This window comes from Bidens hawaiensis, unplaced genomic scaffold (assembly GCF_021521415.1).
Source record: "Bidens hawaiensis isolate Kalapana, Puna unplaced genomic scaffold, B.hawaiensis_p1.1 tig00037991_1, whole genome shotgun sequence".
In the NCBI taxonomy this organism is placed as follows: Eukaryota; Viridiplantae; Streptophyta; class Magnoliopsida; order Asterales; family Asteraceae; genus Bidens; species Bidens hawaiensis.
Window position 1 is genome coordinate 124,244 of NW_027496638.1, and position 62,824 is coordinate 187,067.

The 62,824-nt window shown below is 34.6% G+C and overlaps 1 protein-coding gene and 2 pseudogenes across 3 annotated transcripts; 2 read left to right on the top strand and 1 right to left on the bottom strand.

Moving 5' to 3' along the window:
* Positions 1-25,459: 25,459 nt before the first annotated feature.
* LOC143589871 (sec-independent protein translocase protein TATC, chloroplastic-like) lies at positions 25,460-30,125 on the top strand. The gene is made up of 4 exons (XM_077070509.1): positions 25,460-25,687; positions 27,673-27,975; positions 28,920-29,210; positions 29,779-30,125. The coding sequence occupies exons 1-4, from the start codon at positions 25,460-25,462 to the stop codon at positions 29,986-29,988; spliced, it is 1,032 nt and encodes a 343-aa protein (XP_076926624.1). The 3' UTR covers positions 29,989-30,125.
* A 1,748-nt stretch (positions 30,126-31,873) lies between these two features.
* LOC143589868 (uncharacterized) lies at positions 31,874-34,068 on the bottom strand (annotated as a pseudogene). Its single transcript, XR_013145365.1, has 4 exons — positions 34,018-34,068; positions 33,480-33,569; positions 33,189-33,379; positions 31,874-32,605 (listed from the first exon to the last, which is right to left on the bottom strand). The product of XR_013145365.1 is annotated as an uncharacterized LOC143589868 (transcript).
* Positions 34,069-49,231: 15,163 nt separating this feature from the next.
* LOC143589872 (transcription termination factor MTEF1, chloroplastic pseudogene) lies at positions 49,232-50,268 on the top strand (annotated as a pseudogene). Its single transcript, XR_013145366.1, has 2 exons — positions 49,232-50,121; positions 50,219-50,268. The product of XR_013145366.1 is annotated as a transcription termination factor MTEF1, chloroplastic pseudogene (transcript).
* Positions 50,269-62,824: the final 12,556 nt, after the last annotated feature.

Here is a 62,824-nt window from a genome sequence, read left to right on the forward strand (position 1 = left end):
GGTCGAATATTCTTCTTTCAAATCATGATTACTTTCGGACAAAGCATCAATCTTTTTCTTAGATTTTTGATCACTTTCAACTATTTGCCGATAGTTATCACGAATGTAGCAAGATCACACACTAATTGGTCATTGTGCTGATGAATCAATTCAAGCTTAGACATGGATTTAATACAATCTAAATTTCATCAACAACAAATGAAATGACATTCTCAGACTCAGAAGAAGCTGATTTAGAAGTTAGTACTAACCTCTTCAATTTTGGCCATGCAAGCAAATGCTCCTTGCTGATCAATACTTGAAATTTCTAAATCAGTCTCAAAATCTTCATTATCTTCAACCAACTTCTCATCCTTAATACCCACAATCTCTTTATTCTCACTAATCACAGCCATATTAGCTTACGCACATCTGTAGCACATCTCCCAATAGTTTTCTCGACCAATCAATCCCTTGCTGAACCATCATTGCTTTTGAATCACTTGATTTATCGGATTCTATAACCCTTGGTTTCTCCTTGGCTCACTAGTATTATGCTTCCTGTTGTTGCAGTTTTTATCTTGAGCCCTTTGACCAGGAGAGTATTCTTTCTTTGGCTTGTCACATTCCTTAGCAAAATGCCCAAACTCATGACAATTATAACACTTAACTTTCAGCTTGTCAAATCTAATTCTTTAACCCATAGTAGGCAAGTCATGACCAGTTCTCTATATGTACTTCTTGATCTTTCTAATAATCATTTCCATGTTCCACTTCAAATCCATTAACTCCAAATCATCTGGATTAATCTGATCATTGTCCTCATCAATCATCTCACAATTTGCAACTTGACTACCCACTAATTGCTCATATGAAGATATAAAAATCCCCATAAATGAAAAATGTTGTTCAACCTCTTTGATGTATATATTAGGTAGTGAAATCGGAGGAATAGAACCAGCACCAATACAAGATGAACTAGAGTGCATATGAAGTTCAGACGCAGCTTCTTGATGAATCTCTTGATTTGTTTGAGAATAAAATGCCGTAATTGGAATAGATGCACTTTTATTCACCATGAAGTTCCCCACCATACAGTATTGGATCTTTATTACCCTTAGATGAACCTTGACACTTCAATTCAAACTCCCTTTCTTCCAATTTTTGCACAAAATCCATAGCAGTGAGCATTTGATTTTTCAAATACCCATTTTCAGTGAGAACCATCAGATAAGTTGAGTATGAATTTGGAAGAGCATTTTCAAGGTATCAATTTTATCACTTTCATCTTGGTTCATATTAAATCTGGTTAGTTCATTCGTCAAATGACAAAACCTTATCAACAATTCTCCAACTGTTTCTCTATACATGAGATGAAGTTTTTTAATTGAAACTTCAGCATTGACTTTTTGCTTTCTTGTGTATTACCCATGGTTCTAGCTTTTAAATGATGATACAAAGGAGCAGCTTGTTTAATATGATGGAATTGATGAAAAATGTGCTAGGGTAAATCCATCGTTAAGGTGAAATAGGCCTTCGTCTCCATTTCATATGCCTTCCTTTCCTCAGCTGTCATTTGAAAAATTAGCTTTTCCATCTGACCCTTACAAGGAGACTCAACAAAATTGTACATAAGTGTGCTCCAGGCTTTGCATACATTCTGGATGAACTGCTTCTAAATGAGCTTTAAATCTCAAATCCCACTTTGCAAAATCAAAGAGAATATCAAGCCTCGGGCATATGGTATGAGAACCAATCTCAATCTCATAGTTTAACATTTGCTGCATAATTGCATTATGAGAAGCCAAAGCATAATAATTTGCCGCTTTGAAAATTTCAAGGGTTTAATTTATCAATACTTGAAAGTTAAAGGATGAAACTTGATAATTCTAAAAACTTTGAGATTGAATGAGATTGAATAGCGAATGGAACTATTCACTGACGAATGAGTAGTGACGAATGAGTAACAATAACTTTGACGAATGAGACTGAAATAGTATGAGAAATGAGGTAGCTAACGATCAAATAACAAATTAGGTATGACAAATGTACAGGTAGAATAGGGAATTAGGTTATAAAATGTGTGAATAGTAACGAATGGGTTGTTAAATGGTTATAACAACCTACTAACCGCCTAACAAATGAGTTCAAACTCCATAACGAATGAATTCATAATTCACTAAGAAATTAACGAATGATCTCATCACAATATTGATTTCTTGATTCAATCGAACACTTCAAACATCAACAAACCAATCCAAACCACTCCATACCAATCGCAATTCACTTCCAAATCATTCTGAACCAAATCCGAACACAATTCACTATTAACCACACCTCAAATCAATCAAACGCACCACCAATTTTGACTCAGAAAGTCAAAATTAACACATTTAAACACTATATTTTCCTACAAATTACTAAATCACTTCAAATCACCAAATAATACAATTAACTTATTCCAGATCAACAATAGCCGATTACGAGAAAACCTATAACCAAACCACTATCAATTATTATCTCTAGTATATTCAATTAATTAATTTTAGGTCCGTAATATCCGTAATCAATTTTTATTCAAATCTATCACAATTAAATCTCAAAACACAATCCAATTGTATCTAATTAGAGTCCAGAACACGATCAATTAGACACCATGTCTCTGATACCACTTTAGAATCCATGGATGATTCTTCTGCTATGATCTAGTCAGTGATATGATCGTGTTAACACTTGATTAAGTTTACTATTTGTAAATATGTGCATTGAGAGAGAATTTGGGCAAAGTAATAGTCAAATCGTTATAAAATAAGAACTCTTCTTAATAGAATAAGTTACAGGGTGCATATATAGGTGATGTCATTCGTTAGATATACCTAACGAATGAGCATCCCATTCGCTATGCTATTCGTTATACATACTATAACGAATAACCTTCATACGTTACCTCTCATTCGTTAAGCATCCTTAACGAATGAAGAACAAAACACATGGCCTCATTCGCTATTATAACACTAGCGAATGAGCCTTACATGCATTTACTAAAATACCCCTGTATATTAAACTAATTTCCAAATATGTTAAACAAAGACTGAGATAACAAACAATGTATCAACAATTATGGTTAGCATGCAAACCAAATTATCATCACAGGTGCACACATAATAATAATTTGAGGTGTATGTGAATCCTGGTGAACCCTAGTTTGTGGATAAATGGTCATAATCTGTAGTTACAAATCTAAGTTTCCATGTTTAGCAGAAGTCCTCGTAACCCATTCAACGACTAGTTAATATCGTTAACTGATTGAAGATGACTACGGACACACTGGTCTATCATCGATGAAATTTATGATTTTAACTTCACTTTTGTAAGTGTTTCGTTCAATTACGAAGCCCAACCAAACGTTGTTAAGAAAACCATCTTGATTGAAAAAATCAACTCGAATCCATATCAAGACCTCTGACATCGAAACATAGATATAATTTCTCCTTAAGCTCCAACTATAAATTCCTCCTAACTATGTTATCCTGACCGGTGGTCAACCGTCAGTTTAGCTCGAGTTATGACCTATCATAACTAACTCTGTAATCAAATTTGGTAACGTGATAAGCCTATAGTCTAGATGACTTTAGAAAACAAACACAAACCCATGAGCCCGTCAACTAAACACGACGACTTAAACAATTATTTTACCTCTTGCGTGGATGAAATCATCACTTGATGAGAAATATTTCCTGATGAAACCTCAGTCTTATGCATCTCAATGATTGGAATTTACATTATAAACACATTTTTCATCACCAGTCCCAACATGACTCCACGAATCTTTCCTTTAAATTTGGTTATACTCTTTTTCTAAGAAAGTTAATGGCAATGTATCAGTACTTTCTAATCTTTAGAAGCAACGCCTTGGCTACCATGGAAACCCCGCAACAGATTCACCCAGTTTGATTTTAACCTTGAATAGCTTAAGAAGCTATTGAACTCCCTTGTGGAGAGAGCAACCTGATCTTCCAAATCGTCACCAATACAAGCTCAGACTCAAAATTTCAAATCGATTGCAAGTGCATAATGACTCAATAAACCTCAACCCTAAACCTTGATAAAGCTACAAACTTAACCCTAATGAGATGGATGATTGCACCTTTTTTTTTCTAGTGAACATCAAGCAAAGTGGTGGATGCACTCCATAATAATCGATCAAACTTTTGTAATGACAATACCCCTACAGAACACATTTGCACATTTCATCATGGCTTTCATTTCTATTTAGTTTGAAACCTTGACTTGAAACTCCTTTCGTGCAAGAACTTATTTCTAAACTCGAAGCAATAGGTATCGCACGTTAGAGGACTAAATCTATAACATGAACAACCCCTACCAGTCTGTGTAAGGATCTCTATTTCCAAAAACTCTCCTTTACCTAACAAATGGAAAGTGGTAAACCTGAAAATCTCGTGTTATGACGAATTAGCCAACAAGCCGATTTTTTTCATGTATATATTATGGTCTATTCTAGACTGAATATCTAGGCTCAATCCTTTTGAGCTAAGGCCGAGGAAAGTATTCGGATATTCTATTATTCGCTTCTTACATTTGACTGGCGAAGTATGGTTGGTGACAGGAACCACTAGCGATGTGCTGTTAGTGTGGTAGATTAGCTATGATACACCTTATATATAAACACTAATGGTTTATTGAAGGGTGGGGACTAGAGCCAGATCATTAATCACCCTTAGCACCTTAAGCATCTTCTCTCCCGCTTTGACCTTGCAGAACATGCATTTGCAACAAAAAGATTACCATGAAAGCTACCTTGTGACGCTAAATTGAACCGCTTGAATTAAACAAGAAATATTCTTGGCAACCTTGTCCGATGTTAGAGACGAACCCTAATGCCCGCCATGGCGATGGACTAGAATAATTGTTTTGTTTGCATGTGTTGATTCAATATTCCGGATGCCCATCCGACCTAATGACTAAGCTACTGAAATGAGTTAGTTCATACCAACCTTTTCTTTTAGTACTCTGACCTTGATAAGGTCAATCCTGTTATTAAAATCATCATTTGGATATATTTTCCCTTGTCACTAAAAGTCGCAACATTGAACCACGCCTCTTACTCTCAATAACAGTAACTAACTCTCAGACTTAATCTGTGTCTCACCTATTGGGCAAGGTGGAGTCGATTATCAAAAGCCACATGGCTTGGTTCAGCAACCACAAACGACGTCAAGGATAGGGGCCAACTTTCATGGTCTTTATCATCGAGCTACTATGAACTCCTATAAATGCAACACCATCTGAATAATTGTAGATTGTTTGATCAAACTCGCGCACTTCCTTGTGATGAAGGAGACTAACAAGAACCCACTTCTTTCATCGTGTAGCTTTGAATATGTTAAGTCGTCGACACACCATAATAAATGTTTCAACACCCGACTTGGGTCTTCATCCAATATTCTGATTTATATACCCGGCTTGTTAGTTCCAACTAAAATTTTATTACTTTTCAGAAACCTTACGTTTCAGGGCATCAACACTAATCTTCGGTAGTGGTGGGTACACCATTTATGATCTCCGGTAGTGCTACCGCATATCAACAAGTATCTTGGACACTTGTTTTAGCAACTTCCACTACGGTCATCTTGAGTAAATTATCGGTGGTGTTTCTAGCACTCGTAATCATAGAAATTGAGAAATTTCGGGCCTAACAAATTATCTCAGCACAAATCCTGGCTCAGCCGATTTCATAGACCTCTCATTTCAGGATTCATGTCACTCGTGTCCACACGGGCAACCCTAAAATACACGTGGTTCATGTCTCATGATGTTTTCAACTACTTATTATGTAGATCATTTTGTGATAACTATCATCATTTTTTTATCACACAAATTCAAAGTGGGTGGACCCCACCTTAACTATGTGATGGGTAACAACCTATCCTGATATGTTATATACATCAATCATGCTTCTATGATCGTAGGAATGTTGGTCGCCTTAGCCCAAACGAAATATAAAAAGACTTCTAGCTCATAGTTCAATTTAACATGTAGATTATATTTGTATTGAATTCTCATGTGGAACTATAGAGGAAACTCAACCACTTACAATTGACATAATGATGTTCCGAATCTTATGAGTAGCATCTGTGACTAGCAAAACCTATTTACAAGATTTTTTTCATTATTAAGTTGTAAGAAGTCAAGTTATACTTCGAACCAACTACAAAATGACTCGTATCGGTTTTCTTCTTTCGGCAGCCTAATTTGATCTCTAATTAATATTTTAATATACGAATTCACTTTGGTGTACCACTTTCTCCTTGAGCTATAGTGGTCGTACGCGCTAAATCTAAAATGTATTGCTACTTCAACAACAATGGCTATACCTAGTACTAGACATATTAACTGGTGTACAACGCGCCTCACGGTAAAACCCCTCTAGTTGAAATTGGAGGATGTGGCAACCACATAATGTATGGATTCATTTTATGGCAAAGGTTTGCCGTATAATGTTGATTTTTTTACCGTTATTGTACTGTTGGAGAATTAAAATTAATTAATACATAATTTATTACATAATATTATTACAAATAAATACCATCAACCCTTCATTTTTATTCAGTTAAACCTTCCACCATTTTTATTCACTTAAACCTTCACCATTTTTATTCACTCAAACTTTTAAAGGCCAATTTCTCAAATGATGATCCCAGGTTGTCAAACCAAATTGAATTGGGTGGCAAACCATACGCATACACATCAAGGAGGGTAGCGGCAATTCAAGCGTTGGTGGATGCTGAAAACTGCAAGTGGAGGAATATAGAGCGTTAATTGCGGAACAACAAGAGGTTGTCGCCAAAGGGGCCTAACACAGAGACTTTAGACGTATACTCCCGGTCACATGATCATCTAGAGTACATGAGTGAATAAAATTGTTATAGCCCACAAATTATAAATTATGAAAATATATAATTGGCTAAAGGATCATTTACAGGTTATTAATTAAAAGTTCGTATTTTATTATTTTGGTTTGCATTGTCTTGTATTATTTTTCCGGTTTTTAATTACGTAATATTTTAATGTTAGTAAAATTGTAATTTTAATTACATTTAAATGTTTAGTTTATTTTAAATTAAAACAAAAAATGTTCTAGGTACTTGTAGGTAGTTGTTACTAGTGATTTTGTGATTTGTAGGTACTTGAGAGTAGAAATGAGGTGACAAGGCATGATTAACTAATACATAGGTGATACCCATCACCTATGATATACACAACATGTTCTCCTGATACAGTAAGGACGCCACTTACTATCTTCACCTATATCTAAGTTCGGTCTAGCACGTTCAAACATAAAACACAAAAGTAAAAAACTACAAAACATTGAATTCATTGCAAACATAGTTACAAGAATTCAAATATTAAATTTTTTAAGAGGTGTATCCAGTCTTAATGAAGAAGAGACAATCTTTTTTATTTTATATTATATATCTATATCTATATCTATATTACACTGTAATACATATAAGCAACATTTCATCTTCTACGATATCTCTCCATAAGACGCCTGAATATTTATTAGGGTTCATAGCCGGCGACTTCCGTTACAGATTATCTTCTTTGTTCTATTAAATTCTTCCTATTCAATCAATTATCTCCGGCGCCTATTAAATTCTTTATATTCAAACAGTTTGAATATTAATTACTCCTTCAATTTTTAACCCTTCGATTCTCCGTAACATTATCCCTTCAATTTCTTATCCCAATTGTGTACATATAGCGAGAATTCGGTTGCCTTAGCATCGACAATCCCTTCAATTTTTCGTAGGTATGTGTTTTATTCTCTATTTTGTTGAATCATGAGTTTGGTTATTCTCAATAATTTGTTATCTTATGATGTGAATCGGAATTTAACTTTGGATTTTTTGTGTTAATGTAATTTAATTGATTTCACTTTATATAATTTATTGCAGTAATATGAATCCAGAAAGTTATTGGTCAAAAGGCACCCAAAGTATTCTCAAATGTTTATGATCAGGTGTGGGAGTCAGCTCATTCCTGGCCCTATTTCAGATGGTATACTATTTCATGTTTAGTTGCATTTTGAAAAAATATATATATAGCCTCTGATTATAGCTCTGTTTATAGATCTTTATGTTCGAAGGCTATTTGAGTTATAGATTTAATGTGATGCCAATGAATGAGTCTTCCTAGAAGGTGTTAATGGTAAAAAGTAAAAACCATTTCTAAATAGTTAGTCACGTTATTGTATGGTGATGAAAATTGAATATATGTTTTGTTTATTACGCTATAGATTTCCCTAGATTCAGATCATGCAAAGTGCAGCGTATGTTTAAATACGTGGAATGATGTTGTCACAATCATCCATATGGGCCTGTCTATTTTCAGTCCAGCCGGATTTGTTTGGTTGAAAATAGTTCAAGATATTGATGATTTCATGGAATGGATTTGGTTTTCCGGTGGCCATTTTGCAAAACCGGAGATAACATATTAATATTTGTGATGTTGTTTATTCCTAATATCATGTCTTGATGAACTCAACTTTCATTTTATAAATAACTTAGAAGATGGTTTCTAAGATTTCATTTGGCAACTAAACGTGTGTTGCATCAGATGTTGGATGCGGTATAGCAAGTTTTGGCGAGTATTTGTTTACAAACAGCGTGAGCGTGCTCACGATGCGGGTTGCTCCAAAAGATGTACACGAAAATCAGTTTCAGTTTGCACAGTGGCCGCTTTTGTTCCTGACTCACGCTTTTGACAGCTCCTTTACACCACTATTCATCAACTAAAAAAATTATTTGTAAGTCAATTTGTGTATCTAACTTGTTTAGTTTAGAATCAAAACCTCATGTACATTCATATTTAACTCATTAACTTAATTCAATTTACCCTTTGTATTAAGTTACAAGTTCATATAATTCAATGCTCTTCGACGACAACAACAATGAATCTGTGAGTAAATTTGGGATCTTAGCTTCAACTATTCTATGAATGTACATGTTTTTAATTTTTTTTATTTTCTATTGTAATCAGGCGTATGATGAAAATTGTGTTGGATATTCCTGTATGAAACCTTTAACAATAAACCAAAAATAATAAACGTGAACGATGAACCGGGCTTGTGTTTAACACAATTCCCTTAAACAGATTCGCGGTCTGTTCCCAGGGTACATCGGTTCGAAACAGCCGTAGCGTGCTGCTGGAGTTGACGACTTGCCTGAAACGAAATCAAGAATAATGGTGCAGAGAGAAGAGAGAGCTGTGTGTTTTTCGGTGTGTTTAAAACTACTGCGTATGGTCTGGTTTTATAGTGATAAAACCCATAACTGTATTAAGCTCTTAATAATGACCATTAAAGTGCAATAATGGTCATTAGTGCAGAATATGTAACTGAAAATCATAATAATAATAATTAGTTACAGAATAATTATTAATGACACCATTAACAATTAGTTATGACCATTGACCAGCAGTTACGATTTCAATATCTCAAAAACAAATGTAAAAACTCGCCTCAAGCGGGCTCGGGTTTTCGGAGCTGCATACGTGTCTGCAGGACGTGCGGGCACGCACGAGTTCGATAGATTTTTAGTCCAGAAACCCAAATTTGCACCCCCCCCTGCGTGCGGGTAGGAGTTGTAGTAAAACACATCACAAATTTTCAAATGTGTAGTGAGAATGGCACCTTATAAACCATTCTCAATTTTATTCTCCAACCGATGTGGGACAAAGTTTCACCACTTCAATTTTGTTGAGACATTCATTCACAAATACTTTGCTTAATCTTCCAACAATCCCTCACATGAATAGAGGTCGAAAACAACACTATTTCGATTAAATTTCAGCAGTTGAATCTTGCATACAATAGGTAGATGTTACTCTTTGAACCTTTGCTTATGAAGCGCACTTAGCCCACTGACTCTGAGTAGACAGTGATGTCTTTGAACTCATCTGTCGTTTGTGTAGACGACGATACACTTCACAAAAGACTCTCCCTGACAAAGTCAAGTCCTCATAGTTATGTTCGTTGTGGTCATGAACATGAGCCTGGTTTTGCGAGAGTCATTAAGTATTGTGCCCCAACAATACCCTTCGAAGCGACCCCACTTCTCTCTCACATATGTGATTCACTATGTATGGTTACCTTAGTCGAATCATTAAAAGCCATAGGCTTAGCCTCACACTTGTCACTTTTAGGAATCGACTAGGAAGTTTACCAACCACGTAGTAAACTACCTTTTAAAACGTAGGGTTATCCCCCCCATAGTGACCTCATTAATTCATACAATTAGGTTATCCTATTGAACTCAATTCTTGGGATCTCCAATCTTTTGAGTTAGATTTCCTTCTTATGAAACTTTAATTTTTCAAGAGCTTTAGTCCCATTCCCATGGACGACTTCTGAACTAACTCTCTACCTAGGCCTTTTGTTAACGGATCCACAATATTATCCTTTGACTTCACGTAGTCAACAATGATAATTCCTGTAGAGATTAGTTGTCGTAGCGTATTGTGTCTACGTCTAATATGTCTGTTCTTACCATTATACATTGTGCTATGAGCTCTACCAATTGCCGATTGGCTATCACAATGTATACAGATGGCTGATGCCGGCTTAGGCCATCTTGGTATATCCTCAACAAATTGACGTAACCATTCTGCCTCTTCGCCCGCTTTATCTAGGGCGATGAATTCTGATTTCATCGTGGATCTAGCTATAACCGTTTAGACGATTTCCACGATATATCAGTACCTCCAAGTGTGAATACATACCCACTTGTTGCTCTGGAATCATTCGTGTCAGATATCCAATTTGCATCACAATGTCCTTCGATAACTATCGGATATCTATTATCATGCAACCTGTATTCCCGAGTGTATCTTAGGTACCGAAGCAACCGAATCATACAGTTCCAATGAATTGAACTTGGGTTGCTCGTGTATCTACTTAGCTTGCTCACAGCATATACTAAGTCTGGTCTAGTACAACTCATAAGGTACATTAAACTACCGATAATTCTTGAGTATTCCAACTGGTTAACGGGTTCACCTCTATTCTTAGCTAGATGTTGACTCGTGTTAATGGGAGTTCTAGCTACATTAGAGTCATTAGCATTAAACTTCTCAAGAATTTTGTTCACATAATGGGCTTGACTTAAAATAAGTCCATTTTAGGTTCATGTGATTTTAACTCCCAAAATCACATCCGCAAAACCCATGTCTTTCATGGAAAATCTTTCCTTTAACATCTTCTTTGTAGACGTTATGATTTTGTCATCACTTCCAGCAATGAGCATATCATCTACGTATAGACACAGAATGACATATCCATCTGATGCGTCCTTCACATATACACATTTGTCACATTCATTAATTTTGAACCCGGCATCAAGCATGACATGATCAAACCTTTGATGCCATTGTTTTGGAGCTTGTTTCAATCCATACAAGGATTTTACAAGTTTGCAAACTTTCTTTTCTTGCCCAATGACTATGAAACCTTCAGGTTGTTCCATGTAAATCTCTTCCTCCAGATTTCCATTCAAGAAAGCTGTTTTCACATCCATTTGGTGAACTTCCAGATTTTTAATGGCGGCAATGGCAAGCACTAACCTGATGGAGGTTATTCGCGTAACTGGCGAATATGTATCAAAGTAATCTAAACCTTCTCGTTGTTTATATCCTTTGATCACCAACCTTGCCTTGTATTTATCGATGGTGCCATCTGGTTTCATCTTCTTCTTGAAGATCCATCGATATCCTAGTGGTTTACATCCTTGAGGAAGATCCACTAGTTCCCAAGTATGATTTTGTAAGATAGAATCTATCTCACCTTTGATGGCCTCCCTCCATTGAGGTCCTTCAGAGGAACTCACCGCTTGTTGGTACGTTTGGGGTTCCTTTTTTACCATGTAGGTAAGGAAGTCAGAGCCGAAGGATTTTTCAGTCCTTTGCCATTTACTCTTTCTAATTTCGACTTCCTCTATCTCAGATTGTTCTCGAGGTTCATCTCTTGTACCCTCGTTTTCTAGAACAATTTCCTCAACCGATCTAGAACAACTCGGTTTTCCTTTATCCAAGCATGGGAACATATGTTCAAACCATGATGCATCCTTAGATTCTAGTATGGTGCCTTTGTTTATTCCAGGGTTTTTGGAATCATGCACAAGAAAACGAAATGCACCACCAGGACGAGTATATCCTATAAATATACAATCCACTGTTTTGGGTCCTATTAGTAGTCGCTTCGGTGGTGTTACATCTTGCAAGTATTTATATGATGGTTTATTTCCCGTCCATAATTCGTATGGAGTTACATCTTTCTTCTTATTGGGTATCATGTTTAAGACATAATTCGCCGATAATATTGCTTCCCCCCACATGTCTTAGCTTACACCAGAACTTATCATCATGGCATTCATCATTTCTTTCAAAGTGCGTTCTTCCGTTCCGCTGCCATTTGATTGAGGGGAGTAAGGAGGCGTAAGTTCATGTATGATTCCATCTCTTTCATACACATCAACAAAAGGTGAAACATATTCACCTCCTCGGTCACTCCTTACTCTTTTGATTTTCCAATTTAGTTGATTCTCAACTTCGGCTTTGAATAAGATAAACTTATCAATAGCCTCATCCTTACTCTTAATTAAGCACACGTAGCAATACCTTGTACTATCATCAATAAACGTGATAAAGTACTTACTCCCACCACGAGTAGGAATTGCTTTTAGATCACACATATCGGTGTGGATCATCTCAAGGGGTTCGGTGAATCGTTCAATCTTTTTAAATGACGATCTTGTTTGTTTTGCTTCGACACAAGTTTCACATTTATTGTTTGAGTCAATATCGAATGTTGGTATACAATTAAGTTTAATCATACGTCGAATGGAATTAAAGTTAACATGACCTAGTCTACCATGCCAAACATTAGAAGACTCAAGCAAGTAAGCAGAACTAGTAGTGTTCTCATTCATTCCATTAAACACGGTTACATTTAGTTTAAACATACCATTAAGGGCATAGCCCTTACCAACATACATACCATTTTTGGTCAACATGACCTTATCCAACTCAATAACCATCTTGAAACCAAACTTGTTCAACTGCCACCCCGACACAAGGTTCTTACGGATTTCAGGAACATACAACACATTGGACAAAGTAAGTTCCTTTCCCGAAGTCATCTTCAAGATCACATTCCCCTCACCTTTGACTTCGGCTGTGGCGGAGTTTCCCATAAAAACCATCTCTCCATTTGTCACCTCTTTGAAAGTACTAAAGAGGCTTTTGTCAAAGCACACATGACGGGTAGCCCCCATATCAACCCACCAATCCTCGTTATTTTGCCCAACCAAGTTAACGTCGGTGACCATAATCGAGTGGTCCGTGACCATAGCAACAAGGTTTTCAACCTCACGAACCATAATCACTTGTCGAGCATTTTCATTCTTTGGAAGCTTGCACTCATTGGCCCTATGGCCTTGCTTTCCACGATTGACCATGTTCAACAACATTGGCCTTTGCCATCCAGGACCATCAATCCTTTTTAGAGCCATTTTGTTATCTTCTTCAATACGAAGACGAACGACATGATCTTCAAGGGTCATCTCCTTTCACATATGCTTGAGATAGTTCTTGAAATCAACCCAACTTAGTGGTAGCTTTTCAATCATAGCCGCAACTTGGAATGTCTCGCTAAGCGACATTCCTTCTGCATGAACATCATGAAGAATAACTTGCAACTCTTGGACTTGGCTCATGACAATTTCTTAGCACCGGCATCTTCGGTTTTGTATTTGCGGTCCAAAGACTCCCATAATTCTTTGGCAGTATGGGCCTTGCAATACACATTGTACAGCACATCCACCATACCATTCAAAATATAATTCCGGCACAAGAAATCTGAATGATTCCAAGCCTGAACCGCGCTCACCGAATGAGCATCCATTTCCCCTTCATCAACATGGGGAACGGTTTCAGTCAAGAACCTCACGAGGCTCAACGTGGTCAGATAAAAGAACATCTTTTGCTTCCACTGTTTGAAATTTACACCGGTCGTGTCAGGCAGTGGCGAAAAAAAAATTTGTAATTAGTAATCTGTTTAATGCAAAAACCTCAAGAGGGCTCGGGTTTTCGGAGCTGCATTCGTGTCTGCGGGACGTGCGGGCACGCACGAGTTCGATAGATTTTTAGTCCGAAAACCCAAATTTGCACCCCCCCCCCCTGCGTGCGGGTAGGAGTTGTAGTAAAACACATCACAAATTTTCAAATGTGTAAGTGAGAATGGCACCTTATAAACCATTCTCAATTTTGTTCCCCAACCGATGTGAGATAAAGTTTCACTACTTCAATTTTTTTGAGACATTCATTCACAAACACTTTGCTTAATCGTCCAACAAATTGTCCTCTTTGTTCATAATGGTTTCTGATAGCATTTCACTTTTTATTTTCTTGATAAATTTCAGAGCATATTTTTCAATAATTTGGGAATCAGATGTATGACAGAAGTTAAGATGCAAGAATCCCAAGGTACGTTGTGTTTTCTTTAATGGTTACATTTTTTTGCTAATGAGGTATGTTATTACATGACATATTTCTTATTATTATGAATTTATGATCATTTAAAGCTGAAAAACTACAGATTTAGCAGCAATGAATCAATATGTTTATTCTGGCCCTTTTAAATTCTCAACTAAACTTGTGTTATTGTGCCATGTGTACTTGAATTTTTCCAATTAGAGCCGGCATGATATCGTTCTAACCATCATACTACTATAGTTCAAAAAATATAACGTTTTAGTCATCAAGAAATGAACAAAACAAACAACTGCGGTATCTTCTTTATCTTAACCATTGTGATTAGTTAACAGCTCTTTGCAAGTACAAAATTGTTCACTACATTTTGAACACTTTTTTGAAAACTCAAGGCTAATTATATCATCATCATCATACTCAGTATATCCCACCAATAGCAAAGCTATGGTAGGGTCTAAGGAGGGTAAGATGTAGACAACCTTACCTCTACTCCATAGGAATAGAGAGGCTGCTTCCAGTGAGACCCCTGGCTGGATAGTGGTTTTGCATCAAGCTTTGGACATAAGGCACGTAACACTCAACCATCAAGACCCCAGCCGATTGGTGCATGTACCTTTGTCTTTCGGCTATCAACGCCACCACATGATGCCTGATTAACCTTCCGCCACTTTTAACGTTATTTTCACGAATTAGTAAAATAACGTCAAAATTAGTGCAATTTCACTTTTGCCCACCCAAGGGCCCACACATATATACATTATATGCGCGCATCGCAAACAGGACGTATTACATCTTGCTTTGGTTATGGTTGTGAAGCACTGGTTAGGGTTGAAGATGGTGGTTGTGAGGTGGTATTGACTGATTACATTATTCATTTGAGGAATGTGTTTACATTATTATTATTATTTTTATTTTTATGAATTTGTAAAATTTAATACACCTTTGCACCGACTGTTAATAGACTGTGCCATGTTATGGAAGACCAAACAACTAAACACTTGAAATTTTTTTCAAGTCAAAACTGATCATTGATCATCCTAGGACATTAAGATATATTCAAGAATTGGTTACATGAGATGCAAGACTTTAAAGTTTAAACTAAGCTTATTTTTAAGTTCTACAACTAATTTAACTTTCTAAGATAATTTAAAACTTGAATTGAATTTTATATATTAACTGTTTAACTTAAAATAAATAAATTCAAGTTGAGGAGTATAGATGTTGCACTTTGGTTCTTTTAAGTGAAAGTACAAACTAACCAAATGTACACATGTTATTTTCATCAATTATCATATAATTAATTGTCTATAGAGACCTTCCTTCAAAACAAATACTAAAAGCTAACATATAAAATAAAAGGTCTGGATTCTCCAAAGCGAGGGTTCATTTGGTTGTAAGCCATATTAATAAGCCATCTAATCTATATTAAAGTAATACATATTCACATGGCCTTTAACTAAGCTGTTCACATAGAATTCCACCTCAACAATTTCGAAAATTATAATTTACACACAAGTTTCCATTTTTACAATTTCCACCTCATAAATGATAAAATAAAAATATATTGTTGGTGGAAATCAAACTCGTTATCGTGCTTTTAAAATGTTTGTAGCTTACCGACACAACTTTGTAATTAAATGATTTTAATTAATAGTAAAGAATTAAAAAAATAGCATTTAAAGATTGAAAATTAAATAGTTTTAATAAATTAATATATTTAAATAATTAAATTAATAATTGATTAATTTGTAAGGATTAAGATGAAAGTGACACTTCAGCAAATAATGTTAGTCTTTTATTAAAAGTATAGATTTTTAAGGGAAACTCATTGTAATTAATCAAGAAAATACAATCACATTTGTTTACAAACAATTGCTAAAATATCGATCAATTTTCCCGTAAATTTGACAAATTAAATAGTAGTTGAACAAAAAAGCTGAAAATAATATTTATGAGACTAAGAATGAAAACGGCATTTGACAGATCAGGCCCAAACAACTAAGAAAACAGAAAATACTAATACAACTGACAAAACTAATCTAAAATTAAACAACTGATTATGACTATCAGTTGTTTTGCCTTTAATCTTTAGTTACTTCTACATGTTCAGTTGTTTAGGTCTGTTGTTTATCTACAGCACTTTGGGAGCAAATAGACTTCAATGTCTTTAGCATCTTTAGTTGCTAGATATTTGTCTTCAGCACTTTGGAATCAATCACTTTATTCTTTATTATTTTGAGTGAAGAACTACTTATTTTAGATAAATTGTTTGGTCTTTGGATCATCAGTTCTTTTTAGGTTCAATAGACAGTTAAAATCAAATAAATAAAATATGATTAATTTGTTTTAACAAGCTATTATCATGTGCCCATATTCTTGGGAAATAACTTTTATAATTTTTGACAATACATGTAAAAATACTGCCTAAAACACATGATATATTTCAAGTACAAATTAAATTTTTGTTTAGATTATTTCATTAGAATCTACTTAAACATTGGGACACCCGGTTCCTTTGGAACAACAAACACAAAAGGTGCCACGAGAAAACGAATTCATTATGGCTTGATCTCGCGGCACGTTATTTAAGCAATCGTCTATGCACATGTCTACTTCACAAGCATTCTGTGTATGATCAATAGAATAGCCACACATACCTGCTTGTCAACCAAGTTATTTATACCATTAAGTAAATATATAATATAATCATAATATAAACTGGGTTTGAAAAAAAAAAAAAAAAGAATCACCAGCGTCCTTGCATTGTTGTTCGGGGCCGGATGCAATACATGTCAAAACAATATTTGAATATATGATGTAGAGAAAAACAAACGACATGATATGTTTCTCCATTTCAAACTCTAGAGTATTGGATATTAAGAGTTATACTATGACCTTCACAATGCAAGGTATTTATAGCATTTGACATCATAATATTTATATAATTAAAATATTGTAATTAATTAGTTTCTATCAAATCCTATTAAATATTGTAAATAATATCTCTTAATGTTACATAAGAAAATAAAGAATACTTTATGACAAAGTTATGGATTATTAATTAATGTTTTGGGTTATAATAAAAATATTTAATACAATATAACTTTTAGTCCTACTTTAATTGGGTGGTAAGATAGTCAGGGTGTGGATTAGAAGATTAAAAGTTTAGTACAGTGTAACATTTAGTTGTTCAAAGACAAAAGAAACACATACGGCTATTAATATATATATATATGTGTGTGTGTGATATGTTGTTCCAAACTTTTCAAGATATTATTTTCAGCTTTTTTGTTCAACTACTATTTAATTTGTCAAATTTTCGGAAAAATTGATCGATATTTTAGCAATTGTTTGTAAACAAATGTGATTGTATTTTCTTGATTAATTACAATGAGTTTCCCTTAAAAATCTATACTTTTAATAAAGACTAACATTATTTGCTGAGGTGTCACTTTCATCTTAATCCTTTCAAATTAATCAATTATTAATTCAATTATTTAAATATATTAATTTATTTAAACTATTTAATTTTCAATCTTTAAATGTTATTTTTTTAATTCTTTACTATTAATTAAAATTATTTAATTATAATTATTTAAACATGGTATTTTATTAATACTATTTATTTGTTAATATTTTGTTGTATCTATTTAATTCTTTACTATTAATAACGTACCATTAGTTATATTTAATAATTATAAATGAATATTCTTTATTTTATCAGGTAACTAATTTTTGTTATTTATATTAAATAGTAAATTATTTAAAATCATGCAGATAATTTTTGCTAAATTTAATATTGTATGCACCAAATCATTTTGAAATGACATTTAACTTTTTTTTTTAACTTTCAAGTACAAATCGTCATATTGCTATTGTGTGCTCTTTTATTTTCCGTCCATCAACCAATTATTTATAGAAGATTACTCAAACTTGAGGAACCACTAGTTCATCGTGATTTGTATACTGTAGGATCCGGTCTTATGATATGATCAATTGTTAAACGATTAAGGTTACGGTGTGTGTGTTTGTGTGTGTTGAGAGAATATTTGGATCGAGTAATTGGACGGGAAACGGAAAACGAAGAAAATTCACAAAAGTTGGTTTGAGACGGACTGCCTCTTTGTAACACCCCGGCTAAAGCGGAAACGCCTAAGTGTGACGTACAGATTGCTCAAACACACGTGACACTATTAGGTGACCATAATAACATTATTTCATTTAAATCTTCATGTAACACAAGTTTATCAAATAGTACAAGTTGTAACAAGTAAATAAACAAATGATAAGTTGTTCTTTGAATATCCTATAGGCATGCTATGTGTCTTCTAACTTTCATCATCGTATCTTTACACCTGTAACGTATGTATAAAATAAAGTCAGCTATGAACATAGCTGATGAGATTCCCACAGTTTGATATAATACGTAAAAATCATACAATTCGTGGACAAGTGATAAACGAGCAAGTAAAGTCCTTTCCAGTTGGTAACAACCAACGTACTCGGATAATGAGACCCTTTTCCACTCAATACAAATGGACCTGAGTGCAAAGGGGAGCGTATGATCATTCTTATTGAGGCAACCACTGAGCAAGTAATTCTGAGCAAGTAATCAAGTAACACACAAGTCCATATAGAGAGTTGTAGTTTGTAATCGAAATCATAAATACTTGTAGTTTTGTAGGATACATATGCCACCCCAAAATATGAAAACGTTTAAAAAGGGGTTGTGAGAAACTCACCTCGAAATCGAAGACAACTTGTAATAAAAGCCGAAAGCACAATAACGAAAGCGAAGCGGTCAAACGTCACGAACTATAAATGAAATAAATACAGAATTCAAAGACTAATCCCACGGAATTATTAAAGTTTATTATTTGTTGGGAACATGTATTATTATATGTATAAACACGGAATTGTAGTCCTGTGTGTGAGGCGATGGCCAGTATGTATCGAGCTACTTTATGTCTTATTCACACTGATTTACAGTGGTATATAAGTGCTTGTGTAGAAAAAGAAGCTGGCAGTTCAAGCCTCCCCTCCTGTAATTCCAGCATCAACATAATAAGAATAATCACTTACCACTATCCCATAGGATATGTATTTTGCATGAATTATGTCCATATAGAAATTACATGTCTACACACAATCAACCAAGAAGGTTTCACGGTTTTAAGTGAATGTAAGGAAGAATGGAGGCAGTTCAATGAAGAGATCTCAGAGTTGAAGTCAGTGGAGTTGGCCAAAGTATCAAGTGGACTTATCGCAGGCATTTTCAGTGTGATTGTTGCATATATGGTTGATTTCGATACCTTTTTGGTTGATGGAAGAGAAACCTTTGACATGTTTGTGGTTACATGTAAACCGATACTTTTCATGGAGTCCTCTAACAGGAATTGAACGGATAGTTAAAAATGACATTTTGGGCATTGATTTCTGTCTATCTGAAGTGAAGGGCAAAATTAAGTCTTTTCTATGTGAAGTAAAGTACCAATCGGAAGAGTCTTGGATTGCTTACAAAAAGAATATGATGCTTGTAATAGATTATGCTGCAAAGAAAATGGATGAATGGTCAGTGACTAATAAAGAAATGAGTAGGCATGCTGATGCATTAAATGATGATATAATGAAGGCAGGAATAAGTTTGGAACTAATAAGCCACAATCACACGCTGCTAGTCAAACGCAAACGCTAGATCACATTCATTTCCAAGGGTTGATTTCTTGTAGCGGTAACTTTTGTTGTGTTGTATACTGCTAAATCTGTCAGTTTTCTTAACACATGTTTAATTAGCCATCATTTTACACATGTCCTTGACAATTAGCATGTTTTTAAGTATCTTTGAAAACATACAATGGAATTTTAATGAAGGGAGCTGCTAAAAGAATCAATAGTTATACCATAAATAATGAAATTCCTTAACTAAGATAAGTTTGATTGAAGAAAACCTATGATTATTCACATAAATACAGAATAACATGAACTTAGAAAATTTTTGAAGTTTTTGGGAGAGTTCAAATTTGTAGGCCTGGGTGTTGCAGCTGTTCAATAATTCATTCCTCATCATTTTGTATGGCTATTTGTGTTTGTTTGTTCACAGATTCTGGTGTAACTAAGTTGGGCAGCCCTCGATCGACCACCCCTCCTACTTCATTGATAAAGGTTTGGGTTTTTTTTTATACTTCATGAATCATGCTTAATTTAACGGTTCATAAATCATGCTCATTCATTAAGTTTCAGTTGGTGTCAAATTGTTGTGTTAAAATTAAATTAGGCAATTTGTGATGTTAAAACTAGAATTAGATGTTAATTAGTTGCAACTTGAATTTGATTTGTATAACAGTTCCAGATGCAACAACTTTGTAGTTGGTGTCTTTTTTATATATATGTATATGTGGATATTGAAAAGGTTGCAAAAATTGGTGCTTCCTGATCATCTTTTTAATTTCATGGACACCATAAATAGTTCATTCAAAGTGCTATCTGCAATTGATCATCCTAGAAAGTTTGGTTATGTTTTCTTGATTAATAAGTCAGTTACACTATTTTTCTACAAATAAAGTACTTTGAATCACCCATTTTGAGATGTTTCTAGCTGTTTATTATGCGGATGCGAATCTGTTAGCTTCATGTTCTCATCATTTTTATATTTTAAAAACTAACTATGCCGATACATAATTTATCTTCCCAAATTAAAATGGGAATAAGTTTTGAGTCCTTGTCACATTTTATGTTCAAGATATCATATCCTTGGTTGGAACAGTTTATCTGTTTCCAAATAATAATATATATATTTCGGTACATGCATAAAGATTCTCATTTTTAGGTATTACTCACGTTTTATGAAGTTTAAATTATGATAAATGATTTAGTTATTAATTATACAAAAGACATTTGATATGTTATGGTTTGCTAAGATTGGAGCAAGTCATAATCCAACATTCCAACAACATCAAAGACTTGTATTTACTTGTACGTGTCACAGGTTTTTTTTAAGATGATATTGTTTCGTATGTAGGATTTGGAAATGAAAATTTGTTATTTTGGTGTTAGTATAGGAACATGAGGTTAAAGGCAAGCCTTGGATTGAAGTAGCGGAAGGAAGCGAAGAGTTAGTGTTTAGACGTTTCGAATAAAGGATCAGACCTTTTCTTTGGAGTGTAAATGTTGTACATGAAAAGAGATTATTATGTGTTATCTTTTGCTCCTTTTTGTGATTTAGTAGAGCAAGTTGTTTGACAATGATGTTTGACTTTTGTTTTTCTAAAGACCGAGTGTGTTTATGCTTACAAATAAAATATTAATCTTTGATAAAAACGATGTTAGCTTGAGGGGCAATATCAACTTTTCACCCCTATATGAACTCATCGAACCGTTTGCGTCCCGCAAAGTTTGCCCATTGCACCATTTGCGTCCTTGAGCTACCAAAACATTCCCCCAAATCCATTTCAATCAAAACCCCAAACCTATCTCACTGTTCATCATCTTCATCCCCAAATTCCATAAACAAGATGCAAATCAAAAACCATCTTACGTGATCGATGCAAAATCAAGATTATCGGCAAGATCGAGAACATGAGCTGAGTCGAAAACATAGTGATGTTGCTGGACCAGCCAAAGCATTTTAATTCAAGTTGAGTAGAACGCTCGGCCGATGGGTCATTAATTGGAGTCATTGAACAAACGGATGATGTGTGTGTCGCCTGCTAATATGAGGTCGGTGGGGATGGACCCCATAAGAATTAATAAGTGAACCCATGGTATTAATATTAAACCATTCCCATTGGTGAATTAGGGTAGAATTGTGGAAGCTAAGGGTGTTTATGGTCCGGTTTTGACGGCTTTTACTTCAAATTGTAAGTCAAACCGTTAGTAAGGTTTTTGCTAATCGAAAACCGAAGCCAAACCGTTGAAAATAAAAACCAAACAGAACCGAACCGTTACTAACGGTTTTGCTCCGACCGGTTTCACGGTTTAGGAATTAATATGCTATTGTCAAAAACTTAAACTCTAATTCACAAGTTCAGATTTCAAGCTGTCCAAAAATAAAATAACCAGAATGCAAGTTCCCTATTAATCATATTGTCCAAAATTTAAGCCTAGAACATGACGGGATACTGGACTTTTAGTAAAACACACTGGCATCTTATAGTGGGTTAAGACAAGAAACCAAATTTTTAAAACATATGCTATATTATAAATAATTATATAAATCTAATATCAAAATATAAAATTTATATATAAATAAATCCTACGGTCTGGTCCGGTTTTTTTCGGCCGGTTTTCAATAAAAACCGCAAGCCAAACTGTTCATTACGGTTTGAAAATTTTGAAGCCGACCGACCGAATGTAAAAAAAACAACCGAGAAGCCAAACCGATGACCGGCTTGAGCGGTTTCGCGATTTTAAACCGATCGCCGAACAACCCTAGTGGAAGCAAACTAGTTTGCACACAAGTTTTCAACACATTCAATGTCACATGACATTATATGAATGGTTCTCATTTTAATTTATTTTTTCTTTTCATACTAATTAGTTTTAACATAAATAATGTTTTTCTCTAATAACTTTTAATGATTAAGTTTTTAAAAAAGATCTAAAAACACAGTCTTGTTTAGGGTTTTTTTAGAGCAAACCTACATAATTTTATTAAAAAACAAAGTTTATAAAAAAATTTTATTTTTATAATAAAATAAATATTAATCATTACTGATTTACATTATCCGAAACTTGTCAATTTCGTAATGATTCATAAGAATTTTTGGATTATATTTATCTAATGAATTATATTTATTTAAGACCCAATTACAAATTTTGTCCTTTAAAAAAAGCCAAATTACGGTTCGTGTCCTTTTTTAAGTTTCCTTGCAGGCGGTATCCTTTAAACATTTTTTTCCTACACGTTATGTCCTTTACGCTAACTGGGTTAGAAAAACTCAGTTAAATACCCTCACGTGAGGCGCATGTGAGGGCATTTTTGTCTTTTCACCTGTAATTTGTCTAATATATATTAAAATGATTCTCTCTCTCTCTCTCTCTTCCCATCTTCTCTCTCTCTCTCTCTCTCTCTCTCTCTCTCTCCACACCAACATTCTCTCTTTCTACTCCGTCTTTTTGTTTCTCTCTACACCACAGCCGGGCGCCGGCGACCACCGTCACCAAAGCACCACCCGACCACCGTCACCCCTTTAAACCCTAGCCACCACCACTTCCACACCGTCGTCGCCACCATATAAAAATTTATACTAAAATCGCCGCCGCCATCTGAAATCCCATTGATACCGCTACCACAGGCACCATCTGAAATGCCATTAAAACTATCGCACCTCTGATCTGCATACATGTTTCCGACCAACCTATTATGTCAATATATTGTTAGTGGTTTGCCTCAGATCTGAAGGCCTTGTCTTACGGTGTACGGTGGCGGGGGTGGGGGTGTATATTTGGTGCTGGTGGAGGCGGCGGAGTAAGTGATTGGATCTGCAGGTGAAAGGGTGGTTGGTAATTTTTTTGGAGAGGATTAAAGTCTGGCAACAGTTTGTCTCACAAATTCAAGTTTAGTTCTTGATGTTGAGTTTCAAAAGATTATGAGATGAAGGTTGGTAGAGGCTGGGGTTTAAAGGTGGTGGTGGTGGTGGTGCTGTGATGGTCCGGTGGTTGTTATATCAAGATATAAAGAAGAGAGATGGAGTAGAGTAATTAACTATTATCAATATTTTGATATCGGAGATGGTGCTGCCGTCTTCCTCGCCGGAGAAGAAGACCGGAGATGGTGCTGCCGTCTTCCTCGCCGGCCACCATTACGGCAGCTTCTACTACCCTAGAATCACCATCGCCGTCACAGTCGGTTTTTCGACCACCATTACGGCAGCAGCTACGCGCGGCTCCGGCGAGGCTGTGGGCGGTAGATTGGTTGGTGAGATTGATGATGGCGAGGTTGTGATTCCGGTGGTGGTGGTGGTGAGTCCGGCGGGGGTGTTTAGGGTGGATTCTGTGATGGGTAATTGGTTGGTGAGATTGATGATGGTGATTGAAGAAGATGTGGTTAGTTGCAGAGATATATGAAAGGACAAAACTACCCTCACATGCGCCTCACGTGATGGGATTTAACTGACTTTTTCTAACCCAGTTAGCGTAAAGGACAAAACTTGTAGGAAAAAAAAGTTTAAAGTACACCGCCTGCAAGGAAACTAAGAAAATGACACGAACCGTAATTCGTATTATTTTAAAGGACAAAATTTGTAATTCTGTCTTTATTTAATAAAAAAATAGTGAAGTTTGAGTTGCTAATGAGTATGAAAAGTTTGATTTGATTGGATTTGATAGGTGAAAGAGAGAGAATTAATTTTATAATAAAGATTAAGTTGTGAATAGGAATTGTCTTAACTTTGGTGTGGTGGTAAAATCCCTTGTGTTATATCTAAGAGGTCAGGAATATTGGTATTGTATGTTGTATTGTCAAATTATGTAGTGTTGTTAAAAACTTGAATTTTATGGCTAATTATGCAATGATATTTGAAAAGAAAGTTTGAGTCGTCGTTTCTTCAACTAATTACTTACAAGAAAATTGATTTGAAAGATCTTTCATCGGATCTATAATAGAACCAATTTTCTCCGTTTGAAAGACGTTGTATTTTTATTGTATGTTGTCTAATGAGTAATGACCGTATTTGTTTTTTTTTTCTTTTTCTTTTTTGATGTTCAAACAGGCCAACCAACCCAAAAATCCTTTTTAGTTTGTAAACACCGAAAATGAGAAAAAAATAAAAATAAAAAATGGTCAGAGCAGCAAGGAAGGTTGTCAGTCATCCTTGTAAGTTGTAACACACACACACCACAGGCTTTGTTTGCCTCCAATAATATCAGTCACCCAAAAGGTCTAGTCATAAAATTCCCGGAAAATAAGGTCAAAATGGGAAGCACAAGCACCATCATCCACACTCTCAATCTCAACACAAACAGCAGATGCTTCTTCCAAATCAATCAAACAAAAACCCCTTTTCGTCTCTCAATCCAAAAACAAACAAAGATTCGTAAAGTTGCTTGCTTTGCTCTTGAGGATGCAAATGATACGCCAAAAAGCCTTGGAATTGGGGCTTCTGGAGCCCTTCTTGATGATGATAGACCTGGTAAGGACCAAGTTTAATCAATCTTTATTTACTTGATAATAATAATAATAATAATATTATTATATTTATGGCACGAATTCTAAGGTGGGTTTGGTATCTTGATACTTTATAATAATAATATTATATTTATGGCATGCATGACATGTAAGGTGGGTTATTGATACTTGATTTTAGTTGATGATAACAATATTATGGCATGAATTATGAGGTGGGTTATTGATAAATTTTGTATCTTTTGATTTTAGTTGATAATAATAATAATATTATGGCATCAATTCTGAGGTGGGTTATTAATAACTTTGCTATCTGATTTTAGTTGTCTCTAGTTGCTGATGAGATTTGTGAATGATAGTTTTTCTTGGTTTTAACATCATCAAAATTAGGAACACAGTTAGTTATATGATCTTCAATTTTGTTATTGGTTTTAAAAAGCGTGTGGTCGGGGCATGTACATGGCAAAAGCCAGGCTTGAGGTGTTGCTCGATGTATAACCCAATAAGTTTTGTATGCAACCAAAAAGCCGCATCTCTTGTATCTATTATAACTTCTTCATTCTTTTGGTTTTTTTTACGGCTTTCGGAGGCCTTGTATTTGACCAATTTTGATCGGCAAGTACATGAAGTGCCGCCTTGGGTCTGAGGCTGCCGCTTTTTGAAACCAAGAGTCTTTCTTTGTAGATAGAGATAGCTAAATTTGTGGGCATTTGAGCGAAGATACTATTTAACTGCTCATATCCAACTAACATTGTTTAAAAGCTAAGACAAAGATGTGCCCTCTCCTAAAAGTCCTTAACCTCAATCCTACGTCTCCATGAAGTGCTGTCCTCGACCATGTCCTCAGAGAGGTGCAAGTCTATAAGCGGATGAGGCATTGATTTGATAGACTTGCATTTCTCTAAGGACAATATGACATGGTCGAGGACAAGATTTTGTGGAGGCATCGGATTTAGGTTAAGGACTTTTATGGGAGGGTACATCTTTGTCTTGGCTTTTTCTTAGGGATTTGGCTTCACCTATAATTTTGCTGATCTTTACATGTTATCTTATTTTTGTCTTCGTGTCGCTTGGATGCTTTATATGATATTATTATCCTTTTCACCATTTCTTTTTTGTATTGGTTAGCTTACAATTTTTGTGTTTTTAGTTCTTTTTGTTACCTGTTATTTAGATTTCTATTTGTAGCCATGGTTGTAAAAATCGCGCCGAGTACTCAACGAGTAATCCTCGCCTAGGCCGAGTTCTTGGAGAGCCATCCCCGAGTACTCTCCGACTAAGGCCGAGTACTCACCGACTAAAACTGAGTACTCCCAACTCCCCAGTAGGCCGTCTAGGGTCTGCCTAGCGACTTTTGTAACCTTGTTTGTATTACTCTGTGTTTCTGATATACTTGCCATACCTAAATGTGGTTTCGGAGTTGGGGGTCTTCCTCAAACTCTGGAAGCAGCCTCTGAGCCTCTCTATCCTCCGGGATATGTTTTCGCACCCTCCCCAAGTCGTATGAGTAGCTTTGCTATGAGTGGGATTGTACTGGGCATGGTGGTTGTTGTATTGTTTAAAAAGTTAGAAACGTCGAAGTTGACTAATTCATGAATTTGGATTTGGATGAATGACGGATTAGATGTGTCGTTAATCGATCAGAGTAAATCTAAGAAGATTAAATTTTTTAGAAATCTTTTATGTAGCAGAGAGATTAAAAAGCCGGTATCTTTGTTATTTGTAAGACCTCAACATGTCATGTATGGATACAAGAACAGCATATAATCACCTTATTGAATAAAACTCATTTCTTTATAAGGGTAAACTTGTAATTTGAATCAACCAAGAATAATCTGGTTGATTGCAGAACCAAATTTCAAAATGTTGGTCTGGTGACCACTATTTTTATCCATTCTATGTGATTATTTTTCTTTTATACATGCAAATTATGTAAAACTGACTTATATGGGACCTGCAAAATGAAAATTACCAACCTTATTTTTGGCATTGTATATGTAGAGGTTGCTGATGATGTCCAAGAAGATGCACTAGCAAACAGTGATTCAAATAATGGAAGTGCTCTTTATAATTTTTTGTATCCGGATAAAGAGCTTTTACCTGATGACAAAGAAATGACCATATTTGACCATCTTGAAGAGCTAAGAGACAGAATCTTTGTGTCGGTTTTGGCAGTTGGAGCTGCAATAATGGGATGTTTTGTGTACTCAAAGGATCTTATCATGATTCTTGAAGCTCCGGTTAGAGCTCAGGGTGTTCGATTTCTTCAGTTAGCTCCGGGCGAGTTTTTCTTTACAACAATAAAGGTTACTTTTTAACCGTTATGCACTTGTTGACAGCTTGACATACATGTTTATAGATTTTTAGGTTCATTTTAGGCCTAGTAATGATAAAAATTAACCGATCTTCAACATTTTAAGAATTTATTCCTGCACTTTCTTCACAATACTTGCATCCTCTTTTGTTTTGACATGTTCAAACCTATATATACTACACATGCATATAGTAAGAGGTTCATTGCAAAAGACTAAATTATTACGAAAACAAAAAGAATAAACCTAATCGTTTAATTTTTTCTATCAGTCATTCATATTTTAAAAGAAGTTTTACTTCTTACATACAAATGCATATGTTGCGCACACAAAAAACCATTAAACTAAATTGCTAATATGTTTTTCTTTTCATTTTTAAACGTTTACCTACACACATGTAGATTATGTGTAGGAAATATACCTACGCCTGGTTTACACATGTGTAGGTTCTATAAATAACCTTGTTTATATATATTTTTAGAATATTAGGAAAGATGATTAAACATTGCACCTCAACCATTTTCTTGTATTATAATTTTTTTAAAGCTTAAAATGATTTATTTTGTTCTTTCTGATCCCGCAACTGTCTTCTGCGTAGAATCCTATATATGCATACATATATATTATGTTGAATTTAACTAACTAGCATTCATCATTTTATTGATTAAGTTAACTTTTTTTCTGCATTCATTAAAGTCCTCGACTTTTCTGTTATAGTCATGAAATCCTGTGATTTTTAATCCGAACCATACTTATATTAAACACTGTTTAAAAGACCGCCACAAGTTATGTTTACTTTTAACTTTTTAAGGTTAACCCATAACATATAGAACTCAAATCTCATTTGGGCTCTAATTAATAATCTAACTTTTTTTTTATATTTTAGCATCCTTACTAAAATTATAAATCATAATAACAATCTAACTTTGCAAATGCAGGTATCAGGGTATTGTGGGCTTCTTTTAGGAAGCCCGGTTATTCTATATGAGATCATAGCTTTTGTCCTACCTGGATTAACAAGATCCGAAAGAAAATTTTTGGGCCCTATTGTTCTCGGGTCCTCGGTCCTTTTCTACACAGGGATTGTTTTTTCATATATCGTGCTGACTCCAGCCGCCTTGAATTTCTTTGTTAATTATGCCGAAGGAGTTGTTGAATCATTGTGGTCAATTGACCAATACTTTGAGTTCATATTGGTACTCATGTTCAGTACCGGCTTGTCTTTTCAGGTAATCTTTTCTCTTTAGATCGTGTATGACTTTGAGTCAACCGTGTTAGTTTTTGTTTTGGATTTTTTTCAATCGTTTTGTGTAGTTTTTCTGATATTTTGTGTTCAGTACCGGCTTGTCTTTTCAGGTAATCTTTTCTCTTTAGATCGTGTATGACTTTGAGTCAACCGTGTTAGTTTTTGTTTTGGATTTTTTTCAATCGTTTTGTGTAGTTTTTCTGATATTTTGTGTCTTTGTGTTATCTGTGTAAAAAAACCCTTTTGAGCGGAAAAAACTGGTGGTGAAATTTTAACTGGATCGTCTTGAAGTCACAATTTTGTAATTTTTTTAGTTTTAACAGTAAGTTTGACCTCAGAAGTCAAAATTTTGTCTTTGTTTTGAGGTCAAACTATATTCATCTTAAGATTTTATATATATTAAGTTTTTAGTAGATGATGAAGAATCATCTAAGTTTAAAAGACTGTTATTAAATTTTACCAAAATTATATCAAATTCAAATTTGTTAATACAAAGTTATATATATTTATACACGTTTCTATTTTGTTTCAAATTTAACTTTTATATGCAGGTCCCGGTTATACAAATTTTATTAGGCCAAGTTGGATTAGTGTCGGGTGATCAAATGCTATCGATATGGAGATACGTGGTAGTTGGTGCAGTGGTTGCGGCTGCTATCGTGACCCCATCGACCGATCCGCTGACTCAGATGCTTCTGGCAGGACCGCTTTTGGGTCTTTACTTTGGTGGTGCTTGGACCGTTAAGCTCATTGGTAAGTAAGTGGCTCAAGAGTCCAGATCGGCCGCTGTCGCAAACCAAGCCCATAGAATGATAAAGGACTTGATATACATGTACAAGAAGGATCATGTAATTTTTGTAGCATATATTAATTATTTGTCACTAGTACATAACATGGACTTAATTCTTGTTTCGACCCAACCCAATGTTGACCGGCTTGACTTCGGGTGTGGTCTGTTGACTAGTTGGACTTCTGGAGTTCTGGTTCGGTTGTCAGATATGGGTTCTGTGCAGCCAAATGATCATTTTACTCACTGATGAACAAATTATACATATGTGAATACACTATATCTGGAATATGTGTTTCTTGGAAAGTCAAAAGAAAGGTTGACTAAAGTTGGTATAAACCACGTGTAAAGAAAATCCAAATAGAAAACCCTTCACCCGGCCAGTGACGGATTTAAGAAATTTTTTTCACGAGAGTCGAAAATTTTCTAAGTTGATTGTCGTTATATACTCACATGTGTCCGTCGGGAATTTTTACACTGCGTACTAACTTTTTTTCATATGGGACAGCCGACCCCCATACCATAAGGATAGGTCCGCCCTTATGTCCGGTTATAACTAAGTTTCTCAAATTATCTGCTAAAATAGTTTCATTGTCCTTCACAGGTCACTAAACTTTGATTAGATGTCCAATCCACTATTATTATTATTATTATTATTATTATATAAATGTTTAGCATTTTAGAATTATTGTTTGAATCTTTATTACTAATCAGTGATAATTTTTCTCCGGTTAACTTAAATTAAGAGCTAATGGTTAAGCACAAATTCACTAAATACTAAAGTTTCATAATTGTTAGATGTAAGCATGTATAAAAAATAATCAATCAATAGTAACCACGATTTACATATTCTTATATAAGACGAGCATACACACCAACAAACCTTCACAAACCGTCACATCAACATCACATCATATTCCAAACTTTTTTTAAAAACTCGTATATTATATTTCACAACAAACCTTCACAAGTTGTCACATCACACCCAGCTCTATAATTATTTTATATTTAATTAAATTACTTTTATAACAAATTTTTTAGTTTTTATGATTCAAATAAACCGTCGCATTAAACATTTAAAAAATATAAATTTAAAAATAAAGAATTTAAAAAATAAAATACATTAAACTTAAAAATAAAACATACATTAACTGAAAATAAAGTTTGTATTGTATTTATTTTACAAATGGCCGTTGCATTATTTACCATAAAAAAACAAAATCCATTAAAAAAACAATATGGTACATTGTCAAAATTCTTTTTTCTAATAAAGGAATCCTTTTGAAATACTCAACATGGCAGGATGCTTCAAGTTTGATGACACAAACTTTCCTCTACAACAATGAAGTTTGCCTCACCCAAAGTTTGCAGTTGCCACATGTATTCAAACCTTCGGTTGCTCTAATATTGAAACTTGGTGCCCGTTCACTTGGCGGCTTTTGGTTGGTCCTTGTATTAGATATTGATTTTATTTGTTTTTTTGCTTGTTTTTAAAGCAATTTTTTTAGTTAAAACAATTTGTACTTTGGTTTTTCTTTTCTTTTTTTATTTTTTTATTAAACAACCCCATCACACAACGTACAGATAAAAACCTAGTTATGTTTAATTTGTCTTTGCTTAATGTTGAACTTTTTTAACATTTGCTAAAAAAATATTACATAGGATTAGAACAGCTAATAAAAGTACATCCACCTGAGGTAAAAATCCTTTGAATGACTTTAATGGAATAGAGAAAATTAGTCACTACCACATAAAGGTACCCAGGTAAAATAAAAACATTTATCATTTGATCCCCAAAATCTTGTTTGCTCAATACACTGTCTTAACTAATAAACACAATACCATTGGTAACAAAAAACCACTTAATTTCATCAAAAAAACACTAATGGCAAGCATTATTTTATCTCAAGATTCTTCATTTCACTCACAACTTCATCTTCATCCTCATCATCATCATCATCCCCTAACCCTAATTCAAGCTGCTTTAAAGAACCCTTTAAACCATTACATGCATCAACAAAAGCAACTGAACACCCATTAACAATCTCCATCTGTTCCTTCAATTCATCAACAAAGCTCACCATTTTCTCACTAGCACTTCTAATGACACCAATTTCTTGAGGAGTATAAAGACAAGCTCCAATCTCATCCACTTGCAACCCCATGTTTTTCCAAATATCTAACAACTTCTCCAACGAGTTGACCGTTTGACTACTATCGGTTTGTGGGTTCTTGAGTAGCCCCGTGATTGACCGAATAGTTTCTTTAATCGTTTTAAGAGTTCCCGACACGACTTCAATGGCAAGTTCAGTAATTTTTCATATCTTCGGGTGACAAGTCACTACCTAAATCTCCCTCTGATGAGTTGTCACTCTCGTGAGCCTTTGAAGCCTCATCAGATGGATCTGATGAAGCAGGCTTAAGCTCCTTCATTTCACGAAGAACGTCATTTATGGAAACCGCAACTTGAGTCATGGACCGGCCTATGGCTGTTACATTTGTCCCGGGAGTCTTTTTAAGAGACGAGAACGCCTCCCAAACAGTCCCTACGATCTGAGGAATCGAGAGTTGGTGTGCTTTACTGCTGTTTCCTGTAATATATAACAATTTGCAAACCATGAATAGACTTGACTAATAACAATTTCTCACAATTTTTTAGTTTCAATTTCACCTTAATACTATATAATATAAGTTCATTTTCAATTTCTCTAATACCTTTTCTTTGTTAAGTTTTTAAAAAATACTGCATACACATCTATGTTTATTTTATTTTTCTTAGCATTCTGATATATATTTTATTAACAAAAACATTTATATTCAAAATAAAGTAATTTTCGGTATCGCAAAACGAGCTTTGATCGTGTTTTAATAGGTCAGACTGTAAATATGCATGTACAAAATTCCCACTGCATCACGTGGGCCAACTCCAATGAGATTTAATTTTTTTCCTCAAATTCTGATATAAATTTTACTAAACACGGAGTTGTATTCAAAACAAAAGCATTCTTTGGTATCGTAAACGACTTTCGCATGTGCTTTGATAGTTTGTAACAATGATAAAATGTGATTTTAAAGGTGCCAATTTTGACCCGTTTAGATAATATACATGTGTTGATTAGGGTTACGTTTTAACCTTGACGGGTCAAACAGGTTAAGCTAAAAAGGGGATTTTACCGTAAGAAGCAACGGAGTGTTTCAACAACATAAAGCTGCAATCGATAACTTGTTTAACGGATGTAAGAAGAGAGTGTAGCCCCTGCACCAATCATAGTTCCATGCGAAAGCAAAAGGAATCCTTGAAGCAAATTGGAAAAGGTATTCATGCTTTCCTCAAGTGATTTGGCATCAGGGCCGAAGCAATCCCACTACATAACAAGATAAAGTGAGTCAAGGGGCACTATTATTAAAATTATGTAGAGCATCATATCAACGTGGAAGGTGAAACCGCAGATAAATAATAAGTACCAGTGGTGGCCTGTTTATAGAGCTGTTGTCCCAATTTGACGACCAGCTGATCTTTTGCAGCGAAGACGGAGGAGGCGATTGATCCAAAACCTGCAATTAGTTATTGGTATAAGAATCAAACAGCAGTAGTAAGTAAAGATATTATTAGAATGGACCTGGAAGGTTTCATGGATGGTGTTGGATCAATAACTCATTCAGCCGCTCTTTCTCTTTCTCTGTTTTCCCCATCGCCGATAGAGAGATGATTTCACAAGGGTTTGAACAGGGAGGATGGTTTATTCACCGGAAAATATTATTGACAGTTACCATTAGGACGCAAGAGTAGAATTCTCTGGCATAGGAGGAAAATACGAATGAGCTCCAGATTCAAGCCGACAATCTCACAATTATTTAGAAATATATAAATGTTTATATTTATAAGTATAACTTTTTATAATATATATATATATACACACACATATATTATTTAATTAATCCAAAGTTGGTCCCAACTAAAACCCGAAAAGAAGAAGTCAAAAAGGCTGGCCACTAAAAAAACCCAACCCGAGCCCAAGAAGAAGAAGAAGTCGAAAGTGCGGGCGGTTGTCATGTGAATTCTGTCGAATAAGTCACTTTGGCAAGAGCTTGGGTTAGCGAAAGCGAGAATGCGTCAAAGGGTATTGTTTTTCATTCTATATTTTTTTAATGATCTTAATGGTTTAAATTTGTTTACAGTTTACATTTTATTTATATGTTATTAGGTAATGCACAAATGGGACCAAGTTTTTAAAAGGCCATCACGAAGAAGTGTCATGAAATTTTACAACTCCCGGTCTATCGGTCACAGGGTTCGATAACCGGAAAGTGGAGGGAGATAAGTAGATGAGTAGGATGGTGAACAATCTTTACGTCAACGCCAACAATAATCCAAAAAGTGGTAGTAATAACGTCGATGTTTACAAGTTGGAAACGAACGATATGTTGCCAAACATAAGATGAATTTCCTTACCCACAAGTTTGGGAAATTGTTCGGTTGTGTTCGAAATGCCATCCGGTGCCGAATGAGGTTGAGTTGGTGAAGCGGACAAAAAATCTGAAAGTGGAAGTTTAGCAGGTGCGGTTCGGATGCCCGTTGTAACCAAGATCTTAATACGGAATTCACCGATGATAGTCCAATTGAACCGGAATGTCCGATTAGGAGGAAGAAGGCAAAGGCTAACGCAAAGGCAAAGGGAAATGAAAAGGGAACGAGATCGCCTTCAACCGACGACCCGAAATTGGATTATATAAATAATGAGTTTGCAAGTTTTAAAAAGCTGCAAATTGAGAAGATGAAATGAGGCAAAAAAATATGCGAATAGGAGGCTGAGATCGAACGGGAAAAATTTTGTTTAATGGAGGCCGAGCAGAAAGACAAGGGCCGAGCATAAAGATTTTGATCTCTTAACGCGAGATCTTAGCCATCTTCACGGAGCTCGACTTGACGTTGACACTAAAACGAAAAAATTGGCAAAAAAAATATAACATAACTTTCTAGTTTTTTTAGATTTATTTTGTAGTTATTTATGATTACTTTTTAATTAGTTTTTTTTTCTAATTTTTAGTTTATGATTTGTAAATATATTTTTTAAATTATTATAATCGTTTCCACTATTTTAATTTATGCAATTTAGTTTGTTTTATAATTATTATATTTTTTAAAAGATATTTTAAATATAAAAGTTTTATTAAATAAAAAAATAAAAAATAAGAAGAATGGTGTATGCTTCTTTGTTTAAGGGTGTTAAGGATAATGTTGAATGATGGGAGGAAAGCTATAAGGTAATGTGTGACCTTTATATATCAGTTTACTAAGCTGAAAAACATTAATAAAAATATATAAACTGCATTGTGTGACTTATTAGGGCTTGTGATATATTAATAATAATAATAATCATCCGGCCAGAAACGAAATGTATATAAGGGTGGGTTATTAGGGCTTGTGATCATAATATCACAATAATCCCAATTCTTGATTCATAATCAAACGATCGATCGAATAATAACAATCGACTGAATATGTGAATTCAATGTATATATTTTTATAGGTTTGATTACAGTATCTTAGCCAATACCGACTCAATTTGCGTTTACTCGTTGCTACAGCGCTCGGGTTTCATCGACTGAATCCTTCACCCAACGCTTGCGGGAAAACGAACTTAACGCATATCAACGAAGGTCACACACCGCCGCATTATGATGGGGGCACTAACATATTTAACATGTCCCGGTAGAACGAGTTGGATAAAACATAAGAAACGATATGTAAAGAAACAATATAATTTATAAACTACAAAACAATATCTATCTATAAGAAACGATAAAAATTAGTCAACCGAAGAAGAAGAAGAAGAAGAAGAAGAATAATGGGTTAGATTCAAATAAGAAGTTTGATTTTCCTAAAAAGGCTAGGAAGTTGGGTATTTTAGTCTAACACTTTAATATCAAAACCCACTTAATTTAATTTCAAAAACCCACTTACATTATTTTCAAAAACCCACTTACATAAAACCCAATTACATATTTACTCTCTACAACCACCACCACTCCACCGCCCACCGCCACCACAACCGTCACCCACCGCCACCACCTCGCCGGAAAAGTCCGAAAAAACACAATAGAAAACACTGAAAAACACAATGTAAAAAACACAATGGAAAAAAACACAATGAAAAAAAACACAACGAATAAAACACAATAAAAAACACAATTGTATGACACAATGTAAAAAATACAATGGAAAAAACACTATTAAAAAAAACACAATGAAAAATACTATTGTATAAAAGAATTTTATAAAACACAATTTGTAAAAAACCCACTAATTTTTTTTAATTTTATATTACAGTATGGTTTATATCTTCTTCTTGTTGTTTCATTTGATTTCTTGTTTTTTGTTGCAGGAACTGATCAAGAAGATCTACAGTAGTTTCTCTTCTGCCAACATCATCTTCTTCACTTGCTGCACTGCTACTACAAACAAGGTATTATTATTATTATTATTATTATTATTATTGTAAATCATCACTTTCTTCTTCTTCTGCACTATTATTATGATTCTTATTCTTATTATTATTTGTTTCCATACAAGAAAGTAAAGTTTCTCATTAAAAACATGAATATCATCAAGATTGTTATTGTTTTCTTATCTGACATACGTGTTTCATTCTTTCTTCTACAATTGATGATTGTAACCTGTGTTTTTCTTTTTATATATATATGATTAGGCATAAATCAAATTGTAATTTACCCTGTGTTTTTCGATTTAGATTCATCTTTCTATATATAAAAAGAAGATCATCATCTTATTATTGAAGGTTGTTTGAAACAACAACTGCTTTATAGATCATATTTGTTGCCTGACATGTTTCGTTATGCCATACAATACAGGTGGTCACTGATAAAGAATCAGAATCTGCAAACGCTGCTGCTTCACTTCAGAATCATGATTCCACAGCAGCAGCAGATTCTTCCTTGTTATCTGGATCGTCTCAAACTCATAAGATTCCCACAAAAGTAGGCGTCAATGGATCTGTGACCAAGCAACCAAAACAAGAACATCGGGTATGGTTGGTCACATTTATTTTAACAGTGTGCGTGCCTAGATGTGTTTACACATCGAATGCACCACTGGTTGAGAGCTGTTGCCGCTCTCCTGATGAGTCCATGGCAGGACGAAACCAGCCACATGTATCTAAAGTGGACACAGAATAGACAGGCGTAACATATAGACAGCGAATAGAGAGATACGATCGTATCTCTCAACTTTCACCGTCTATTGAACGATCGCGAATACACAGAAAGATACCATGGAGATGATGTGATGGAAAAGTCGGCAGAGGGAGGTCTGTTGATCGGGATTCTGATTAAGGAACGAAGAGATGACGATGCAAAGCGAAGACACAAAGAAGAAATCCGAGACAGGAAATGTGAAGACCGAGAAGCATTCTCAAACCAGGTATATTTGTTTCCCCACTTCTTATCATTAAGGGGTGTAAACGAGCCAAGCCCGGGCTTGACTCGGCTCGAGGCCCGTTTAACTTACAGCAAGCTAGGATCGTTTCGAGCTTTGGTTCTTTCTGAAGCTTAATCTCAGCTCCTTTACTATTGATTTATTAATTTATCTATATCTTGTAATTATTTTCATATATTTGTTAACTATAATTTTTATGTATAACAAAATATTTATTATATAGTTATTCTTATTCATAATAATTATTGTTAATACAGATATATATATATTAAATTATTTTTATATTTAAATAATTGGCTTGTGAGCTAGCTCGAGCTTGATAAGTGAAGCTCAAGCTCGGGCTCGGCTAATTTTTAGGCTCTAGCTCGGGCCTGTAAAAGCTCGGCCCGATTTAACGCTTTTTGCGACAGTGGCCAACCCCTACTTCTGGATCTTGTATTATTATTTAAAACCGTTTCTTTTATTAATGTGCATTCAGCATGCCTGATGCGGTTTATTGTGCAATGTTTGTTAACACCCTTCATTCACTGTTTTTCAACACATCAACCATATTGATGTTCTTATACGTAAAACGTTACTGCCGATGATATGCTGTTGCACCGAGTGTGAGGTGGGCCGCCTTGGTAGCTTTCTCTTTGAGACTCCTCCCTCACTCAAAGACTGCTTATTATTGGAAGGTAATTACAAAACATGTGTGTAGGTCCTATGGGTAAACATGTAAACGGGTTTCAGGTCTTTTTGAACATTCCAAAATTACTAGTGTGTAAAGCACAATTCAGACTCTAAAAACTGCTTATTATTGGAGAGTACATAAGGCTATGTGGGCGGGTCGTGTGGCACGTTTAAATGGGTGATTATTAGATGTTGGTCCGACCTTGCGGACCGTTATTGCTTTTTTTTTTCAAAAAACTTAATGCGCAAAGTACTTTTTGAAGGTTTTAAACTATATAATTCGCCAATTCATCTGGCAATCAAGAGATTTTATTAAACTAGTAGCACTTCTGCTATATATTATTTTCTGTGATGTCAAATTTTATATACTTAATGATCAAATTTTCCCGGTGCTTATGATCTCTAATGTATCCGTTTACTGCTTGCAGGTGCACTGGAAGTGGAGTCAAAAGAATCATAATTAATGTAATATTTGTTATAGAAAAGTTAACAAATGGACCCGACCCTGCCAACTTCATTTAAGTGTTTTATATATATATATATATATTGTAGTATATACACAGTATTTTCAAAATGATTTCATCATCATCATCATCATCGTACTCAGTATATCCCACCAATAGCAATGCTATGGTAGGGTCTGAGGAGGGTAAGATGTAGACAGCCTTACCTCTATCCCATAGGGATATAGAGACTGCTTCCGGTGAGACCCCCGGCTCGATAGTAGTTTTGCATCAAGCCTTGGACATAAGGCACATAGCACTCAATCATCGGGACACCGGCTGATTGGTGCATGTGCCTTTGTCTTTCGGCTATCAACGCCACCACATGATGTCTGATTAACCTTCCGCCACTTTTAACGTTATTTTCATGAGATTAGTAAAATAATGTCAAAATTAGTGCAATTTTACTTTTGCCCACCTGAGGGTTCACGCATATATACATTATATGCGCGCACCGCAAGCAGGGCGTCAAAATGATTTCATCATCATCATCATCGTACTCAGTATATCCCATTTTCAAAATGATTTGTACAACTTTTTTTATTCATGAAGCAATTAAACTATATATCAAGATTGTTTTCAAAACGATTATTGAGATTCATATAGCAAGTAATAAATACTGATGTACTTTGATTATGCCATATATATACAGGAAAAGGCAGTTCACTAAATAACGGTTCTGATGCTTCCTTATTATCTGGACCGCCCAGATTGACGATTCTGAGAATCCCACAAAAGCTGTGAAAAGACCGGTTCTTACTGCATCGAGGACGAGCCAATAAAAAATAACGATATGCAACCGAAAGTTGAAAGCAAATACCGAGAAAGATTTCATGGAGATGACAGAGAACGCAGACGTTCTGAGGAAAACACGTTACTTGCTCAAGAGGATGCAAAGCGAAGACGCGGAGAAGAAATCCACGAGAAGACCGAGAAGCATTTTCAAACAAGGTATATTTATTTTCCCACTTCTAGATCGGGGTATAAACGAGTCGAGCCTGAGCTCGGCTAGGCTTGGCTCGTTTAGGTCATATAGCCCGTCTTCTGGTTACTCTATCAAATATGATTAAATTCAAGATCGACAAATATTCTAATAGTAAACTAATAGTATATCTTTTCAAATAATATAATTCTTATGTTTTTTATGCTTTAAGATACATTTGATCCTTATCGGCCCGTTGGCGCCCGTCTGTCTTAATATTTGTTTTGATTTATGATTATGTTAGTATAACTGATGGATGATGGAGATTTGGTTGAAATGTCTCTGACTGAGAAGAAGAAGAAAAGGCGCATGGTCGGTGGCAGATCAACGGATGGGATTCAGTCTGTTTCGCTCCAATTTCTCCCGTTTCTTCACCTCCAAATGTTAAAAGGAATTTGAGCCTTGCAAGAAGCAATTAAGACACTGGAGTAATATGGTATTTGGCACTATTTGAAGTTCAGACGCTTCATTGTAACGAGTCATTTAGGATACATGTGTCACATCACAGGCTTATTATAATTGTGCTTGAGCATATCATTTTTTGGTCTTTATGGTGTCTTTTAGTAAATGTAATCTTTCTAATGGGTTTCTATGGGCTCAGTTTAAAAGCATCAAACGTTACAGATCAACAAACTTATTTTATCATTGATTATTATACTTTGAAGCTCGTGTAGGCTTACAGATAGGGGTGTTCTTCTGGTTTGTTTTTCGGGTTTCGGGTTTTTCGGGTTGAGTTTTTCGGGTTTCAAAGTTTTAAATCTTAACCCGAAACCCAACCCAAATCTCTCACGGGTTTTTCGGGTTCGGGTTGGGTTAATCGGGTTTTGAGTATCCTATAAAACAACATATTCTTCTTTGCTCGTAACGCAAGTAATCAAATAATAAACCAATATAACTTGATAAAGCCATAAAACAATTCAAAAGAAGAGTAAAACTAAGTAATTAACTCGAACCATAATCGTCTTCGATCAGACGTGATTTGGTTGTTCGATTAAGGTTACTAGTAATAAACGGAAAACAAAAATTAACAATAAACAATCGATCTATAATCGTTGGAATGACAAATGTCGATTAGGCTCAGATTCTGATAACTTTAGTGACTAAGACTAAGCATATTATACCTAAAAATATATTTAATTTCTTAACTAAAAGTTTATTCGGGTTTTTCAGGTTGACCTGAAACTTATAAATCAAACCCGAGAACCAACCCAAATTACTTCGGTTCAGGTTCGGGGTGGGTTAGTTCGGGTACGGGTATGGGTTTTTTCGGGTTGGATTTTGGGTTTCGGGTAAAAGTGCCAGCCCTACTTACAGAGATGTACCAAAACCACCATGAAGAAACAAAAAAGAATGTAAAAACCTTATAGTCAAAAAAATGAGATGCTCCAAAGCATTTTGAAGCACACTAAAGCATAGTTCAACGAAAGCTTGTCCGAAATAAAATAAGAAAGTGGAGTCGAGTTGGCTTGATTAAATTTCAAGCCGACGTGATCTCACTCATTTTTCACCTCTAGTTAAGTATGTTATTTAAAAATCCCAACTTTTATAGGAAACAAAGAGAACATTTGTATTTTTTCTTTGTTGATTTATCACTACGTAAGAAGCACCTAGTTTGAGCTTTATCCTAACTGATCTCAAGCTCAGATTGCAACTCATTAGAAATAAATGAGCCAGTTTAGACCCGAACTTGAGTTGAAGTTAGATCAGCTTAACTCGCTTGTTAAGCAACTCTTGATCGAGTGACACTAATCAGAATATGTAAGCTTAACTCATAGATATGCAACTTTATCAACCAAGTTAGAATAATATGAGAACAAAACGCAATCTATGATATAAGCTCACAATTTGTTAAAAAGTCAGTGTTTTCAGAAATATACTAGGCATTGAACCAAACACCTCACCAATCCACTAGTTGCATATGAGTTAAGAGTCGAATGACATTCAAATAATATAAAAGTATTAAAACAAATATCGAAAATAAAGCCAAAATTCCAAATTTTTATAGAACTTCAAAGGCATAACAGAACTATTTAAACATTTAACAAAGACAAACAAGTTTAATCATTAATCACTTTAACAAATAAAAACCCAAGTTTAAACAAAATAATCCAAATTCAAACAAAAACCTAAATTTAAGCAAACATAGCCCAAGTTTAACATATGTATTAATACAACAAACATCATGTCCCAACTTGGCTGCTATACCTGGACACAAAATTAAGTTTCTTGTTCTGTTAATTGACAACTTTTGCCCTTTCACTATACGCGACAACACTATTAGGAAAAAAATAATAAATTATACGTATGTTCCAACGAGACTCTCACGTGAGCGTTGGTGTAAGCTTCACTTTTGTCTTCCCAAAGTTTAGATAGTTTCTTCAATGTCTATATACATCAAGAAAATGATACATTAATGTAGATGTAATATTCATAAGTACTGTAAGTTGAAAATTGTTTTAAAAAGCTAGAATGAAAGATAATATTTGTGACAATTGAGGCAAAACCAGGTACACCCTAATATGCAGTTACCGAATTAACGATTAAACGTGTATTTCGTAACGATCAAACAATTAACCAAACGGGTCTGGATGTGACCCAGATATCTCGGGGGGGGGGGGGGGGCATCTATAAGTGATATACGTTTAATATAAGCTAATATATTAGTATTATGGCCTTAGTACGATAGCAAATCAGTTAAACGAAAACATGCTCGTTTAACTACCCGCTATAGATTTAAACACGAGAGTTACAAAACAAGCATTGTATCGTCCGTTAAGCCGAAAAAGATTTAGAAAACACTTATTTGAAATATTTTAAGCGGTCCGTGATAATATTTTCGATTTTTACAAACGTATAGTATGTTTTTATAAATTTATACAAAAATAACCGAAAAACACTCATTTTCGCGCCGTTTGCCGTACCCGATATGTTTTTCGCGCCAACCCAAAATAAAGACTTGGGTTTTCACATACGGACTTGTAATTCAGTAGTTTGGGCCAAAATGGGCCCAATGGGAGCCCATATGTATTGCGACCGCAAGAAGTCCCCACCCCTTTTTTTACGTAACTTCATGGCTAAGCTATTACAAACATCATTATCACAAAATCTCAAATCCAAAGCAGCTGCAAGTGCTTTTCTATCAGCTTCCTTCAAAACCTAGGTAATTTTGGCTTTTAAATCATGTTTTTCAACTTAATAATCATAGTTAATATCATATAAACATAGTTTAATTGCCAAAAATCATTCCTAGCCATGCAAAAATCCTAAAAATGGTCCAAAAACATGTTTTGATCATACACATAGTTAGGAATCAGAATCATACTCTTTTTGGCCATAAACACGGATTATAGGGCTTAAACGGCGTTTTTACGGTTCAAAAGTTCGGTTTAATACCCTAGCCGAAACCCTAAGTTAAGAGGCTGCCATGTTGATGAAACTTGCTTGTTTTGTGATATAGGACTTGTACCTAGACTGCATAGAAGCACAAGAGCCCGAAAACATGATTAAAAGGGCGAAAATCCAAAACCGCCAAGGTAATACCGAATCACATGATTACGGGTTGCTTAGGTTAAGGTTGTGATGTGCATATTATTAGGTCATGAAATTTTTTAGGGACATCAGGGACCATGTCATTGAGTCCCTATTCAAATTTGCTAATGTTTCGACCGACCGAGAATATTTGGCAAATTTATTACCGAATTAGGGCGTTTATTTGGGAAAAATTGTTAAAATGCTTGAAAAAGTATGAAATTTTGTGAGGAACTCAGATTTGGTATATTATGATCACATATGAAATTTGGGGTCATTTGGAAAAGCCTATATATTTGTGCATTCGCATTTATTTGAGTTTTCGTAGTCGTTTTTGACTCGAAAAGGACATTTGGCAAGGTTGTTAATTTTTGGAAAATTTCCAGGTTGTTTTGGGATGAATCCTGGTCACTCATAAATTTTGGCGGATTTTTCGGAAATCGTTTGGTATAAACGGACGATTTTCGAGCTAAATATAGCAGATAGAATGAATTTTTATAAATTACTAAATCAGTAAATTATTCTAGATATATTTTTATAAAAATCTACATATTTTAATGATAAGTGGGTAAATTTTCATAAATTAATGATAAACGTATTATTAATTATGCTAATATAAAGATTAAACAAATTCAATTATGATAAAACCGACAAGTTTGTGATTAACGAACCTGTTGGAATATCATAACATCAAGAGTGATCAAAAATTATATTTTTGGATTAGTTAAGTAAAAACGAAATTTTTGTGAGAAATCCGGACAATTTGAATAGATTATGCGCGTTTTTCTCCAAAAGAAACTGAATAAACGGAAACGAGCCCGTAGTGAATCCAGACCCCCAATGTGTGATCTTTTTTTATAACTTAATCATTTTATCGACCAACACATTTAACCAAGCTTACATCCCCATAACTGTTTTCTGAACGCATAAACGAACAACTTGGCACAGCTAGGAAAAAATGGAGAAACTGAGCCAAGTTCGGTTTTAAGTATTAGACATTGAATAACATCACAATCTAAGCCTATTAACACTTTCTGGGCATAACAGCTATACCCAGATTAGATATACGGCCCAGTTTAGTATTGAAATTATAATATTATTATTATTATAATATTGATTATAGAGACTAGTGATAACAAGTCAAGCGAACTACGAGCTGAATCACTATTGTATACCGACTAAACCGTGAGTTTCATGACCCCATGTCCTGAACTGCTTTACAAACTTTTGGGTGAAAAGCATGTTTGCTAATATCTATATACTTATCTGAAACGTATGATGATGTGAATTATCTAAGTGCTAACACATGAAAGTCCCCACTAACACAGTGATTAACTTCGAGCCGGTGGCTTGTGAATACTACTATTGGTTTGACAAACCCAAACTCGGCCAGCACGGTTTGCTGAGACATTAATCCGTTTGCATATGTCCATAATTATACAAACCAGGTATGTAGTGTTAGGCATGGCTACTTGGGGCATAATGTGGGCGGAAAGGGAGCCACAGTGGTTGATTGCGCGTGGGAAATGGAGGCACGCAACACGTACAAACAGTCCAGGCTTCGCTGTAGCTTAGCATAATTACATCACACATACATATACATACATATTTACATGCGTATATACAAATTATGACTTGTGCTTACGCATACTTGTTTTCTTGAAACTCGTGAAACTCACCAACTCGTGTAGTTGACCCATTTTAAACGTGCTTTTCAGGTGTGATACCGAAGTTGGAAAATACTTGATGTTGTGCTATCTGTTACTAAATGTGGTCAATGCGGTGTGAATAGACGCAGGGTTATAAGTACGAATAGAATAGTCTAACGAACATATTTTGTTGTAACACCTATTTTGTAAATAAATATAGATCAATGTAATATATTGTAAATTAGTTTGTAATGTTTCTTTATAAATAATGTGGTTGATACCAGAGGTGTATGTTACATTCCCGTTTTACGCTTCCGCATTGTGCTAATCGAGGTGTGAAAATATTATATAATTGTGTGCGCGCGTCACCAGATGCATGATGCAACATCGGGCGAAATGCAGTACCAATAGCAGTTAATCTTTGTGCCAATGCATCCAAAGGCACATCTATAAAGACACTTATACCCTTGTGCATGTATTTCCTAATAAATAAAACAGTTCTATTATTTTGCTATAATTAAACATAAAGAAATCCTATATGAAGGAATGACATCTCATTAATCCCTCAAAACTTGGTATAATATCATATTTACCCAACAAAAAAATCATGAGTAAATCACACAGATGGTCCCTGTGGTTTAGTCAAAGTTTGGACTTCATCCCTAAAGTTTAAAAGCTACGAATTTAATTCCCACCCATCTAGTTCACTTTCATTAATGATCCCTTCCCCCCGGGTCAGAAAAGATTACTAGACCGAGGAACCATTAATGAAAGCAAACTATGCGATTGGGGACTAAATCGGTAACTTTAAAAATTTATTAACGAAATCCAAAATTTGGATCAAACAACATGGACCATCCGTGTCATTTACTCAAAAATTATAATATCAAATATATTAATTTTAAAATTTTTGGCGTTTATTCCCTTCCTTGAAACTCGCATTAAGATATGAGAGTTTGAAGTGTGAGGAGAGAGAAATGTATAATAGGCCGAACAACCGCACCTCCACCTGTAGAAACAACAAGCCAAGGCATTGATGACAACTAATTATACAATAGCTCAATCTGAAAAATGAATTATATAACTAATATAAATAATAATATTTAGAGCCATAAATTGAAAATAAAGAATAGTTAAAATTCTAGGTGGAAAATTTTCAACCCATTTAAATAATAGTTAATATTCTGTTTTTAAAGCCTAGATATTATTACACTATAAAACGTAAAAATAAAATAAAAATAAGTAAATACACAGTTGCATAAAAGCTTCGGTTTCGGAAAAAAATATTTTTAAAAAATAAAAAATATATATATTTATATAAACACAAATATAATAAGCCATAATAGTTAGACAATAACAAAAAGTATAAAACTTATATTTGGTGAAAAAAGAAATGTTCATATGAATTAAAAGTTTGTGAAAAATATAAAAAAGCCCCTCAAAGTTGTATGAACTAACGGTTGGTGGATGACGTTAGTGGGTTGAACTAAACTGATAGTTAATTGAAACTATTGCACCATAAAAGGCTAAAATAAACTATTGGACCAAAATTGATAATTTTAAAAAATCGTACGGATAAAAAACGAAGTTCTCTCTGAAAACAAAAACAAATTACAACTTGAAACTTGAAAAGGTAGTGGATTTTATTTATCTTTTTTGTAGCGTTGTGTTTAGGTTACCGCACACCCTAAACTGAAAAGCTGCGTTGTCTCACTCTGGTCTAACTATGTTGTTTTAACCGGTCTTATGTTGGCTTCAGAGTTTAACTTGAGCGTTCCCTAAGAAACCATACCGCCAGCTATCACTTGACACTTGTTATTAGGCCACAAGAGTATAACTCTTTGGCATAGGACAAATATATGAGTGAGCTCTTGATTCAAGCTGACAACCTCACAAATATTTAAATGTATACATTTATAGTATAATATATATATATATATATATATATATATATATATATATATATGGGAAGTATAGAATGAAAACCCATTTGAGTTGTGAAAACCCGTGAAAATCCTATGTAACATCGTTTTTTTTTGTTACATGTAATATATGTTGTAACATTCAATACAAAACATCGAAATATTTTAAAAAAATTGTTTTGCTATTTTTTTAACATTTTTTTTACTAAATATAGGGTTAGATATATATATATATAGGGTTAGGTTAAAATAAAAACCCACTTGAGTTGTGAAAACTTTAGAAACCCATTCTCAACCACATGTTTTTAATTAAAGATTAAATCTTGTGGTCCACAATTAAAGTTAATAAAAAATGTTAACATAAATATAACTTTTTCTCTCTCCTAAAAACATATAAAAAAATTAGTAAAAAAATGTTAAAAAATAGCAAAACAATTTTTTTTAATGTTTCGATGTTTTGTATTAAATGTTATAATATATATTACATGTAACCACAAAAAAAAAAAAAACGATGTTACGTAGGGTTTTCGCTGGTTTTCACAACTCAAGAGGGTTTTCAAACTATACTTCTCCTATATATATATATGTATATATATATAATTTAATTAATCCAAAATTGATCCCAACTAAAACCCGAAGGTAACGCAAGCGGTTTTAACTTACGACAAGTGGCTCAATTATAAAGCATACCTCCAACAACAAGCTCATTCAAGTCAAAACCTTGAAATCTAAGAGGATGTTCAAGAGATGGTGCCGGAAACCCAACCCGAACCCGGGAAGAAGAAGCCAAAAATGCGGGCCACTAAAAAAACCCAACCATGAACCCGAGAAGAAGTCGAAAAAGCGAGCCACTAAAAAACCCAACCTGAAACCGTTGGAGGCTAAGAGAAAACTCATGTGAAATTCGGTTGAAGAAGTCGCTTTGGCAAGAGCTTGGGTTAACGAAAGCGAGAATGCATCAAAGGGTATTGTTTTTCGTTCGATATTTTTTTACAGCTTACATTATATTTATATGTTATTAGGTAACGCACGAACAAGACCGAGTTTTTGGAAGGCCATCACAAAGAAGTGTCACGAAATTTTCCAACTCCCTGTCTATTAGTCACATGGTTCGATAACCGGAAAGTGGAGGGAGATAAGTAAAAAAGTAGGATGGTTTAACAATCTTTACGTCAATGCCAACATTAATCCAACATGTGGTAATAATAACGCCTATGTTTACAAGTTGAGAAACGAACGATATGTTGCCAAACATAAGAATGAATTTCCTTACCCACAAGTTTGGGAAATTATTCGGTTGTGTTCGAAGTGCCATCCTGTGCCTAATGAGGTTGAGTTGGTGAAGCGGAGAAAAACATCCGAAAGTAGAGAGTTTAGCACGAGTGGTTCGGATGCCCGTTGTAACCAAGATCTTAATACGGAGTTTAGCGATCATGATCCGGTTGAACTTGAATGTCCGATTAGGAGGGAGAAGGCAAAGGCTAATGCAAAGGCAAAGGGAAATAAAAAGAGAACGGGATCGTCTTCAACAGGCGACCCAAAATTGATTCTATAAATAATGACTTTGCAAGTTTTAAAGAATTGTAAATTGAGAAGATGAAAATGAAGCAAAAAATAAGTGAAGAGGTGCCTGAGATGGAACGGGAAAAAATTCGTTTAATGGAGGCTGAACGGAAAGACAAGGCCGAGCAGAAACATTTTGATCTCTTAACGCGAGATCTTAGCCATCTTCACGGAACTAGACTTGATGTTGACACTGAAACGAAAAATCGGAAAAATTATAACATAACTTTCTAGTTTTTTAGATTTATTTTTTAGTTATTTATGATTAGTTTTTTATTAGTTTTTTTTTCTAATTTTTAGTTTATGATTTGTATTTTTTTTAATTATTGTAATCGTTTCCGCTGTTTTAATTTATGCATTTTAATTTGTTTTATAAATATTATAGTTTAAAAATATATTTTAAATATAAAAATTGTATTAAATAAAAAGAAAATGGAGAATGAGGATAATGATGTATACCTCTAGGTTTAAAGGTGTTGAATGATATGAGAAAAACTATACGGAAATGCGTGACTTTTATACATCAATTTAATAGGCTGAAAAAAATTAATAAAAACATATAAACTACAATATGTGACATTTAATTTCATAAAGCTAGACTAAATTGTAATAGGCCTAAAAAAATTTAAACTATAAATGAACGCAAACGTACGAACTTAAACTACCAACATAAATAAACAAGTAAACGTAAACAGAATTTATGTAAGCAAGCAAAACATTCGTTCACACGTGTTCATTTAACTAAACCCAAACATAAACAAATTTCCTATCAAACGGTTCAGTAACAAACGTTTGGTATGCGTTTTTATCAACTAAAAACTACTCTCTTTGGCATTGAAGTTTTTAAAAATTAGAAAAGTAAAAGAACTTCAACTTCAAATTACTCAACCCTTTGTTCTTCTTCACAAAAACTATATCATCCAAAAACAAACCCACCATCAAATGATAATCAGATTCATTCCTCAACCTTCAATGCTTCAACCATCAAAACCCCCATCGTTAAACCCTAAAAATCGAATCTTTACCGCCACCACACCACCACCACCCACCACCACCACAGACTCCGGCATCCTTTTCCGGCAAAAGATTCTCTACCTCAAAGCCCTTAAAGTCAACCCCACCAAAGCCCTCCAAAAAAACCCCAATTTCCGATCAGCCTCACTCCAAACCCTCAAATCCGTCGAAAACTGCCTCTCCTCAATGGGCATCAGCCGTTCCGAATTCGGCCGAATCTTCGACATGTACCCGCAGCTCCTCACCTGCGATCCCCACGCCGACCTTTACCCCGTTTTCGACTTCCTATTCACCCACGTCGGCCTCGAGTTTTTCGACATCCCCAAGTCGATAATTCGGTGCCCGAGACTTTTAGTTTCCAATGTGGAAGCTCAGTTAAAACCCACATTATGGTTCTTGACAAAATTAGGCTTCGTGGGTCCGAACAGAATCACGTCGCAGACGACAATGTTGTTGGTTTCGAATGTGCGGTATACGTTGATTCCTAAGTTGGATTACTTGATGGGGTTAGGGTTTGAGTATGAGGAAGTGGTGAACATGGTGTTGAGGTCGCCCGGGTTGTTAACGTTTAGTATTGAGAATAATTTTAAACCGAAAGTTGCGTACTTTTTGAATGAGATGAAGGGGGATTTGAAGAGGTTTCCACAGTATTTTTCGTATAGTTTGGAGGGTAAGATTAAGCCGAGGCATCGGTTGTTGGCTGATAACGGGATTTGGGTGCCAGTTTGGGATATGCTTAAGGTTAGTGATGGTGAGTTTACTACTAGGTTGATTGAGGCTAGATTGAAGTTGGGTGATAAGAGATTGTAGGTTTTAAGGTGTGTTTAATCTTTTTTTTTTAATGTTATTGTGCACTTTTATAATTTATAAATGATGAAGTATACCATGGTTGAGAGGTAAAGTGATAATATGCAGCAAATGAAGTTCATTGTTACTGTCAAGTCAGTGGTCTTGTAGTTTGTTTTATAAAGTTTGGTTTTTGGCCTCAAGGAATGTTTATAATGTTTGTGCATTAATCAGTAAATGTGTTATCTTGACTCTTGAGCTTGTAGCTGGCGGGTATGTAAAGATGTATTGATGGTGTCGATATTATTGCGCAGGCGCACACAATTAAAATAGTGTCCTAGTATAGGGGGGCGTCTAGGCGTATAGGGTCCCATACCCCCCCCCCCCCCGCATAGTCTTATACGGGCCGGGCCGCATAGTCCTATACGGGCGGGCCTCGTATAGCCCTATATGGGACGTATAGAGGGGTGTCTGGGTATCCCTAGTTGTACCCTAAAGAATTTGAATGCTATTATGCAATCATAGATGCCATAACAGAGGTTAGGTTATAATAGGAAGTATAGTTTTTGTAGGAAGTAATCTTGTTTATTGATTTTTAAGATGGAGGGTTGCGATTAGTTTAGGCGGAAATCATGTGTGAAAATAAAGGGAAGGGCATAAAAGGAATAACACGTTTGTTGATTTTCTCTCTCCACATGCTAGACACATGCTAAATTCCCCCATCATTTTAAAACATCCATAACTTTTTTTACGACTTTTTTTATTGAAAAACAAACTCACTGTAATAACGAGTGTCTTTTTATCTTTTTAAATGAGTACCATATTGTTATATAAAAATTAAAAAAGATTAGTGGGTTTTTTACGTATTGTGTTTTACCAAAATTGTGTTATACAATTGTATTTTATTATTGTATTTTTTTTTCTCATTGTGTATTTTCCATTGTGATTTTTACATTGTGTCATACAATTGTGTTTTTATTATTGTCTTTTTTTTTCATAGTATTTTTTTTCATTATGTTTTTTACATTGTATTTTTCATAGTGTTTTTTCGGACTTTTCCGGCGAGGTGGTGGCGGTGGGTGACGGTTGTTGTGGCGGTGGGCGGTGGATTGGTGATGGTGGTAGGAGATGAGTGAAGATGCAAGTGAGTTTTATGTAAGTGGGTTTTTTAAATTAATTTAAGTGGGTTTTAAGATTAAAGTAAGTGGGTTTTGATATTAAAGTGTTAAGAGTAAAATACCCTTCTTCCTAGCTTTCTTAGAAAAATCAAACTTCTTATTTAAACCTAACCAGTCATAATTGAATGCATATTAATATTATTTAGGTGTTTGTTTTTTCCCTCAGCAAATGGTTATATCCATTATATGCTTTTTTTTTCCTTTCTTTTTTCTGGTTGTAGCAAGGTTCACTTGTTTATCTATGGAGTGTCAAAGCTAAGAGTAAAGTTTTTCGATGCACCTTTATACATGGGTTCATAACAATTTATTCAAACCTAAGAAATTTGGCGCATCATAGAACAGGAAAACATATTACAATAATGCATCAAATAGGCAAAGAAATTATACTACTGTGTTGACACACCATTAGAAGCTTATGCGTCAAAACCACTTAAAACACTAGGGGTGTTTGGTAGAGAGATTTGAGGGTGGAGAATTAGGTTTCTCTTGTTTGGGAGAATTAGGCGGAGAATTGGGCGGAGAATTGGTTTTCTCTGAGAATTGGGTGTAGGCAAAAAGTAGAGAAATCCAATTCTCTCCATTTGGAAGAGAAATGGAATTCTCTCTGCTTCTAAATCGCGTCTCTGCTCTACTCCGTTCGCGTATGATGATGATGATGCTCCGACCGGCGATGGTGATGATGATGCCGACGTCCGGCACGGCGGCCGACGCCGCAGCCACGTCCGTTCACGTCTCTGAGCCAAAACGAAACCCTAAATCGCGAGGCGGTGTTGCGAGGCGGAACCCTAAATCGCGGTGTTGATGTTGCGCGGCGATGATGATGACGCTCTACTCCGTTCGCGGTGTTGCGACGCGTCTCTGAGCCACCATTTCTCCACCATGATGATGCCGAGGCGGAACCCTAATCACGTCTCTGCTCCCGTTTCTCCATCCATTTCTCTATTGTACCAAACAAAGGAAATGATTGTCAATTCTCCACCCATTTCTATTTCTCTCAAATTCCATTTCTCTCCCATTTCTATTTCCATTTCTTCCCACTCTTTTTCTCTGTACCAAACACCCCCTAAGGGCGTGTTTGTTTCATGGACTTTTTTTAAAGGATTTGGAATTGGAATTGGAATGAAATGCTTAAGAATCACTATCATATGTTTGGTTGGTTAATATGTATTGGAATTGGAATCTTCTTCATTGTATTCATTTCCCTTCAATCTACTAACATGCAAATAATAAAATAACAAAAAAAAAGTAATAATTTAAAAAAATCTAAAAAAAATAACTAATAAAAAACATAAAATATATATAAAAAATAAAAAATATATAAAAAAAAATCCAAAAATCAGTTTTGGTTTGTGTTTCGTTTTCGTCGACTTTCGGCTTCGGTTCATTTCTCGGTTTTTTAAGAACGAGGGCAAAGGCGGAAACGTTTTAGTTTTTTTACATTTTCCTTTTTTTATTTATATTTTGTGTTATGATTTTTTTTATTAATTTTTTTGAATTTTTTTTGAGGGGTTAATAAAAACCCCTCCAAAAAAAATTCAAAAAAATTAATAAAAAAATCATAACTCAAAATATAAATAAAAAACGAAGAATGTAAAAAAGAACTAAAACGTTTCCGCCTTTGCCTTCGTTCTTAAAAAAAACGGCCCGAAATTTGTTTTGACCCGTTCCGACCCGAACCAAAACAACCCTTTTTTAGTTGACCCGTTCCGACCCTAACTCGTTTCGACCCTAACCCGTTCTGACCCATGACCCGTTTCGACCCAACCCAACCCATTTGCCACCCCTACCGTAAAAGATATATGATTAGGGTTAATAAGAAAATCCTTTATTTTTCATAACAATCCTTTAAAATATGTATGATTTTAAAATTCCATGAAATGTGGAATTTGATCGGATTTAGTTTCCATTTCCATTCTTTTATTTAATGAAACGAACATATCAATTCATGGGATTTAAAATCTCATTCCTTATAATTGCTTCCAAATCCTTGAAACGAACATGACCTAAGGTAACATTAATGTTTGAGATACTTTTAAAGGTTTGGACTTGCTAGAATTGTTTATATTATTAATTAATCATCTGTTTAAAATTTGTACCTATCATTACTACTTTACAGAATACTTATATATATATATATATATATATAAGCAAAATATAGAATAAAAACCCACTTGAGTTGTGAAAACCCTATGTAACATCGTTTTTTTTGTTACATGTAATATATGTTGTTACATTTAATACAAAACATCGAAAACATAAAAAAAAATGTTTTGCTATTTTTTTACTAATTTTTATATATGTTTTCAGGAGAGAGAAAATGTAAACTAACTTTTACATATTAACTTTAATTGTGTACCACAAGATTTAATCTTTAATTAAAAACATGTGATTGATAATGAGTTTCTAGAGTTTTCACAACTCAAATTGATTTTTATTCTAACCTAATCCTATATATATATATATATGTGTGTGTGTGTATGCGCGCGCACGCGCGTGTGTGTGTGCGCGCTGATAGAAAAGTATCTATCATAAATTTTCAAACCTCAACATAAAGAAAACCATTTAAACACCCCAAACTCACAAGGCCACCCCAGTGGGCAAGGTCCAATGTGGAAGCCTCGCTAGTATTGTGAGACCCATCAAACACTGCCCGGTTGCACGTCATGCGTGACGAGTCTATATGAGGCTGCTCAGGCCACGCGAGCTTTTCTTCCAATTTCTCTTATTTTTCTTTTTTTTTCCTGGTTTTTTTTGTGGAGTTTGAGAGGGAGGAAGAAGGCTGAAGGTTGAGAAGAAAGAGGCGTAGAAATGCGAAGGAGGCTTGGTTTGATAGATGAAGGAGAAGTAAATTGGGTTTTGTTTGATGGTGCCCTGCATGTCCGTCTTCAAAAATCCCTAAAAAATTGAGGACAGGTGACAAGTAAAAAATGAACATCTAAAATATAAACTCAATAACTCTCATATATAAAACAAATTATACGACGTTAATTTTGAAACAATAAACAAAACAAAACTAAATTAGCAAAATAGCTTAATTTAAATATTTAAACGAACCGTGAAGTTAGTTATCTTTACCACTTTTGATTTTAAATTTGATGGTCTTTTTTTCTTTAAATTACAAATATAAAACAAAATATGACTATTATCATGGGTTAATAAGAATTAGGCTCATGACATAGTAGTTATTATTAAAAATGAAAACAAATGGAAACCAAAAAAATAAGAGAGTATAAGTGAGTGACGCAAGATTTGAATATGAGCAACCTAGTTTTGATGGAAGAGTGTTTGCCAATTGAACAAAATTAAAATTATTGAAGTAAAGGGTTTACAATATATATATATATATATATATATATATATATATATATATATATATATATATATATACTAATAAAAGAAAATAATTCTGGATACATGACATTCTGAGGTTAATTCTCACTATCAAATTCTCGCCCAAATCACTTCTCTTCTATTGATGGAAAATAAAAAAACAAATCTTGATTCTAAATATAGTATTGATTATAAATTCAACAAACCGTATTAATTGGTTAATCTCCATTTATTGAATTATTAATGCTATAAATTATATTGTAAACATACTTAATATAAAAAAATGTTAATATATATAATAATTAAGTGTCATAAAGATATTTTCTTTAGAATTAAAATGTATAGAGTTTATGTTTAAAAAGCACATTAACATTTAAATTTGGAGACATCTTCGTACGGAAGAAAACTATAATAACTTTGTTTACTTTTTACAAATATTCAATGTTTAATAAGTCTTAAAAATCAAAGACAAATTTTCCATTTTTTATATTTAGTATAAGAGACATCATGAAAATTGTTCAAAAAGGAAAATTTGGTTTCTTTTTGGTTTATGGTTTAGGATTTAGTGTTTATAGTTTAGGGTATAAAGTGAAAAACATTTTTGTGAAAGACTTTAAACTAAATCTTTCATATTTAAAGGTCTCATTGTTTTAAATGTTGTTTTCAGTGGCATTGTTTCATTATTGTATATCGATGGTAGAATAACCCATTCTCGATTTAAAATTCAAATGCATTTGATGATATAAAGCAACTATATTTGTAATACATTTTTTACATAATATAAGAGACAATTATCTTTTATTTTGTTTGTATTAAATCATTCATTGTAATTTATACATTAAAGGCCTCATTATTTTAAATGTTGCTTTCAGTGGCATTGCTTCATTATTGTATATCGATGATAGAACAACCCATTCTTGATTTAAAATTCAAATGCATTTGATGATATAAAGCAACTATATTTGTAATACATTTTTACATAATATAAAGAGACTTAATTATCTTTTATTTTGTTTGTATTAAATTATTCATTATAATTTATACATTAACGTATACCGTGTAATACACAGGTTTCTAAATCTAGTATATATATATATATATATATATATATATATATATATATAGTGGAGTTATAATAAGAGTGAAGTGTGTCTAAAAAGTGTAAGAAGTAATCTGGTTCGTTAGATTTGGTGATCCGATGGTATAGATAGAAAGTGTGTTTTTTAGGTTGTGTGCTTTTTTTAATTATTGTTTTATAACACTATAGGGGCATATTCGTATAGTGTGTTATATTATTTATGGAAACATGATCAATCTATAATTATTATTTTTTTTATTCCAAATTTAATACTCATCACCAAAAAAATCATAAGACATATTACAGTGTGGTTTTAACTTTAATCCAAAATTTAATCCAGTTTTAAAACACAAGACCAAAAACATCAAGAACAATAACACACTATGTTGAACATGATGAACAAAAACACATTAAACATCATACTAATACATCAACTTTAAACACTAAAAACACCACTCCCGCAATGCACGAATAATTAGTCAGGAACCCGCGTTCCAACATCTTATTAAACACATCCAGTTCTTCTTTTAACAACCCGACTTGTACATACCCGTTAATCATAACACTCCAGAACATTTTTTAAAATAGGAAAGTGTAATAGCATAAAATGGTTTATAGGAGAGAGAAAGAAAGTTGAGTGAATATAGGACATCCGCCATTTGAAATGGGGGATGTCAGATTGCACATAGGGGGTGTCAGTTATTGTCTGGTGATGTGGCGAGAACCATGTGATCCGCCATTTGAAATGGCGGATCATGAATATTTTATTAGTGTTCCGCCATTTCAAATGGGGAATTTTCAGTTGAGAAGCTGACCGCCGGTCACCATTACTTTTTGATTGACATCCGCCATTTGAAATGGCGGATGTGAACATTAACGTGAATAGTAACTCGTACTACCCCTATGACCCACCTATGTATTTTTTTATTGTATTTCAGTGACATCCGCCATTTGAAATGGCGGATGTGAATAGTAAACCGTACCTCCTATGTCCCATAGATTCTATGTATTTTATTATATTTCAGTGACATTCGCCATTTGAAATGGCGGATGTGAAACAGTACTCGTACTACCCAGGTTTGACCACTTATTCTTTTAATATATTAATGTTTCTTAATTTTATTTATGATTCTTTTATATTTAAAAAATATAACTAGTAATATACTAATATCAATATGTTTTTACTTTTATTATTAAAAATTCTAATAATTAGTATTATTAGTAAATATTAATTAGTATATTAATATTACTTTTATTAATAAATATAAAAATTTCAAATGACGGATGTCACTGAAATATAATAAAATACTTAGAATATGTGGGACATAGGAGGTACGATTTACTGTTCACATCCGCCATTTCAAATGGACGGATGTCACTGAAATACAATAAAAAATACATAGGTGGGTCATAGGGGTAGTACGGGTTATCGTTCACGTTACTGTTCACATCCGCCATTTGAAATGGCGGATGTCAATCAAAAAGTAATTGTGACTGGCGGTCAGCTTCTTAACTGAAATCCGCCATTTGAAATGGCGGAACACTAATAAAATATTCATGATCCGCCGTTTCAAATGGCGGATCATATGGTTCTCGCCACATCACCAGACAATAACTGACACCCTCTATGTGCAATCTGACATTCGCCATTCAAATGGCGGAAGTCCTATATTCACTCAACTTTCTTTCTCTCTCCTATAAACCATTTTATGCTATTACACTTTCCTATTTTAAAAAATTTTTCTAACACTCCACGACACGTTACTCTTTGGTATTTCATCAAATAGTTGGCGTGCAACCTCCACTTTTCCGAACTTTCCACACTTTGCTGTTCTCTAAAAATTTGATGATCAACTATTGATTTTATGATTTAGGATTTTCACATAAAAACTACATCAAATCCGTCTGACTATAAAATCTCAATCTTCAACATCCGACCTTCCCTATCTAATTCCGGCGACCTCTAAAACAAACCGGCAAAACATGCAATTTCGGGAACCTCGATTTCCGTCGGAATGTTCAGCTATCAATCTCAAATTGGTAAACACAGCAGGTGACAGTGGCGTTTGATAGCTACGATATTTCAAAATCGGTTTTCATGGTGGAAAAGAAAATCTGTTTCCCAGCACCTACATGTGTAAAAGTGTTTTCACGTGTGCCAAAGGCTCACAAAAATATGTGCTGAACCGAACCAACAACTAAAGGTTAACTCTGCAGGAGATTTACTCGGTTTCCCATGGGAACATTTCTGTGTTTTGCGTGAAAAAGTATAGCTTCGGAATTTACGGGAATCGATGCTGGCCATTGAAAAATAAAGGAGACAAGAGTATGATGGCGTTTGGGTAACCTTGGTGTTAACGAAAGACGATAGATTAATTAAAACAAATAAATAAAAGAGAAAAAGATTACACATGACATAAAAACACTTCTTACACTTCTTAGAAAAAGTCTACTTCTTATTATAACGTTGTGCTCTCTCTCTCTCTCTATATACACACACACACACTAGACGGGTGCCCGCGCAATTGACGTAGGCTATCGCGGTCTACTCAAAAACAATTATTTAAATACTTAAATACCTATAATAAGTACGAGCAAGTAAAGTCGTCTCCACGAGAACTTAAGGAAAGTGCTAATTTAATATCACTAAATTAATTATAAAACTAAGGCGGACAGACGATGTCAAACAATTTTGAGAAAAAGATTTAATTAAAACTAAATGATTACTTAAAAAAGGTTTATAAATAATATTAATAAAAAGCATTTATTCTAGGTTCGGGTAATGTGACATTCAACTTAATTCCAGATTTACTTGTCTTGATTGCGCAATAATTACTAGACCTATTAGTTTGATTGTGATGACAAACGATGCCCTAACCGAACTGTTGACACAATTGAACTCGATCTACATAATTACCAGTTTATGTTTTATTATAACTAATTAAGTAACATTGACCGATGATTATTAGTTCAATGACACAAGAGCCTAACCCTAAGTGTTGATGAACAAAACCAAACAAGTGATGTACTAATCAATAATCGTAAATATAAATTGTTTAAACAATCAAGCAAGCAATTGAACTAGATAAAAGCAATAACTCAAATCAAGTTCATAACATTAAGCATAGTAAATCTGGTCTTAAGAGTAATTACACAAAACCCTAGCCTAAAACGAACAAAAGAATTAGCCGAACATCGACATATCGATTAAATGACTTATCTTTGATGACATACAAACCCGAGATGAACTGGAAGCCTTGGAATGGTAGAAAATCTCCCTCCGCAGCCTCTTTTGCCTCTGGAAATCGTTATAATCCAAATAGGGTCTAAAAATCGTTTATATAGTGCAAACCCTACTAACTAATTAATATATAAAATTAACTAACTTTTACCCAACCATCACATCCCCACACTTATTCTTTTTCGTCCCGAAAAAGACTTTGCAATGGAATCAGAATCAGAGATCATTCTCAAAAATACTTCATAGATTATCTTAATTAAACACAAAGAACACAAAAACCGCGATTGCCGATATTGTTGTCCACTTAAACCCATGCCTCAATACTTACCGGGAAAAATAAGGTGTGACAGTTTTATTAGTTCATATGATTAAAATGGAACCCACACCTCAAAGCCTGAAGCCGCCTTACCATGCTTCTTTATAGTTTTACCGAACCAGACCACCCCAACTTGACTTAAACTTTAAAATTAGACGATCAAAATTTTGCACATGTGTACAACTTTTAAGCCCATATGTAATAGCTAGGACAATCTTGGATATTTTATCGAAACCAACCCCTAAACTTAAGCATCAAACCATTAGATACGATTAAGGTGCAATTAGGTAACCAACTAGTAAATAGCCCCCACTACATGACATACCCCCATTATCAAGCAATACCCCGAAGTCCATCACCATACGTGAGTAGGCACAAATTCATCTGTTGGGCTTACATATGACGTGTTTTGTTTGGTCCATTTCTTAATGGTAATGAGACGCGAGGACGGGGACACCACATGACTAACAGCATGGATGATCAAGTCAGTAGTGAATTTGTACTATTAAAGCACTTTTTATTATCATGTTTAATAACTTATGAATTGGCAGATAAACTGCGGGTTTGCTCTTTTTAAGTGTATTTAAGATACATAAATCCACTTAGGATTTACGCATACCTAGATGATAAACCGCATATCGACCCATGGTCTCCGAACCCCGGGGCATCCCATCAATACAGGATTTACGGCCATAAAACCATACACCTATGATGTGTTAACCACTTAATTAGCAGTATTTTTATTTATGTTTATATCACAAGCCATCTAGCATACTCTAACGTTAAGCCTATCCAACCATTGTACTATAGACTATTCATATTTTTAAAATCTCTTTTTGGTGATCAAATCTAACAAAAGGCTTAAGTATGGCCTAATCTTTCATTCCAGTCCTTACACAGGCTTAGCTAAACAAACAAAACCCTGAACGCGTTTCCCACTAAAAATCAAGCATTTTAAAGTTCAATTAAGTCTACAACCAAATTATCCTTTCATTCTCAAGGCTGAGCCTACCGACACATCCCAAATTAAGTGCGTTCCCGTTTTTTTATCTCATATATATAATAATTTTGAAAAATAATCCCCGATTTTTCTATCATTTTTTATTATTGTGCAAAAAATATCAATTCAAGGAACATTAACGCATATAATTTTTTCAATTTCTCCCCCATCCCCGCACTTGAGGCAAACATTGTCCTCAATGTTTAAAAATTTAACAAATAAAATAGGGACGGGTTAAAATTCACTTTGACAATTTTAAAAACCGAGCCTAATGTGATGGTGGTTATTATTTATACAATTACACTTTTAATACAAAAACTAATAAAACCAATAAGGTTATGTAAACAAAATCACCTAATAGAAAATATAACTCTCATGTGCAACTCTCGTGCCCTCGGTGAACTCTCGATGAACATACCCCTTCAACTCTCAAAACAAAATCTGCAAACTCTCAAACATGTAGAAGCACGCTTCTCACAAGTGTTAAAAATATAGGTCTTTTAAACCGTTTGCAAAACCATTCATTTTAAATTACCAACCAAGATTAATTAATTTCATAACCAAATTTGTTAAACGAGTAAAAATGTTAAAAGACCTAACTCACTTTCGTAGGAATCACGATTGCATTTAGCATATGCAACAAGCCCTTTAAACCCCCAGGTAGCCCGGGTGGACGAGTATGGTCTCTTGAGGGTTTATAGTGAACTACACCCACAAAGTTTAACTACAACAAAAATATACACATACCTGAATACAAGGTCGGGTTGCCTCCCGGTTAGCGCTAAGTTTTTGTTAAGGTCTTCAGCCGGACCGTTACCTGATTTCTTGGTTATGGTGGTCTAATGGAGTGCTTACCTTCCTCCACCTCATTCTTCTTACTCCTCCAACAAAGTGGTACACTGTCCAAGACACTCCATCTTGGCACGAAGCACGCCAACCGTCTTTGTTCGTTCTCAAATCCCGGTGGCTTCCTCGCCTTCTCCTTCTTTGGCGGTTTCTTCTTACTTGTTTTGCCAGTCTCATTATTAACCACTTTTTCCCTCACGGTCTTGATATCACCAACTCTCCAACATGAATCTCTACCGAATTCAGCTCCTCTTTTTCTCTCTCCCGCTTCGACCTATCAAACACAAAACTTTCTTCTATAGTGTCATCCTCACTTACATGATGAAGACACATGTTACTAGCACCTGACCTAGAAGATTTATCTTTGAAAGAATAATCAAATAAATTTGGAAAAATATGCAAAATTAACTTACGGTTGCCAAAGGTCATGCACACTGTTCCGTCTCGGCAATTGATTTGAGCATTTGATGTTGCCAAAAACAGTATTCGCAATATCACTCTCGGCTCTTCTTCATTCTCTACCGGCTCATAATCTAGAACAAGAAAATCTTAGGGATAGTAAAAATCACCAACCTTTACTGCAACTCCAACCAACTTCCCTTGGGGCCGTCTTCGAGTGAAATCAGCTAACACCAATGTGGTGTCAACTTCTTGTAACGGTCCAAACTCCAACTGGTCATAAACACTCCCCGATAAAACACTTACACTCGCACTATAATCAACTAGCGCCTTGGTGGTCTTGACTTCTCCAATCTGAATGGGAATAAGTGGTGCCCCTGTTTCAAATTCTTCAACCGTGTCGTTCACCCCATGATCTTCAATAGTGATCGCACTCACGTGTAAGTTTGTACCATTTGATGAACTACTACTCTGATGGCTCGGATTTTTCAAGGTGTCACTTGGTAGCTTTTTCAGGTCTTTCTTCAAGGTGGCCATCTCCTCAGCCAATTGACTTATTTTCTTATCTCTTTCAGTGTTCGCTTTTTCTTGAATCTCCATTCTTCGGCTCAAATCTTTCAAAAGTGTTAGAATTTCCGAATCTTGCGAAGAACTTGGACCTTAAGTCGCCCCTTGACTTTGCTGACCCTGCTGATAACTCTTCTAATAACTCTTGTTATAACCCCCCGACTCCTTTTGATTGTACCCACTTTGACCGTTACCCCTCTCATTCCCATACTGCCTCTGATTTGACTGATAGCTTGCTTTTTGGGAATTACCTTGAAAATTCGGGTTTTGTTGTGTATTTGGGTTTCCATAACTGAAGTTGGGGTGTTTCGGAGGCCCGGGTGATAGGTATTTGAATTCATGTTACCATTGTTGTTGTACCTATTCTCACCCTCAACAAAATTCACCTCTTCTATTTCCTCTTCTTCTTCGTCTTCCATCACAACTCCACAAGTCGCCACTACATGGCCTATTCCTCCACAACCCTCACAAACTGGATATGCCTTTCCTGACTTGCCTTTCTCCTTCGTACCCACACTCATCAACTGATCCAACTTTCTCTCGAACCTAGCCATACGATCATCCGACTCACCGCTATCCACGGCTTTCACAACTGCCCTTTTTACCATGCGATTTGACTGAGCTTGCCTTTTCGAATTCATTGCATGCCGCTCTATGTGTTGCCAATCTTCATTTTCATCATTAGTCAAAAACGGCCCATTTGTGGTCGTCTAAAGATCACGAACATCGTCAGTCGACAACCCGTCATGAAACACTTTGATCAACTCTCACAATGCAATC

What these genes read in the sequence shown, in the direction of transcription:
- LOC143589871 (XM_077070509.1), top strand. Translation starts at nt 25,460, where the DNA reads ATGGGAAGCACAAGCACCATCATCCACACTCTCAATCTCAACACAAAC. An exon ending in TTTTCTTTACAACAATAAAG is followed by an intron (nt 27,976 to 28,919) that starts GTTACTTTTTAA and finishes TTGCAAATGCAG; the next exon opens with GTATCAGGGTATTGTGGGCT. An exon ending in GTACCGGCTTGTCTTTTCAG is followed by an intron (nt 29,211 to 29,778) that starts GTAATCTTTTCT and finishes TTTTATATGCAG; the next exon opens with GTCCCGGTTATACAAATTTT.